Source organism: Cheilinus undulatus, linkage group 8 (assembly GCF_018320785.1).
Source record: "Cheilinus undulatus linkage group 8, ASM1832078v1, whole genome shotgun sequence".
Lineage (NCBI taxonomy): Eukaryota > Metazoa > Chordata > Actinopteri > Labriformes > Labridae > Cheilinus > Cheilinus undulatus.
Window position 1 is genome coordinate 33555150 of NC_054872.1, and position 72089 is coordinate 33627238.

The window sequence follows — 72089 nt, forward strand, 5'->3', positions numbered from 1 at the left end:
TTATCCCTTCTATCCATCTCAGTAAGATGATGATTTAGATTATTGGAGTCTATATTCTTCTAAGGGAGTGATTTGCTTACTGGCTAAAAAACAAACATTTTCAAGCAATCAAAGATGGTCTCCTTTATCTTCACTAAACTTCGACCATAATTTTAATCTAATTCTTTTTCTACTCTTTTCATCCCTTTCAGAGAAATTCTTATGCAAGAGCAAGAGTGTGGCACGCTGTCAATTTAATCTGGACAGTATGACGTCTGCATGTCTGTCCGAGAGAGAGAGAGAGAGAGGTGGAGTGAGGCAGAACTACACGGCTGAACTTTTAATCCTCTTAGTATACGCAACTATCTCTCATTCATCTGTCTGCTATCTGTCTGCATCTTACTACCTATCCATTAGTTGTGTCCATCTGTCTGTTTCTTGCATTAAATTCACCTTTTCAGTTAAAATAATATTTTTACAACTTTCTTGCTGCAGATTTTCTCCAGTTTTAGTTCAATAACATCAAAGTTTCTCCATCCTCCATGTACTCTCTGTACCAACCCTTCTCCTCCTCTCCTTTATCTGCCCCTTCTGTTTGCTCTTCTCTCTCCATCCCTGGCCCCCCTGCAAGGTCGTTCCCAAGGACGGCCTGCTCCCAGCATCCCCCGCCTGATTGGCTGATAGTTATTAAAGGGCCAGTACCCCTGCTGAGCACATGGCTCCACTCCAGCTCAGCTTCGAACAGTCACCGTTCCCACTGCTCTCGGTGCTGCTTACTGTACCGAATACACACACATCAAACGGCTCACATGTGCGTGCAGCAGTGAATTATAAGACATACTCAGCTAACACAAGATGCTGACATATTATCTGACAAACTTGCATTCACATACAGTGTGCTGTCTCTTAAATCAGGTTGGGGCCTCTTGCTATACTCAACATGACAGGTCACTTATCAGGATGAAAAAGGATGCTTGCCTGCAAATATGCCAACACACAGGCTAGGAAAAAACTCTTGACCCATGATAACAGGCAGCCAACACCATCTGAACCAAGCAAACCTTTTTCGTACAGATAAGTGAGCGTGACACACTACAAGCTCAGCAGACCTGAAAACACACAAAGCAAACAGCTTCAAAGCAGGTTGACAGTCAGCAAAATGGCCTTCAGAGTGGACAAATTTAGCTTAATGTGCTATTTTAAATAGGGCGAAGATTTGAGGATGGTCAGTGAAACCTAACATCAATACAATTCAGCAAACATCCCTTAAAAATGAGTGCACCTCTCATTATGTTTTAAAAATAAAAAAACTCCACTGAAAACCATGTAGAGGGAAATGTGCTGCAAGGTATTTTGTCAGAGTACCCAATTATCTTTCAAAGGCTATAGTACTCAAGTAAAAGTAGTTACCTACTAAGGTTCAAATTTACCTATGAAGAAAAATTACAAGTCCATAAATCTTCTCAAGTAAAGTACAGTTACCTACTTTAATTAAAAAGAAAAAGTACTGAGAAGTTCATTGGAAATGTATTCAAAGTACTTAGTTGCCACTTAGATAACTGAGAGGTTTCAGAGTAAAATATGAATGTTCCTAACTGTGCTAAAACATCAAGAAAATATTTATCAACATACAGTGTGTCTAGGTAGAGGCAAGCAAATAGCTGTTTTTGGACATAATGTGGAATTATTCTCTCACTTTGAGCTACTGCCTGTCATGGATAGTCAAAGCAAAACAATTGACCAGATTGACCAGAAAACCTGGTCCTCCTATTGTGTCTTTTTTTTTTCTACTGAGTAATGCTTTTTAAAATGTAGTGATATGAGTACTTTACTTAAATATGTTTAATTGAACGTTAATTTTCTGGCTATAAAAGAAATAGCAAAAAAGTACAAGAACACAAAAAAGTCACTCAATTGCAGCAATGTGAGTAAATGTAATGAATTCTTTTTAACCCTGATAACATGTTAGTTTTGCATTTCAAGTGAGGTTAAATTACTTTATCCTAAACCATTACTGGAAAAACTGCCATTTTTGCCCCCTTGTCGCCAAAAAAAGAAGAAGAAAAAAACCCAAAACATCTTCAGTCTTTCTGTTTCTATGCTCCCTGTTAGCATAGCCTATAGTTGCGTGTTAGCGGAAGGTAAACACAGCTGTGTTAGCGCGCAAAGCCGAAAGCTAGGGATTAAGCTAGTGAGAAGGCAGAGAGGAGGACACAATGTTGTGGAGTTATATGTTGAACTTTTGGAAGGACGGGATAAGAAAGTCTTAGCGAAAGGTAAATTCACACGCTCATGTTGTATTAGTCTTTTCCTTGAGGCATATGGTCATACATACCGCTTACTTTTACCACTTAATGTGTCAGCTATGTTGCTAGCATGTCAGAGAGCTGTAACCATAGACATAATATACCAGTACACTGCAACCGTTATTTTCTGTTATATCAATGCTGAGACGGTAGAATGATGGCAAGGTCCACACAAAGGCAGACCCGTTTTGACAACTGACGAGTGGACTAAAAGTTAAGTAAATTTAATTTTGGGAAAAAGGCAGATTTGTTTTGTTTTCTTAGTATGTAAGGTAGTGCTGTAGGCTAATGACTACTAGTGCAGAAGCCCAACCAGGGCAACCAACACTCTCTGCTTACCTGCTGAACAATCACACCCTAAAACCATTTCCTTTATCTAATTCACAAACAGATTTGACATTTGGACATTCTGTATTTGTTAAGCCCCTCAAAAAGTATTATTTAAGTGAAGACACAATTTCATAGTGGGATACCGACTACAAAAAGATTAACCTTCAAAGACCCTGCATGTGCAAATGATGACAACATTTTGGCTTTCCTACAACTTTGTAATAATTTCTGCTACTAGAATCTTTTTAGAGAATTGTACCGTATGTCCACTGACATTTGAAATGGGGGATATTGATATGAAATTTGCAGTAATTTCCATGGAATTTTTAGGGAGTTTGTGTGGACATTATGGAGAAATTTATATGAAATTTTTTGGAAATTTTGGGGATATTTTCAAGAGTGTCATTAGAAGTTTTGGGGGGAAATTTGCTGTACTTTTATGGCATTTTCATGGGATTTTGGAACATTTGTTTGGATGTTTTAGGGAATTTGTTTCAATTTTTTTATGCAACGTCATGGACATTTTGGAAATGTTTTTGTAATTTTTCGGGAATTTGATCTGAGTTTTGGGGTGGTTGCTCTGACATTTTTGGTATTTCATACAAATTTGGGGAGATAATTTCCAAACCTTTGGGAATTTGGAAGGGGACCTTTAAAATAGTTGAGATTTTTAATGGAAATGTCAAGGAATCGATAAAGAAATTTTGAGTTTTCCATCATTTTCATGGAATTTGGGGGAATGTATTTGCAAATTATTGGGAATTTAATAAGAAATTATCTGGAATTTGCCTGACATTTTGCAGGAATAAACATGGATATGGTGGTAATTTTCATCTGGATGTTTAGGCTTTATGATAAAGTTTTACTGAAACATTTTGGGGAAGTTTGAAGAATTTTGGGGGTATGGTTTTGAAATACCTAAAGAAATATTTGAAAAAAAATTCACAGAAATTTTTGGTAATTTCTTTGAATTTTTTAAGGAATTTGTGTAGAATTTTTAAAATATTAAAAAATTCAGACATTAGTGATTTTTTTCCATGCTTTCATACCTTAACAAGTCATTGTGTTTCATATTCAGAAAAAATTACAAGAAAAAATGACTACACCATACCTCTCTCAATGGCTGATACCATTTTTTGCTTTTCTGCAGAAACAGAACCTTCCAGAGATTTGTAGACTTTATGTAGCAAAACTTGATTAAAATCTTCCTCTCTCTGCTGTCAAACATCTGAAGAAAATGCAGTGTTATTTTTTGTGCAGAATAGAGTCTGGTAACAACCTATACTCTGACACTCTACTGACCTTATTTGAATTGAATTAAATTTAATTGAAATTAATTGATTTGCCAAACATGCCAAAAAAACAAACAAAAAAAAAAAAAACAGAAAAAATGCAGACAGGCTTAAAAAGTTTAGCTTTTGCCTCATCAGTTATAGTAGCTCAAATCCGATATATACAGTATATGATGTGAAAGAGTTTGATCATATATTCTAAGTACAGTGACAGAATGCTCAAAAAGCAGTGACTTATCAATTGTTAAAAAATATCACAATAAAAGTAGTTCTACTCAAATTATTAAGTAAGGTATGCACAATATTATTGGGATGATATTGGTATCAGATGTTAGCTTACATTTTTTATGGGTATCAGCTGAGCTAAACGTTTCTTTAAAAATGATTTATGGGCTGTAAATGTCAGCGGTATGTACAAATAAGTTTGTGGACTTTAAAGCAGGGCCAATAAATCTAAATTAAATCAGCTGAAGTCTTTTCTTTGCTCATCCTCCTTCTCTGTACTGAAGTATGCTTATTTGGTTCATCTTCAAACTGTAAGGACTGAAGTTTTAGATCTGAACTACATTTATATATCAGCATCAATATCGGTATTGGCTAGGGGTGTAACGGTTCAGTGCACGTAGTCCCATGACGAATAAATCAACCGTTAAAAAAAATAAAAGTAAGAAAACAAATGTTACTGTATCTGCCAATCTTGGTGGCAGTAATGCTGGTAAGAGTGGTTGCTGTTGCTAACTACTATTAAACCACCAACAAAGAAGAGGAAGTAGACAACATATTGAAACGCACAACGAAGAAAGGGTCACTCTTGGCTTCCTCTGCAAAAGCAGCGAGCATACAGTAGAAGGCAGCTATACCTGTTGCCCTTTTCTGCCTCTCCTCATCTTCACGCTGTTTTTAAAAAGGAACTCCGGATGTGAAAGCAGAGAGAGTCAAAAATATTACCGCTGCTACTACATTTTAAAGACTATGATCAGGCCAGTAGAAGTAGTGAACAGTGACAACAAATGTATCTCTAAGCGCTCTGATCAGATTGACCCATCTTGTGTTTGCATGAGCTAATCTGGGATCCTTCACCAACACACACAAGTTAGGATTTTTTACAAGAAATCCCTGCACCAGCTTGTTTTTTAAGACAAAAGTGTTACAACACTCTTCATAAATCAAAGATAAGATTCATCGTTCTAAAGAGCGCGTTTTAATTTGCAAATGCATTTATTTTACTTTTGTAAACCAGGAGATATTGGGCTGTGTTCTTCTTTGCTTTCTGTTTTGCATATTTTTTTATTTTCCTCTTTTTTATCTCATGTTTAATACTTCACAGGCTGTAGCTCTTAGTAACACTACATGGAACAAATTTTTGATCGATTGATTCATATTTAGCTATATTTAGAAATTCAGAGTGAAATATTAGCTGCACTAATATTAGTAAAAGAAAAATATTAATATAAGTGTGGAAATTCTAGGATCATAAATCTGGGACTTTTTCTTTTTTATCGAAGAACCAAATCCACATCGAACCGTGACCCCAAAACCAAGTAATGAACTGTGACCTCTGTGAACTATTACACCCCTAGTATTGGTTAAAATGAATCTGTAAATATCAGCACATTGGATACTGGCAAATATCTGATATCCTGCGTTCCTACTATGTGTAAATTTTAAAAATCTTGTTTCTTCACCCAGAAGCCTGATTGAAAACAAAATGGAATCAAAGAAAGTATTTGCTGACAGAGTTCAGATATTTTCATGTAAACTTTATTAAAAAAGGCATGCTGAGCATAGAGTCTGTTTTCAAGAGTGACATGGAACAAGGAACATATACATAAATACAGTAAATAAATGAACAGGGTGTAACGGCAAAATCTGACACACATATGGAAAACAATAACATGAGTCATCAAAAACAGCTGGTAAGGCCTCCAAGTCAGATATAACTGTGAGAAGTCTGCTGATCTTAAATAGAGATGTAGATCTTATTAAAGCCCTGTGAAGATCATAGGGTATATATGAAATATGTCTTAAGTTATGTGACTCTTACATCATGTAGTTTGGTTATGGGGTTAACGTATTAGCTAAGGGGTGCTGGTAATGTCTGCACACCCAGTGAACAGAGGCTCCTGTTCTTAAGGAGGGACCTATGTTCAAATCTGTCCTCTGGTTCCTCTCCCACATGTCATTCCCCACTCTCTGTCTCCCCACTCTATCTACTGCTGTGGCCTAAGTAAAAGCATAAAAGCTCCATAAAGAATCTCGGGAAAAGTAGAGGAGATGTGCTGTAGTCTAGCCGCTTTGGCAGCAGCTTTAAGCATCACGGGTTTAAAACTTCTCCTTGTCAGTATGAAGTCCATTCATCTTTGTTATGCAGAGAGCAATGAGTTCAAAATTTGTGATAAATCTCATTTTGATAAACAGGGCTCAGCTGCTGAAGTAATGACAGTTCATGATGAAAATTCAGAATATCCCTGCACAAATCAACTGAACAAAGGCTTTAAAGATTGACAACCTTTAATTCTCTACAGAAAGACCACTTTTAACTCGTGAGTCTGCTGTCAAAACACATTCCTGTTTATTTGCATGACTCAGAAAGAGTGATACAGGAATAATTTGAAGATTTAATGACAGGATATTGCATTATTAGCATATTACAGTAGAAAGTGTAATGAACGTTTGAGTATTCTTCAAGTGAATACAGAGAAGAAAAACCTACTAAAAGGCTATTACATAAAATGGAAAACAAGTAGATGGATGTTTGCCTCTTAATGGCCTTGCCTAGGGAGAGACTTCATTAATTGCTCTTTAGTTTCCCTCATATGTCTTTCAGGCATTATGATGTTTATTGATTTGTGTATGAAGGAAAGATTTTATATTGAATCAGTGAACTGAATTCAAGAAATAAGCATCAGATGATCTTTTGGGGGGAAATTTGACAATAAAACCTCTCGAGAGCAGTTTATATCCGAACAATCAAATCCACTTAAATATTTAGGATAAGCTGCAATTTACCATGAGAAACATGGTGTTCTCAGCTGTCCGCTGTTTGAACAGATTACTCAGACTGTTGTGTGAGAGGTATTATGTAGAGAAGATGTAGGTGGGGTAAAAAAAGAAAACATGCTGTAAAAAGGTGGAGTGGAGCAGGATTTTGCTGCAGTGGCAGTGGTGCTGAAAGGACAGCTACCAGAGGAGGAGGAGGAGGAGGAGGAGGAGGAGGGGTCAGGCAGGACAGAGGGAACACTTCAGAAGCAGCTGTACAGATGAAATGAGAGTGTCTGAAAATGATTTATCATAGGGGGGAGTTTAAGTGACTTGTGCAGCTGGCCTGACCATAAATTGATAAAAACTTTAATATTTTATACGTGGATGTTCATTTTTGTGTGTGAAGTGCAAAAATACAAGAATTCACAGTCAAATGAGCCTCCTCCATCAGATCATATTCGTCTTGCAATTCAAATTTTTACTTCTATTCTCAAGGTCAGACTATGACCATCATTCATTCATGCATTTTGTCCTGTCACAGCAGTAAAAGCACGATAAATAACATAATAAAGGCTACATTAGGCGTTCAAGGTCCAGAGCCCTTGTGTTATGCATGCTGTCTAGCTGGAATGGAATACTGACACACTCTACTAGAACAGGCCTTCTTTTAATGTTATTAGTAACCGATGTGCTTTGACCGCTTTGACATGTTGAAATGTGTGTTTTGAAGAGGTTTATGCAGATTTGAGGCTTGCTGGGCTGTTGTCAGGATTCATATCAAGTTTGTCTGACCCCTAAATAAAGTCTGGCATGATACTAGAATTTAAAAATCAATACAATACCAGTAGAAATTTAACAATATAGATATCATAGCAAAATATAAGAAGGTCATAGACACCAAATGTTGGGTAATATCAGGTTTTAATTACCAACGATTGCAAGTAAACTCCTGCAACCTCTAAATTCCACAAATGCAGGACTTCCAGTTTGACTGGACGGAGTAGGTGCAAACTGTGAGGGGTCTGTTGAAATATTTTCTCAGAATTTTGTCATACTTACTTAACTGTCAACATAGACCCACATGAATTCCACAAACGCATTGTTACAAATGCATTTGTAGAAAATAGACAGTGCTCTCTCTTTCATTAATTGCAGCAATTAGGGCTGCAGTAATGGATTCTTTTTGTAGTCAAGTACTCTATCGATTCTTCTGCTGATTAATTGAGTACTCTAATAAGAAATATTTCATTTTTTTGATAAGTCACTTTTCTTTTTTTCAAGAGAAGTAGTACTAGACAAATGAGAAAAGAAGCTGTGTCCCTTAAATGAGCTACCTCTATATTACAAATTGGTATTAACAGGTTCTCTAAAGAAAATACATTTTACAAAGTGCAATCAAGTTCTGAAGACAATTTACATTTCTTAAAGTTACAAGGAAAGGAAGTTAAATAATGACATTAGATTATGCCATATTTGGGGTTTCAGGGATCCTCTCCCAGGATATTTCTGGTGCCAGCACTTTATTTCTTTCATTGTAGTTTATATTTAATTTCCAATTTGCCATTAAAGTAAAAGGACACTTAATCATTTTGATATCCTCTACTTTATGCATGAATGTAATATTTCACATTCTAGCAAGAATAAAGCTCCATCATTCACACAGTGGTCTGATGATGTCTGAAAGGTGAACCTTTAGATTTCAGGAATACGGTCTATTTTTTCAAAGGGTACACTTTCAATTTTTCCACATTTTTGTCTGTGAGGTCATCCACCATAAAAAAAATGACATTTTAAGACCATCCACATACATGGAGAACACATTTAAGGGATAAAGCTGCTTCTAAGACCTGTTGAATCCTGACTGTATGATGATGAACTTTAACCTATTTAGTCTCAGTCACTGTCTGTGGCAGTAGCGTGTTTATTGGTGTCAATTCATTATCAATATAAGTATTATCAAATCATTCGGCATGCTAAAACATTTTGAAAAATACGCTGGAATCAAGACGTCAGTGTGCTGAATTTTAGATAATTTATGGTTAAATGTATAATGTGTGCATGCAGAAGAGAGAGAGAGAGAAAGCACCAAAACAGGACTTGAATCGTGAAGCCTGACTGTGTTCTGTGAAAATGTCGGGTCAATCAAAGAAGTTAATGAAATTCCCTGAAGTCTGCAAACACAAACTAAGTGCTGTCTCACTCCAGCAAGTCATGCAGGCAGCGCGTAAACTCGGAGATCTGCGTAGGTTCACCGGTGCAGGCATAGTGCCATATTTGCCATGAAGCCATGGCCAGTGGATGTGTAAAAACATCAATGCATCAACTTCTCTTCCCTGTTGATTTTCATGCCTCACATCATGCATGTTACATTATAGTAACAGCGAAGACAAGTGCATTGTGCCACACAAATCCGTGCGAAACACAGCCCGCTGTGCTACACACGGCGGGATGTCCTAGCTTACAGCATGGGCGTATATGACTGATTTAAGCGAAGCCTTGAGGCAGATAATTTGCCTTGAGGAATTTTTTGAATCGAATCACTCGGATAATTCAAGGAATCGTTTCAGCCCTAGCAGCAATAGTTAAAATAGATATAGGTCTAAATATAGATCAGAGTAATGGAGATTTTACCATCATCAGTTATATGGTATTGAAAAGTAGCCATTAAAGTACTCAAATGTGAAATCCTCTAAACTGTGTTGATTTAGATTTCTTTGTTTACACATTTAGCTTTAAATGTTTGTTGTCAAATAAATCCCCAAATGCTTCTGTTTAAGCTAGTCTGTGGAAACTACTGAAAAATTGTTTGACATGAAAACTGTGGTCTGTAGCGAATTGTAGTTGGTATTTGAGCCAGACCGATTTTTCGGCAGGCCGATTAATTGGGCCGATGATAGCGTTTCACAGATTAATTAACATCGGCCAATATGTTGCCCATAAATGAACTTTTTTGCTGCGCAAAATTGTCTCTGCTCCCATCGCTCTGTGTGTGTCTGCTGAACTCAGCTGGAGAGCCTGGCCCCTCCCCCTCGGACGCAGAGTGCAGCAGCAGCTCTCCCTCACTCAGTGTTGCCAACTTAGCAACTTTGTCGCTATATTTAGTGAGTTTTCAGAACCTTCTAGCGAATCTTTTCAAAAAAGCGACTAGCAACAAATCTAGCGACTTTTTCTGGTGTTACTGGAGAGTTTTGGAGACTTTGACGTGAAAGCACGTATCGTTCTTGCTCTTCTCACTGAGCAGTGCTGCTGCTGTGGGCCCCTCCCCATCCCTAAGCACTCACAGACAGCCCCGTTCTCGCGCAGTTTGACTGCAGCAGAGGAGGACTAACGCTCGTTTCAGACTGGGATCGTGTTTTGCTGCTTGTGTGTGCCGTGCGTGTCAGCTTCTGTTCCTGCCAGTGTAGCTTTCACACGGCGCGAGGTTTTGCGTGCCAGCCGCATCTCCCTGCTCTCAAAGCCCTTTCCTCAAAGCAACTCGATTCAGTGTGTAGAGGAAGTGTGTTGGGAGCTATTCAAAATAAAAGCATTCTGTACAAGTGAACAGAGTTTCTCTATAGAAATGCTAAACCGGGCTTTTACTTTGAAAAGCACAAACCAGAAAAGCATTCATACGGTGTTTATCTTTCCTGTGATATATTCTACCAGTGTGGAGACAGAAAGTTTCACTAATAGTAGATCTTTAGACAACAACTTTATAAAACAGGCGCATTTAAGCTTATGGCCTTCCTCAGGGTTATCAAGAAACACATTGTAAACATATTCTATGTGCATATTTGCCACAACGATATAAATATGGCTCTCCATTTATTAATTTACTGTCTAATATGGTGTACAGCCAGGGCTTGACATTTACACCGGCCAACTACACAAATGCGGGTGGATTTCAGCTGGGGCAGGTATCAGATTGACTTCAACTAGCCACTTTGGCCAGTGAAATTTAGCATTCTCTGGTGGATATTTGTCTGAGTGAGAATTTGATGAAATGAGCTGCATTTCTGACCTTTTGAATAGAGTAAATTAAAAGTCACTGTTTTAATATTAGTATAAATTTAGTATCCATTAAAGAAGGCAATCTGGCATGTCACACATAGTTACCATGAACACAACTGTGGCCAGTGGAAATGCTCAGTGGCTAGTAACTTTTCAAAAACAAGCAGCCACAGTGGCCAGTGAGCAAAAATGTACACGTCAAGCCCTATCCACAGCCACAGTATAAGACTATTATACAGTGTTTTAATGTCATCTAAGTTGCATCTTTGTGAAATAAACAAAGATAAATGCAACTGGTTATTCACATGTCCACATTTGTGTTCATGTACAGTAAATGTTCTTATTTCATATATTGGCCAAAATATCGGTTATCGGCCAATATATCGGATATCGGCTTTTATTAGCCCCCAATATTGGTATTGGCACCAAAAATCCCATATCGGTCGGGCTCTAGTTGGTATCATGATTTTCATGCTCAAAGTGAAACCAATAAGTGGAACCAATATGCATTTATTATGATTTTTAAAATGTACTTTATGTGGCAAAAGTTAAGCGTAAGGGGTTCAAAAATTTTGAGGAAAAGAAACAATTTAGCCGTAGCTCTGTCAGCATGAGAAACAGCACAGAGCAAAACAGCAGACGCAGAAAAACAAACGGATTTGGCCAGGGTTACTTTGTGACTGGCAGGTATTCATGTGACATCTAGCCAATCAGACTGTGTTGTATAGAGGACATTTAGGGAAACTTTGGAGAGTAAAAATTAAGCCTCAGGGGGAGCCTTGCAGTGGAGCCAAAGTAGTACACTTCTTGGTTAATTAATTGTATATGATTATCAGTAAAATAATGTACCAATACCAATAATCGGCCAAATATCTGCATCAATAATCGGCCAGGGCAATAAACAGTCCACTCCTAATTAAAACAGTGACAGAATTACACAAGACTGCACAAGATCAGCATCATGTCAGTTATTCACCTTTGCTCTGTAGTGTTAGCTACAGCATTAACTGTTGGCTGTATCAGTACAATGTGTCATTGCATGAGTTAGCTACAGCAGCCTATAATTTGGCAAACTAGCTAACTAGCATATCCACTGACGCTGTCTTTCTCTGTAAGAGTCTGTATCCAACACCGAGCACTTTTTATACTATTTAAAATAGGCAGTTGGTGGCAAGTATGATGTCAGTGGGCAAAGATAGTTTTGTGTATCAAAGAACTCCTTGGATGGATGTTAGATTGGCCTCAATTTTGAGTATTGAGAAAACTTACTAGCCAAACTTAACAATGTGTTACAGCTCCTCAGACTATGGTGGTGAAGCTTACCAGGCAACTAACAGGCAGTAACCTATACAAATAAAAATAACTTCACTGTAGTCTGCTTTTTTATGTCAAGTAATTGGCCTAATACTCTAAGCAGTTGTTTAACTATACAGCCACACAGACCTCCATCACCTTGGTTGCTGCTCTGATTGTCCTCCATCCAGCTGTGCTCCTGTAGCGGTCTGTCTCTGTGCTCAGGTGAGCTAACATCATTGATATGTTTGTAGTTTCTAACACCAAAAATCAGCGGTAGCTTCAGCAGGCGTCTTTCATGTTAGCTGTTAGCCGCTAAGCTATCGCTATGATGTCTAGCGACATCATAGTATTTCACTCTGGCGTGGCATATCTTACAAATGACTTGAAGCCTGTATGTCTGTGCTGTCTTTAATGTTTTGGAAGCCAAAACAAGTCCACATATCTGCTACAAATGCAGCAGAAGCTGCACTGTAGGCCGTGTAGCTACACGGTAGGCATGAGCAACTGGCTTGTCAGACCAAAAGTCTTGCGTGATCTTGTTGTCTAAGCAGAGAGGAGGGAAGAGTCAAACGCCTGCTACCAGCTGGTGGTGCCTGCCGCCAACTAGCGGTCAGGGGGTGAAATACTGCACAAATAAAGTAAATTATTGATTAAAAAAATATCGATACTGCATTTTAAAATATCAACCCAGTATTGCGCCGCGATATATCAGTGTATCAGTATTATCTGACACCCCTATGCATGAAAATAAAATACTGTGGAGATACCACGAACATGAGGGCAAGACTAATGCTAAATTGGCTAAGCAGTTGAAAAATGGTATAGATAGCAGTATATAGCAATATATGGTATCGCAATACTCTGTAATGCAAATGTTTAAAATTGCAATAATATTGAATCGTGACCCAAGTATCATGACAATATCGTATCGTGATTCCCACCCCTAGCAGTAACATTAGCAAGCAAGCAAAGTAGATATCTCTCTGTACCCTATCTAGGCTTGAGAGGTGTAGATTCACTGTGTGATGCTTTTACAAGATAGGTAGCATTTTGCTTATGTTTGCCAGCAAGCCAGCATGAGCTAAAAGCATGATTGTCTTTTTATTGTAAGGTAATATAGAGCAATGTAAGCTATGTTCAGAAATATCACTCACTTTATATATCTATAAAAATTAGGAGCTTTCCTCTGTTTTTTTTTTTTTTTTTTTCTTTCTTGTCAACAACCGGCTGCCATTTTGACGTCTGCAAACATTTTATCAATCAAACCCATTTTCTATGAGCTGCTCTTATTGCATGTTCTGTCTTGACCTCTATCCCTCCTCTCCTTTTTCTGGTCTTTATCAAACATCTGTCATTCCATGATAAAATGATAAATGAAACTTCATTAAGTTCATTCGTTGTGTTTCACGTTTTTCTCAACATATCCCAGAGGAATTTTCCACCCCCACCTGGCTTTTCTCTCTTTTCTCTCTGTCTTTGTTATTGTCTTCTTCATTCCCTTTTACCTCCCTCCCTTCTCACGCCTCAATTCTATCATCCTTTACCCCATCTGCCATCCCCGTCATCTGTCCCATTGGATCTCAGCCCTCTTCTCTTTTTTGTTTCTATCTCTCTTCCCGTCTTCTCTCTGACTCTTTTTCTCCCTTCATTCTGTTCTGGACACTGTGAGTGGAACACAGATTATGTCAGACATTTATTAAACCGGATTAGCCAGGATCACCTTCACACACACACTTAAACATGCATGCGAGCCCACAAATACTAATGACACGCCCACTCTAAGCCTAATTTTGACTGACTGCATAATATGGCCTGTTTACATACTCGTATGTAAACAGATATCCTTAAATGATCCCAGCATTACAAAGCGGCAGTGTGACTAAGCTCATTTCATTTGTGAACAATGAAGTGTTATCACTTACAAGGCAGGGTCCATAAAGCAATGATCTTTGGAATATGAATTGGAAAAAATAGACTTTGCCACACAAAGCCATGTCTTTAACCCCATCTGAAACCTATGGGGTTAACAGGAATGGTGACTAAAGCCAAGCAACATCACTAAACACTGATGCAGAAGCCTTTTGGACTAAATGCTACCAGCTTCCAAAATCTTGTGAAAAGCCTTCTTAGGTGAGAAGAGGCACTTTCAGCATATAAATGCCCCAAATTTTGGAATTTAGTTGTTTAACAGTCAGATATGAATGTATAGTGTGGTTGTTTACATACTTAGGATCATCTAGTTATGTAGACCCATGCAGATGCAATATCACACACTATACACACTCATACTATTTTAGTCTTGCTGACGCATATTTGGCACATTTCTCTTAACTGTATACACATGGCCAGTGACACTAAACCTCATGATGTGCCATATTTGTCTGCAGCTCTGACTCATACACTGCACCTTTAAGTCATACTGTGCAAAATCACTGACTGTGCATGCTATCACACGCACACAGAACCCCTCTGTTTCTCAGCTGGACTCAGTGTGGATGGCTACACTTTGAGACAATCAGCTTCATGTAATTCAGTATGACACAGCACTGTCTATGAGCAACATTTAGAGTGAAAATCAGTCAGAAGAACAATAAGTACCACCTTTCTCTCTATGTCATCCCTCTCTCTTTCTCTCTCCTGTTCTCTCCTCATCACATCCCCCTCACCCATCCCTCCATTTCTGACTCAGCAGAACAAGTCAGAGACAAGGTCATCTGACTGCTGTTGCTGTGGAGACCAGGAATTGGGGGATATTTCTCTTGCCTCCTTTTTGTACTGCAAGGTGTGGGGAGGTGTGTAGTGATGGGGGCAGACAGGAAGGGGTGAAAAATATGAAGGTATGACAGAGGTTAAGAAAGGATTCTACTGGCAGCCATTTTGGCTGAAATGAGATTGAAAATAACTTTATTAGCAGCACCACGTTGACAAAGTCACCCTCATGGGCAGCACTGTGGGCTTCAGGATCAGATTGCATCTATGAATCCTTACTGTACTTCCCTGTGGTGCACATTTCTTTGCATAAGCTAAATCAATTAAATGCATAAGGGAAACCAGTTTATGATTTGAAACAACCATCCATCCAGTAGTCATTATAAGAGGTAAATAAAACAAAATGTGTATCTCCATAAAAAAGAACAAGTTCCCAAGAACATTAACTTGGATTATAATTTATGCAGCCAGACAACAGAAATTGTATTTAATCAAACCTGCTTAGAGACCCAGTAACACTAAAAATACATTTTAAAAATATCCTTTTTATTACTAAGTTTGAATTGATTTTGGAAATATTGTTTCAAAGAATCACTTATGTCAGTTTTTAAAGTTATGCTTTAAAATGTACTCTTTTGAATTGAATGCCACATTTAAAGTAGGGATGCACGATATTTATATTTCTTCTGATATTTTATCTGATATTAACATAGCAGTTTAGTTCAGAGCTTCTTATTCAGATCTTAAAATGCATTTTTGAGTTTAAGGAATGAGGACAAATAAAGAGCTGCCATGAACTGTTAGTCTTACCTTAAACATATTAGTACATGTGGCCAAGACTGACTGCTGAAATAGGTTGATATTTACAGCTGATGTATCAGTTATAAAAATCAGCAGACATTTTTTATATCCACCACTTACTCGCTTTTTTTGTAAATAAATATATATTTTGGGGGTTTTATGCCTTTATTTAGAGAGGACAGTTGATAGAGTCTGTCCAGTGAGGTCAGCGAGGTGACAGTCATAGAGCAGGAGAAAGTTAGTACAACCAATATGGCAGCACCAGGGAAAGGACATTAGGAATGTAAGCAGGGCACAAACAACATGAAGATGACACATGGGGTGTGCAAGGAGGGCTGCTTGAAAATTAAATACTGCAGCAATATGATAAAAATGAAGGCAGAGCTAATGCTAAATCAGCTAAACAGTTGAAAAAATGTTATAGAGAGCAATATATCACAATATATGGTTTCGAAATACTCTGTGTATTGCAAAATGTTTAAAATCGCAATAATATTGAACCATGGCATAAGTATCGTGATAACATCGTATCGTGGGGCCACTAGTGATCGCCACCCCTAATAAGCACTACGATTTTTACCAAAAGTTTTCAGCCTGCATAAACAAGATAGAAATCCAGCCCGTCGGGTTCTTTAGAAAATAGGCCCCGTTAAAATAGTCAAATAGAGATGTCAACATTAGTTTTTATTAAAAAACATAAAAAATAATTAAAAAAAACACCATAAGCATGATAATTCAGTGCTTAATTAAATGCTTTGTTTTGAAGTCATCTGAGGTATTCCACAAAGCTTGAATAATACAGACCAGGCGCACTACCCCTGAATGTTTGAGGAAAGTTGTTTCTGACTGTCTATTAACCTCGAGCTAACCCTGTTCTGTTGCTTAGGGGTCTAGCAGTGGTGCGTGGTCACTGTCTGAGCCCTCAGCAAGGAAGCCAGTCAGGCATGGCAACAATATGCTGCAGGCACACCAGCTTTCCCTTGCAAATAAGGCCTAGCTTTGCATGCATCTGTGTGTGTATGCAACTCAGTGACTCTGCCTGCATGTGTGTGCTCTCCCTGCTGCACCGTCCCTTCAGTGAACAGAAGCATGGAGGGAAAAACGTGACCAAAAGGCCTGCAATAGCAGTTCACTGCTGCATATGGGCCAGAATTCTCTCACTCCAGCATATCCTCTGTCTGTGACTATTTTATCTTTTACAGTTGCTATCTTTGAATGTATTTGAATACATGATCTGTCCATTTAACTATTCACTCTTTATTCATTACCCTTGGTATAACTCTACATCTACTTTTAGCACCATTTCTGTTTGTTTTTCTTACAGTCTAGTGTTAAAAGAATGCAGTCTGATTTCTTTTACTAGTTCATTCCTGTCACAGTGTGTGGATAAAAGCTGCATCAGCCAGTCACATAGCCCTCTTTACATATTTGATGTTTAACAACTGCTCTCATAAATGTCAAGTTGCGATACAGCTACAAAGACCCCAAATTATAGTTCTGAAACAAGCCAGGTTGGATTCTTTACCTCTACTGAGGTACACCCAAGTTTGGGTTTGACTTTTTCTCTTCATAGCAACTCTCCACATCAGCTGACCCTGTATAGTCAGAATAGTTCACCTACTGAAGCACTGGCAGTCAGGGTGCAGGCCTGCAGCTTACCAAAGTGCAGAAATGCATGATATGCACTCTGAAATTTCTGTGCTCACCATATTAATCAGATTGTGTCCCTTTTTGTACACTCAAACACACACACATTCAGTATGGCTGTATGGCTGTCTCCTGTCTGCAGCGCCCAGGCCCACTACTGAAGTGACACAAGGAGGTGCACAACATGCTCATGACAGGACCAACACGACCGATGAGACATCCAATGGTGCTTATTACATGCAATAATGCACACAAATCCACTGTTGTACGTTACATAGATACATTACATGATGAACAAACACAACCACGACAACTAGAGTCTAACCTTGTGCGTCCATTTATATAAAATTTCAGCCTAGAGACTCTCGATGCTCCTGGCTGCAAGCCTCGGAAATCTGCAGTAAAGCAGGAGGGGCAGAATTGGCCTGCTATTGGCCCGCTTGAAGACTGAAATTTATTCAATTGGTTAGCGATCTCATCGCCGATGAGACGCTCCGAAATGTAATTGGCCGGCTGTGCGAGCGGTGGGCGGGTGTAGTTGTCCCATCGGTTCACTCATTTGCTTGAGGCGGCGCTTGTTCAACCGGCGGAGTGGTGCAGCTTCAGGAGCGGAGTACTGCGGCAGCTGGCAGAGCCGCGGAGGGAGATCGAGCGGTGAAGAGGTAGCAGTGCGGCTCGTTAGTATCGCCGGTCTTTCACCGCAAGTATCAGAGAGCAAAGGGAAGAAGCGCACCCCCGCGTGATGCTCCGCTTGAGACCGCAACATTTCATTTGAAACGACGTCTCACGGAGGGGAGATTGTAGCCTAATCTTTTTGAAGGTTTGACAGACAGTTTATTACATTCACAGAAACTCTTCCGTCAGACGAAACGATAACTTCCCAGACGTCTTTCCTTAATTTTTCATGTAAGAAACCTTAAAAACTGAGCCTATTCTCTTTTATTCTTAAAGGCAAGGGCATTTTGATATAAGTCAACGTGAGGGGCTGAAACCTCTCAAGCCGTGCATCACCTGAGAGGAGAAGAGTGACTGCGCCAACATGGGGGTAAGACTGACGATTCCAACTTTTTTAAAACTGCGTTGTAGCCCACCTGAAGTGGCCTGAGAAGTGAAGTGGTAGCCATCAATGCTTCTCTCTCACGAGGAATAGCTTCAGATTGAGCAATGATGTCATTTTTTCCCTCATGGAAATCCCGTTTGTCTGTGTGACATTGACTGTAATGCGGAACTGTGTTTTAGCCTGTTCTCATAGACTGCGACAAATTGATGTAGCCACTAGCTTCTATCTAATGCAGCTATTGAAAAAAGGCGGCATTGAACTAGTCACTTTGATAGGACTTTACCCTCCTTTCGACTTTTAGAGAGCAGCATTCGCTCGTGTCCTTTACTCTGACTCACTCGGTCAATTTAATTAAATGCAGAGTTTAAATATGAATGGAAAGTAATGCAGAAGTGTCTCAACTTGGGGCGTGCTATGTTTATTAGAGGTTGTCAGTTGGCTATTTGTGTTACAGGTCTGTGACAGGCCTTACTTTGACTATAACCTTGCCATCCATGGTAGGCCTAATCGGTTTATTCTTACCGTGAGCTGTGATGAGGGAGAGCGGGGTAGGGCACATGTGTTAGAACCCTATTCATTCACCCTATCATTAACCAGGCGTTTAAAAGCTTTGATAACATTTTAAAGCTCAGAAGAAGTAGATGGTGATGCTCTGTGACTTTACCAGGTGAAGATGAACGCAGTGTGCTGTGACCCCCTCCATGCCCTCCCTGCCCCCTTCTCCTCCTGCTGTCCTCTCATGTTTTAAACCCCACTGACATTGCCCTCTCTGGGGTAAAGCATCTGGCATTAAAACGGAGAGATTCTGTACCCCTGTGCGTCCTTCGGTGGACGCTAGCAGCGGAGGAGCCTCATTCTCAGCACCCTCGATGACCCATGCGTCATAATGCGGTTACCGGGAATAAGCGCCTCACCAGCTTATTTCCCCTTTAATTTGTGACATAACAGGGACTGATAATCGCTAACAGTGAACACATTTACGCTCACCACGGATTAAGAAAGAGATGCGTGCGGTGCATCCAGAGCATGACGGTGTTTAAGTTTGTCAGTATGACTTTACAGAGTTTTCATGTGCTGGCGCAGCGTTTAGAGCATCAGATGTGTTGTTTGTTTTTTTTTTAAATCCGTTAGTCATGTAAATAAATCAGAGCAGGCTTGTGGAAAAACACAGTGCAGATGTCTGAGCTATTGCGCAATTTCTGCCCCATCATCGTCGTCCTGCGGAACAGAGTTGTAATTTTTAATCTCCATCCGCGGACTGTCTGCTGAATGATGCGGTGGCGTGACGCTGCAGACAGGGCAGCATGCGGCAGTGCAAGCCGGTGTCATCGCAGTGACACCAGCTGATGTAGCCCACGCAGCATCTGACATTTCTCTGCCGGCAGAGAGGATGAAGATGAAGGATTCGTAGAGGGGGGGGGAGCTTTAAGGCCGTGTCATGGCAGCTTTAGTGGGCACTGCGTCAAAAGGGATGGGAGTGCAAAAAGTGCTTACGCATGTACTACTGCTGTGAGGAAGTTTGGGAAAGCGGTTTGAGGAAGAGACGCTGAATGGAAGTGTTGTGTCATTTCGGAACATGCCACCGCTCTCAGGGGTTTAGTGTCATAGAGGAGAACATAATCGTCCCTGGCGAGCCGTGAAGGGTGTTTCTTAAAGCGATCCATCCGGTGAGCTCTGAGGTCACCCTGAAAGGGAGAAAGGAGGGATAGATGGAGGAAGGGACGAAGTGATGGATGGATCAGTGTAAAGAATATCCTGTTATCACGCTTCGCCGGGCGATTTCCCTTCTTTCCCTCTTTTTCTGTTTTCTTCTGCGTATTTTCGCACTGGCGCATGGTGCGATGGCACAGCCAGCTGTCCTTTCCCAAGGCCGCAGGGGGCATCGCTAGCGACGTGCTTTCTGCGTCAAACTGGGGGCGGGGCCTGCGAGGTGGAAATTCCCTGTAAAGAGCTGTGATAGGCTGACACTAGGAGCCACGCAGTAAGGACTGAGTTAAGAGACAGCAGTGATGCTATAGAGAAAAGCTTGTGCAAGTGCCAGGAACACTAGAGAGACAACTGGCACATGTAGTCTGGCACAGAGATAGTTACTCTTAATTTGGCAGAGCATCTCTAAGGAGATGTCTGAGATGTCTCACACACAATCATCATGTCCACTGTTCCTCTCTCTGCACTGATGCAGCTGCACATAAGGTCTGGTGCTGATGAGACTGTAGGAGGAATGTAAAGCGAGATGCTGATGAAGGGCTGCACACATGGATCCACTGCTAGTTTTCACCTTCAGACACGTGACACCTATGGGAGGGAGGGTGCCACTGCTGAGAGAGCAAGAGGGACATCGAGAGAGAGAGGAGAAGGGCAGATAAGAAGTAGTGACTGGTCTGCAGGTGAAGAGAGAGAGAGAAAGAGAGAGGGATTTAAAGCAATGGATGAGGCGTACGGAGGGGGAGGGCTGTGTGGTTGTATATCCTGTTACAGGATAATGACCTAAGGCTCACATTACCATGGCTCCTGTTTCCTCTCACAGAGCCTTGTGGGATTGGTTATCAGGGGGAGAGGAGGCAGATGGGATCGGGAGAAGAGAGGTGTGGTTGAATGGGTGATCTATGAAGAATATTGACTGAATGGTGTGATGTAGGGCGAGGTACGGTGTAGGTGGGTGGTTGCCCTGGGGAGATGGGGGATTAAACAGAGAGGAAGGTGTAGCAGTAGCACCCAGGCTTTGTCAGAAGGTCATGCAGGCTGGTGGCAGGGGTGTGGTTGAGCTGCTTTGAATGCAGCATGGCTGAAGAGACCAGACAAGACCCCCTTTGACATGATGGAGTAAAAACAGTCTGTGCTTTTACTTTAGGAACTGTGGGTATATATACAGTGACATAGAGAAAGTTGGAATATGTTTGTGGAAAATATTTCAGAGTTTGGATATTTGTGGGCTCTGCAGAGGCCCAGCCCTCACTTTGGTGCAGAGTGCTGCACATCCCTCCCCACTGCACCTGCTGCCTGATGCTGATAGGCTGCACTGTACCACAACTCATCTGTCCCATGCTCTCCAGGAACCAATAGAAAAGCACGTCCATACAGGAACAGACTGACCATATGATCTCACAGACCGCACAGCCTGCTGGGATCTGTTGGTCCTGTGGTCTTTAGGGGTCGATTAAGGTCAATATGGTGACCCTTTGAAACATTTCTCCATTGTTCCCCTTCAGGCCTCTTAGGGGTCTCTGATCAATAGATATCAACTGTAATGAGGACAATGTCCTTAGTACAAGCATTGATGAAGGACATTGTCCAGATGTAGCATGGAGTTAGCCTCCATGCTAGTGTGAGACTGCAGGAAAAGGCCTGGGCAGTGAGCTCAATAGCAGCTTGTGTAATGCTAATAAAAAGTAAAGGTCAGTGCTGTCTCCTTCATACATTGCTTTAAAACACGATTACAGTCGACATAGTGATGGATTCTGAGCAGTTTTCCAGCATTTACGTGCCGGTCACCCACAATGAGTGCAATTCAGAGGAGTTAGGTTGCCTGACTACAACAACATGACTAATTCAGGGTGTTGTCCTGGAGATGTGTGTATGTTTGTGAAGTGTGCAAGTGAAAATTTGTGTTTGTGTATGCCTTTGTGATACACCAAAGCACAAAATGTAACAATGGACAGACACAGTGGATGAGGGCTAGTTAAACTGAATCATTTGCTTTGTTTGAAGTAGAAGAAGTTAAGAATTTTAAATGATAATCACAATAAAGAAAACCCTATATTTTTCAAAAGATTTACAGTAAATACATTCCTGAAGGAGGTTTTTAACCCATGACAACCAGACATGTAAATGAATACTTGGTTTAGTTGTGTAGTCAGCAGCTGTATGTGTGCACATCTGCACATCTCTGTGTGATCAGCTGCCAGCTGAAAAGTCCTAAGGTGCCCTCTCTCACGCCATGGCAAGAAGCCATGTTGGCTACAAGCACCAAAGGAGTCAAAATTTACAATGCTAATCTAGACCAGGCCATGCTCACGTGGCTACTCATGCATTCATACAGAAAGATAAAAAACCTTAGTGCTAGTAGGGCTCAAAGGAGTGGATATTGTCTTACAAATAACAGAGAATGCATGCACAGTAACACTCTAGACTCTTGAGTAGTGAACAGATGAAGATGATGATGGGATGGACAGATGGACAAAGTAGGGAGGAGTAAGGAGGAGGGGGTTACTATTTAAATTGGGATTTTCAGTTTTGACTGTGTTTCTTCCTTTGATTTATAATTTTTTTTGTTCAGTGAGAGCACAACACAGATTATTTGAGAGCTAAAGAGAGTTAATCTCTTTCTGTCTCTTTGTGTTTGTGTGGTTTAGAGATTAGTGCTCTTAAGCGGACGCAATCTTTTTACAGTACAATGATCTATTTATGCACACACTATTCCAGCAGATCAATCTGTTACATGTGCCTGTATCTGCAGTGTTTAATTTTAGCTGACACAAGATAGTAAGACTATGTCGTAGGTGCTGTCAGCTTCTTCTAAAAACATTTTAGACCATTTTATTTCTTTCCTCATACATTGATATCTGGAGTCAGCATTTTTCATGTCTGTTCACTTTTCTTACCTAGAAAGATAAGAAGCTCTCCTATCACTCTCAACGATTGCTGTAGTTAAGTGAAATAAATAACTTATCTTTACTTCTATGTGGCAGTCAATAATAATCATCTATTAGAAATAACCATCCAACCCATTTATTAACTCAGTACTTCTTGATCGCACCCTCCAAATTATTTCGCACAAGTGAGAAAGACTTAATGATAAATGTTCAGGCTGTATTCCTGTCTCCACAGAGGGAATGCCATTAACAGAAGAGTTTAAAGACAAAGAGTGGAAGAAGCACAGTGGGCTAATCCACTAAAGTAATCAGACTAGCTAATCCCAAGAGCTACATCCCTTGGTCCCCAGCCTGAGCCCCCACCCCCCACCCTACTCCCTATGTGGCCCAGAGGCCTGCCATCCTGCTGCAAGATACAGCAGATGGCCCAATGACCTTGCAAGGTCGCACACAGGCATGCATGCAAGACCTAAATAGACACATCCCATTGCATGGTAGCATATTTAAAAATCATTATGTAATAACAAATAAGAGCATCTTATTATGCAGATCTGTAATATTTTGGTTCAGCTTGTGTTGTTTATAGATTTTCAACTGTTTTAAAATCAAAAAGTCTGTAATGCCATTTGTAATTGGTTATTCTGAATTGATTTCATAAAAAAAAAAAATTGAAAAGGAAGGGGATCAGATGCATTTAAAATCAAATGATCCATATTTAGCAGTAAAGTAAAGCTCTGTAAGACAGAAAACTTGCATTTTCAATATGTCTGTCAGATTCAGTTCTCCATGGTCCGTACTCAGGAGTCAGTATTCCTTTCATACAGCTGCTTTGAAGAAACAGGAAGTGAAGTCTCGTGTTGTCATGACACATACTACGGTGGATTCAGGAAGACAAAATAAGAACTAATGTTTGTGTTCTGTGGTGGCATCTCATCCACCTACAAGCCACTTCCTTCTACAGGTCCTACATAACAGAGCAATAGCATAAGAATTTACTTTTTGTTTCTCTGTTTTTATATGTCAGTTCCTTGTTTATGTTGTAAGTAGAGTAAAGGAATGAATATCTACAATGAGTGGGCATGCCTGGACCCGCGCTCTTTATAAGCTTTTGAAAAGTGCCACTCCTAACATGCCACTTACAGAGTGCATAGATGGCATTCAGATTATTATTTCACTTCAATTTGACTGGATAAAGTTAGAAAGTAGAGCTCTGACTACATCAAAAGAGGTTTTAAAAAGCTCTCTCCTAATAAAACTCTGGCTGTACCTTTTTAGTTTTGTCTCTTCATATTGAATTATTTTAAAATCATATGTCTCTCTCTCTCTCATTCACCGCCTTGCTCTCTCTGCCGCAATGCGTGTAACCATTGCTTATACGGACTGTAGCCAACACAATGACTCACCTCTGCTCACACAGACACAAGGCACTCAAAAACACACTGATTCCTTGAGTCAGTTGCCTGTCTGTGTTATACAGCAGTGAATACGGTGTCCAGTTACAGATGCATCAATTATTGCTTGCACAGATCACATCAGGGGATCCTCAGAGCGGCAGGCCACTGCCGAGCTCCGTCACCATGCCAATGGCTGTTCCGGTCACCATGGTTACTTGCCCTCCAAACACACAGACTCACTCATTAGGAGGACAGGTTCACTTCAGTTAGCCATAGTGGGCCTGCAGAGTAATTAATCAGCAAATCAAACTCACAACTAGACACATGAAGCATTTTTCTCTGAATCATTGATACGTTAATGAGATTTTATTAAGCCGGAGCTGATTGATTGAACTATGTAATCCATAGAGGAGCATCCGATGTTTCCATTTCCTGATGATGTCAGAGGTGTGTCTCTCCATCAGTCTGTCTGTGTGGGTGCTTGTGGGAGAGCAAGCGTCTGTAATTCCAGCCACAAGTCTCTGTTTTCCTTCCTCAGAACAGAGGGGGCTCATTACATTACCCAGAGCTGTGTGAGACAGCTGGACACCCACACAGAGGCACACAGGCAGCCGCTTATTGATGTGTTCTGCAAATGAAAAGGAACTCAGAGAGTACATTTATATAGACTTCATTGGACTCTTGAAATAATCAATCAAAAAAAGAGACAGAAATGGATGACAAATAAATAGAATAGTTGGAGGCTTTAAGGCAGACAGTTGTAAGATTTTACTTTATTATGTTTCTGTTTGTAGGGTGTTACAAAGATAAGTGAGAAGAAGAGAATGAATGATTTATGGGCAAACGTTCTTAGCACCGAAATCCCAGAACAGGAATGGCATTCATCACATTCCAGACACTGTAAACACAAACAAAAGATAAATCATCAACATGTCTGTTTTCCCTTTGAGTCACACTGATAACCACCAAGTCATATCCACAAACCTATGTACACTTGGGGTCACACACTCACAGACAACTCAAAGTGAAAACATAATCTAGTAGCACATGACAACACATACTCAAGGTGACACACAAACTGATGCACACACCATAAGTGTGGTTGTGTAATCTGTTAGAGTGGGGTCACTGTGGGTCAAACACTGACACAGAGCCAGCAGACAAAAACCGCTGGTCAATATCTAATTAGAAGCAGGGGAGAGGGGGTGACAACTGCTCTCTGTCTGTCTCTCTCTCTCTCTCGCTCTCTCTCTTTCTCTTTCTACACCTACCTCTCTCGCTCTTTATCTGTTCCTGCTTCTCACCTCCCACTGCCGTCTCTCTTTCCATGTGCCCAGTCCTGTCATCCACCCCCTTAACGTCCATCTCTGTGTGACTCTACTTTTCACCACATAGCCTATTATCGCTTTGTTTGGCACTCCTCTCCATCTCCCTGCCAACTACTTCTATTGTCTCAGCGTATGTGTGTATTTGTGATGAAAGGAGAATAAGAAAGACCTGCATGTGTCCATATTTTTGTTTTTCAGAGAGCATATGCTTAGAACGACAGCTTTCCTCTTTGTCTGTGAGAGAAACCAGCCATAACAACATTATAACAACAAATGTAGACTTGCACACCTGCCAGTCTGTCATCAGTGTTATTGTGACACCTGATTAGATGCTAAGTTTGTAACTTTCCATCTCAGTCAACACTATGGTCTCTGCAAAAAGATATGAAGTCATCAGTCAAACATTTAATCTGAAGTTAGTAATATATAATAATGCTGCCATTTTCTACGTCACATCCACACACATCCTGGATCAGTCTCAGAGGGGGATAAGCAGTAGTACTTTTCCACTGCATCAGTCTCTGCTTCACAAGGCCTGCCTGGTCTTGCTGTGGCAGGAGATTTGCTCACCTGCTCATTTGTTGCAGATCTGTGTGTTTGTGTAGGTGTGTTTGCATGCATGTGTATTTGTAGACACTCCCTCATACAGACATGCTGCACTCTGTGCCTGACATGCTTGAACAAACGGTTAATTGTTTGCTTTGAATTCAGAAGTGGTCGTTGTGAAGTGCATACTCTACACTTAGTGAGTGAAAGTTGACTTCCACATGTTGTTTCATGAAGCCCTTTTTTTCTACCTTCTGATGATAGCAAACCTGAAACACAGGTCTTACCACATAAAAATTCAGCGGGTTCAGACGGATGTTTTTGCAACGGTTTTACACAAGAGCAGCCCAGGTGGGGAATGCAGTGGCAAATCCATCTTTGGTAGTCACATTTGACGCACTGCTGGTGTGTGTGTGTGTTTGTTTTGGTGTGAATTGACTTCTTCAACTCAGATGCAGGGAGAACTAGAGAGTTCAACTGATACTTCCCAGAGATGGAAACAGTACAAGACTACTGTTCTCAAGTAAAACTACAGTTACTTTGGTTAAAATGAACGTACATAGAAGTTAAAGCACGGTATTATAGATGTAGTCATATGAAAACTTATTCAAGTATAGTTCATCGAAAGTACTGAGTACTGAGTAGCTACTTAATGATGCCAGCGGTGGTTGTATGATGAAATATGATCTTTCCTTATGTGCAATGACAACATAAAAGTATTAATCTTCAGCCAGGCTATTTAGGTAAAGTAACAACTTTATAATAATACAGTGGAATACAAAAGCTGCTTTTGGATGTCATTTTGAAATTTCCTTTCAATTTTGGCTACTGACAGATTGCTTAGACCACCTTGGTTTGACTTTTTGTGTTTTTTTTTACTCAGTAATTGATGCTTTTAAAAGGAACCCTGCATGATCAGACAAGTTCATCTCGTTGGATAGATATTTGCATCTCTAGTATGTATATTGAACTGAAAAACTCACTAGATATCTGCATTTTGAGTATTATGAGTTTATAACCTCTCCAGGAGGCTGCCATGTTTTGGTCTGCGCTGGCGCTGTGACGTCACAGTTAAGCAGTGCTTCTCACTGTTCCTATGCAGTAACCACTGTTTCAGACTGGCAGCCAGTGTTAGGGCTGCATCTCAGAAATGCAGTACATCTCACGCACAGAGAATTTCAAAATTTAAGGTCTCTTCTATGTATTATTTGCACCACCAGCAGTTATCTGTCCATCTAGACAGGATAATGATAAATACAGAGCCATATTTACCTTGTATCAAATATTTAAATCCACATTGGTAGAATATGTTTGAAATCAGTTTCTTGATGAACCAGATGAAGGCCACGAGCTATAACGTGTTAATAACATTGTTCCCTGAACTTCTACTCTTTATGAGGCTTTCTGTTTCCACACGGTTCAGGTAAAGGTAAACAGTACAAAAGCTCTTCTGGTTTGCACTTTTCAAAGTAAAATTCCACTTTAGCATTTCTTTTATTTTGAAAAGCTCACGGCACGCTTCCACTATACACTGAATCCAGTCACTTGTAGGGAGTTTTATTGAGGTAAAACGTAGGAGGAATGACAGAGCTTTGACAGCAGGGAAACAAAACAAACACAGCAAACTCATGTCAGCAACAGCTGCAAGCAGCGAAACTGTCTGAAAAACAGTGAGGAGCTCATAGGGAGCTGCACGGCAGCCTCCCGGTGAGTTTGTGAGCTCAAATTTACTCAAAATGCAGATATGTGGGATATTTAGGGAGATTTTTAGTTCAATATATATTTGAGAGATACAGATATATATCCAACAAGATAAACTTGTCTGATCATGCATGGTTCCTTTTAAAAAGCAGTGAAAACACTACTTCCCTCCAAATTTAGTTAAGTCAAATCACTAACTTTTAAAACTATTCAAAAAAATTTCAAGTAGACAAACATCTACTCAGTTACAGTAATGTGAGTAAATGTAATTAGTAACTTTCTACCCATTATACTGTCTCACCTTCCTGATTCTATAAATGAAATGAAGCTGTGTTTAGAGTATATAATTTGGTGTTAAATGACAGAGAAGTTAGCATCTTAGAACTTCAAATCTGTATTTTAATATCAGATTCCATATAAAAAGTCCAGTTGCTTTTACTTGTGCATTTTTTATTAATTTAAATTGAACTACATAGTTATACCACCAGAGGGTACTGTTTTCCAGTGAATTTCAGCGCCCATTTTTTTTATTTCTTGTGTGCAATAAACAGTTAGTTCATGCTATTTAATTAATCATTAAAATCCAAACCTTTGACTTCATTCTTGTCACTGATTATCAGCTAAAAGGTATTGATATCTCTGTCAGATTCAGGGCAAATTATTGTCCCTCCATATTATCTGGACCCCAGTCCTTTACTTTGAGTGATCATTGTATATCTGACTGTATTGATCTGCCACCATGTGCACTTTCCTTGATGACTGCATTGTGTCAGTGCAGGGTCCGTCCTCTGGGACCCTTCACGCCTCCTGAGAGGGATTCTTGCCTCTGCATGCTACCTCTGACCTTTGATGAGGGACATTTGTATTGATGTGACCCAGCGGTCATGCTGCTCTCCTTCAGGAGAACAAACTAGAGTTATACCTGCATGGTAAGAGGGACTAGAAAGTGCTGCTCTGTGGGATATTCGTGGTCTACCTGTGTTTAGTTTAGCAACTTAAGCCAATTTGTGAGGAGATAATTATAGTAAAGAGGGCAGAAAGGGAGGCAGATGTTTGGTGATCCTGTGTCTTTGCATTTTAGTAGCCTTGTATTAATATGTGGAAGTTACTGCAATTTTATCAGAGAGTCTTTGATGAAGCTAAACTTTTTTGTCTGCTGCTTGTGTCTGTCTTACATCCTTAATGCCGCCTGCTAGATAATTTAAAAAGACCACAGAACCATTAGTGAAAACCTAGGGATTAAAGCTTTTACTCTTGGTAATGTTTGATGTTTCCATCATGCCTGTTTGGACATCAGAGCAGGACTTATTTGATCAAAGAAGATCAGAGCAGGCAGTAGGGCATGCTTTCATGTTGGGCACTCTTAATGTCGATGTTTTTGTTCAGAGAGAACCAGAGCTACTAGAGTAGTGCATTTACCTTTCAAGTCTTTAATAGTTCATATGGCTCTAGGTCTTTAGATTGATGCTTTTCATCTGTTATCTTCCTCGTAAACTGAGAATACTTGATGTTATTACTTTCTGAAAAATACAGGCTACCTCAAAAGGCCACTTCACAAGGTTACAACACCATTTACTGTATAGTGAAAGAGAGAACCCTCAAGAATAATTCAATAAAGCCCACTGGCTTTATTTCTGTCAGTTGCTGACTGGAATACTTGACAACGCAGTTAATGAGTATATGAATGATTTTATTCTTAGAGATGACTTTTTGGTAATCAATTAATATATGTAAAGGCAAAGAACAGTAAGGATAATATGCATGGGCCCTCAGGCCACTATTACTTTAAACTAGTCAGAAGGCATGTATAAAACATGTGTGTGTGTCTATAGTATGGGCGGTCAGACAGTTACCGCGTTGCCACCACACAGGACAAAGATGACCGATCCCCCAAGAAGAAGAAGGGGGGGGCAACCAAGGACATGGATGACCTGAAAAAGGAAGTGCCCATTGTAAGTAAATGTCTTCTTTAATATTTAAAAAACTGAATTTGGAATAAAATACGTTGGGGGCCAATTCACTTTTAATGCTGTCAAAACAATTTGGCACATTCAACTCTAAAATCATTTAAAAGCTTTTTTTATACCATCCATGCATTGAAGGATGAAAATAATTAATTTTTAACTTTTAAAAAAAACCGGCCACTTGGGGCTATTTGGAAATAAAGTGAATTGACACAAACCCTGTTGGAGAGTAGGAAAGTCTTTCTCATACAGGCCACAAAATTGTATATTTGCTGGCATGAGTGGTGACATGCTGTCAAAGGACGTCACCTTGATCGCACATCCCAGCCCGAGAAACAGACACCTGGGTCGCCAAATCTGGCTGGCCTGATACTCGTATCTCTCAGGTGAACTGCATGCATGGACTAAAACTCTGATTACTTTCTGAGATTCTTCACAAATTCTCAAAACTATTTTCATCATTTATAAGCTTTATTACACCTTATTTTTAGACTACTCTTCATAACTTTTTCATTTGATTTGAATAAAAAAAAATTTGACTATGCAGAGCTTTGATTTTTTTATTCTATTTTCTTTTTCAGACGGAACATAAAATGTCCGTAGAGGAAGTATGCAGGAAATACCAGACTGACATTGTCCAGGTGAGTAAACGATTCCATCTATTTGTTCAGGTGCAGTCAGAGGCTGTTCAGCCAGTTGGCCACTAGATGGCATAAGAGTCCCTTTTTTAATTATGGTTTTTGACTTTTCAAGCCAATGCAGACTTCAAATTGATACAAAAGACAAATTAGGATGTCAACTAGTTTAAAAACACGTGCTTTTGTAGGTTTTCACATGGTCAAACTCACCTTTGTCAACCAACTCCACATCCCTTCACATTTGCCTTTCTCCCAGGGACTCTCAAATGCGAAGGCTGCAGAGTTTCTGATCAGGGACGGTCCCAATGCTCTCACCCCTCCTCCCACCACCCCCGAGTGGGTCAAGTTCTGTCGCCAGCTGTTTGGTGGATTCTCCATCCTGCTGTGGATAGGCGCCATCCTCTGCTTCCTGGCTTATGCCATCCAGGCAGCCACTGAGGACGACCCTGCAGGAGACAATGTAAGCATCAGTGCACACATATACATCATCACACTTTTTGCACATATACACCTTGTTAGCCCTTCTGCTCTAAATTATAGACATAATAACAACTTGGTAAAACAGTTTGACATGACAGATGCTGTACCCAGCACCTTCTGAAAGCACATGTAGATTTTAATAAATATACTCTCTTTCCCTCTCTAGTTGTATCTAGGTATTGTGCTCACAGCTGTCGTCATCATTACCGGTTGCTTCTCATACTTCCAAGAGGCCAAGAGCTCCAAAATCATGGAGTCTTTCAAGAACATGGTGCCTCAGGTAAATACGTGGAAGAAACCTTCTGGAAAACTTATTTTTATACCTATTTAAAAATTGATCCGTTAATTATTTTGCCAACTGCTGACTAACTTTTAAAGTTATAGAAAGTAAATATCCAGTTTTTGTTGACTTCATGCAGACCCCATGGTAAATATCTGTATTCTGTGAAACACAGATAAAATTTCTTAACCATGTCTAATATTTCCTTGCAGCAAGCTTTAGTGATCCGTGAGGGTGAAAAGGTACAAATCAATGCTGAAGAAGTTGTAGCTGGCGATCTAATTGAAGTGAAGGGAGGAGACAGGATTCCTGCTGACATTAGGGTGGTTTCTGCTCATGGCTGCAAGGTACACCCATGCATTCTGTACATGCATACATTTAAAGCCTGGCCTCTTTGTTTTACCCACTTACATGCAAATTTTTTGTTCCCCTTTAGGTTGATAACTCCTCCTTAACAGGCGAGTCAGAACCTCAAAACAGGTCACCCGACTGTACCCATGACAACCCCTTAGAGACCCGAAACATTGCTTTCTTCTCTACAAACTGTGTGGAAGGTACGCCCCCATAGAAATAGTATGACATTTCTGTTCATGGGTTTAAAGGCAATGATCTGAGACAAACTTTGCTCTTTGAATTTAATGTAACTAAAGATTTTTCAACATTTTTTCTGGACTTCTTTTTCTAAACAGGCACAGCTCGTGGTATCGTTATCTGCACCGGAGACCGCACAGTCATGGGTCGCATTGCTACTCTTACCTCTGGTTTGGAAACCGGCAAAACCCCCATTGCCAAAGAGATTGAGCACTTCATTCATATCATCACTGGTGTAGCCGTCTTCCTGGGTGTCACCTTCTTCATCTTGGCCATCATCCTGGGTTACACCTGGCTGGAGGCTGTCATCTTCCTCATTGGTATCATTGTGGCTAATGTGCCTGAGGGGCTGCTGGCCACTGTCACTGTAAGTGCACGTAATTAGACACTTCATTTGCTCCTGAATTTGCATATTTGGTGTGTTTTCTTTACAGTATTATTTCAGGGCTATTTTACTGGATTCCCCTTTACATCTAATTTATGAGTATTTACTCTGTTACTTCTAATTCTAGTACAATTAATTTAATTAAGCCTGTAGAAACAGAGAATCTGTTCTGGAGCTTTATTGCTGCATCCAAACGTGATGATATTAACCCACTGCCATTGTTAATGTGTTGTTGTGCAGGTATGTCTGACCCTGACTGCCAAACGTATGGCTAAGAAGAACTGCCTGGTGAAGAACTTGGAAGCTGTGGAAACCCTTGGCTCCACCTCTACCATCTGCTCTGACAAGACAGGAACCCTGACCCAGAACAGGATGACCGTGGCCCACATGTGGTTTGACAACCAGATCCACGAGGCCGACACCACAGAAGACCAGTCTGGTGAGTGAGCAGAGGGTATGCAGGTGCTGCAGAGAAAATATATCTACCATGAGAATGATAAAGGATAACATAATATGCACTTTTCTGTTTCTCTTGAAGGTGCCTCTTTTGACAAGAGCTCAGTGACCTGGCTGTCTCTGGCTCGTATCGCTGGTCTGTGCAACCGCGCCCAGTTCAAAGCAGGACAAGACTCACTGCCTATCCTGAAGAGAGACGTGGCTGGAGATGCCTCAGAGTCAGCCCTGCTGAAGTGTATCGAGCTTTCCTGTGGCTCAGTCAGAGTGATGAGGGATAAGAACAAGAAGGTGGCTGAGATTCCCTTTAACTCTACAAACAAATATCAGGTAAGAAACAGGTCCAGTCACACTGTGCGCACAAGATTACACCCATAAATCCACTTACACACAATTCATGATATCTAAATTTTCATCCGTGCTTTTCTCCTTTAGCTCTCAGTACATGAAACAGAGGATCCTAACGACAACCGCTACCTGTTGGTGATGAAGGGAGCACCTGAAAGGATCCTGGACCGCTGCTCCACCATCCTGCTACAGGGCAAAGAGCAGCCTATGGATGAGGAGATGAAGGAAGCTTTCCAGAATGCATACATGGAGCTGGGAGGCCTGGGAGAGCGAGTGCTGGGTAAGGATGAAAAGATAGCAAATGATAAAAAGAGGGGTTTCTATACTGTGAGAAAACACCAATCTTTTTTTCAGTTATCTAATTCTACAAATCCAACAATCCAATCAAATCTTAATGTATTTTTAAAGCACGTGTAAAAACATCAGAAAGGTGAAGTGCTTTACAAGGAAAAATTAAAAGAACAGAATAAAGCACAGGGCCAATAGAAGTACAACAGGGTATGAAAATGTCAAACATTAGGGCCAATCGTAAAGGAAGCGGTAAAGCCATCTCACAGACAGAGCCAAAAAGCAGGTATCAAAAGTGCATTTCAAGGTGGGATTTACAAAAGGAACTTTGGAGAACAGCCAAACATATGGAGGCAGAGTGTTCCACAGCTTCAGCACTGCAACAGAAAAGGCTCAGTCTACCCTGGGCTTCAACTTTGCCTTCGGAAAATCAGAAGCAAATTATCGTAGATCTGAGTGTCCTTGATAAAATATGAGGATCTAAAAGTTCAATTAGAAAGGAGCAAGCGCGTTTAAAGATTTGTATGTGTTTAACAAAAACCTTTTAATTTTACTTTCTGAAAGCATCTTTATTTTTAGGGATAAACTCATTTTACTCATATCCTTCTAAGGATGCTACTGTTAGAAACATTTAAAAATAAGCCTTATTTTAACCGTTGCGTGCTTTTTTGTATTGTCTAATGCGTTTTTTTTATCTGACATAAGTCACAGTAGAATTTTCTGATCTGAAAGAGAAACATGTTTGTTGTTGAAAAAATTGAACATTGCTATTTGCATTGAAAATATAAGAGAAACTTTCTAAATTGATACAAGTTAAAGATACAAAAATACTTTTTTCCTCACTTTGAGATCTGTTGGATTTAATTAAGCCACTTTACATTTTTATAATCTGAAGTTACATCAGAGGTGAAGAAGAGGCTTGGTGAGAAATAGTGCATTATTTCTCACACAGTTCCTTTCAACACTATAACACTTCTTTCCCCTCCAGGTTTCTGCCACTTGCTGCTGCCAGAGGATCAGTACCCCAAGGGCTTTGCATTTGACACAGATGATGTCAACTTCCAGACCGACAACCTTTGCTTTGTTGGCCTCATGTCCATGATTGACCCTCCCCGTGCCGCTGTGCCTGATGCTGTGGGCAAATGCCGATCTGCTGGTATCAAGGTGTGATTTTTACTGACAGACAGAATTTATGTCCTCTATATTTTTTTGGATGATGCCTTGTTTTCTTTCAGATAACTTGATGAAATGTGATGTTTGTTTCTAGGTCATCATGGTCACAGGTGATCACCCAATCACAGCCAAGGCCATTGCCAAGGGAGTGGGCATCATCTCCGAGGGCAACGAGACCGTGGAGGACATTGCAGCTCGTCTCAACATTCCTGTCAGTCAAGTCAACCCCAGGTAAAGACAGTTCACTTTAAAGCACATAAAAAAGTAGGACAGAATCACACACACGATGGTAACAAATGATTCATGCTTCACTGTCAATGTGCTCAGGGATGCAAAGGCCTGTGTAATCCATGGAACAGATCTGAAAGACCTGAGTCAGGATCAAATGGACGACATCCTGAGGAACCACACAGAGATTGTGTTTGCCAGGACCTCCCCACAACAGAAGCTCATTATTGTGGAGGGCTGCCAACGATTGGTGAGAACATGAGCACATTAGTAGAATGAATCCCTTGTAAACTAAATATTCAAGCTGTGTTGTCCTTTACTTTAATTAACCAGGTGAGCTTGTTGAATTGAATAAACATCTCCTATTAAAACTTTGCTGGCCAAGAAGGGACATGACTGTAATGTTACAAAACAAAATGCAAATAGCAAATAGTTATCAAAATAGACCTCAGTCATAAATGTATTAGTCAGAGCATACACAGCAAGGTTATAATAGTTAGATAAAACTAACTAACTTAATAAAACTGAAATGTAAAAATCATTCCAGGTAACTGAAATTAAACTAAGCTGTACAAAACAAGAAAACTAACTTTTACTTAATTCTTTATTTGCTGAGCTAACTAAAAGAAAATAATATCTGAGAAAAAATCTCCTCAGTTTTAGTCTTTGACGTTTAGTCTTTGACAGCAGCTTACTTACTGACGTGTACACCATATGCCTTGATTTGATTGAAGAATACTTCATATAATGGTAATTTAATGTTTTGAATTATATACAAACATCAAAACTGAATAAATGAAATGAAAGATGAAGAGCCCTTTTGGGTCTTGCCCATGACAGGTGTTCTATATTGCCAAAAAATGCAAAAAATAAATAAATAAATAAATAAATATTTTTAAAAATGCAAAAAAAAAAAAAAAAAAAATAAAGCTTTTTTGCAAAAATAAAAACTAAACCAACAAACCTAGCAGTAAAAACTATTTAAAATCAAACTGAAATTTAAAACAAAAATAAAAACTAGATAGAAATAAAAATTAATGAAAAATCAAAAAATATAACCTTGATCCATAGCCAGATGTTACCACCTCTAAGTCATTTCAAATTCCCCTTGAAAACATATGTGAGACCAGCTCTTCAAGTTTTATGTCATTTGTTTTTTTTTTCAGTAAACAAAGCAGCAGCTTTTCCACCTGGTTCAGTCCTTTTGAATTCACTGACGTAGAATATGGTTGTTCTTCTGCTGTCAGATACATGCTTGACTCTGAAGTGTTATTTCACTTGTACATCAACAGATGGCACTAGTTGTCTGTCAGTGGTAGATTCCCTGGCTCAGGGAAAACATCTTCCCTGTAGGAGCTGGTTAGAAACACTAAATTGCCTCAGTATCATTTTGTTACATTTAGTTTTAATTACTTTTAATTTTGGTATTTTTTTAACATCATGTAAATGTATCAAGCCCAATAAATTTAACTGTAAACAAAAACTTGTTTAACCTTCATATCTTTAGGCAGGACAAGGCAAGATTATTCGTATAGTACATTTCAGCAACAAGGCAAATCAAAGTGCTTCACACAAGACAGCAAAACACCACGATAAATGGAAAACCCCAGAAAAGATAAAACCAAGAAATCACAAGAGAGAAAGGGTGAAAAATGTCTAGCTAAAACAGGACTGAAACTGCCTCTCTCTGGAAGTTTTTTTTTCACTGTATCACAACGTGATGTCCTGGGTGCATCTCTTTTCTCCTTACTGCTGTCTGACCCCATCTCAATTCAATGGTTTGAGATTTAATTATTCTCTTGATACATCTTTCCCAGAGATTCGTTTGTCTTCCCAGGCAACAAAAGCCTAATCGTGCATTAACATTAACACCCGGCTCCACTAATGACAACCGATAACTTTCCTTTATTTAAGCAGTTCAAGCCTTTTATATCTGTTACCCCTATTTTACTGTAGGTCATAAATATTTGGTGTATAATTATAATGGTTGTTCTGAAATGGCATTAATACAACTCATTAAAAAATTCCTTAACTCATTTGAAAATCTTAATGTCATAAGACTAAAGAATTTTATATTTATAAAAAAATATGAAATATGAAATAAATGAAATATCTTTTTAAAATCATGATAAGTGATTATGTCAAGAATAAAAATCTAATGGTATAAATTATCTTCTCTGTGTTTATGCCATTTAACCTCTTCCTGCTCTCTTCTGTCACAGGGTGCCATTGTAGCTGTGACAGGTGATGGTGTGAATGACTCACCTGCACTGAAAAAGGCCGACATTGGTGTTGCCATGGGTATCTCAGGCTCCGATGTGTCCAAACAGGCTGCAGACATGATCTTGTTGGATGACAACTTCGCCTCTATTGTCACAGGAGTGGAAGAAGGTGAGAATACCCAGGGGACAAGGGTGGAAGACAGAGAACATCAACACAAAAGAGGAGTTCATTGTGAGAGAGAAGCAAGTAGAAAGGCATATTGACTGAGATAGTAAGACACAAAACTACAGTTAAAAGTTAAGGTTGTAGAAAATGTCCATTTTAAACAGCAGTGATTCAGTTATAACCTGTCTGTTTTTCTTCCATCAGGCCGTTTGATCTTTGACAACCTGAAGAAGTCAATCGCCTACACCCTGACCAGCAACATCCCAGAGATCACCCCCTTCCTGTTGTTCATCATCGTCAACATCCCCCTGCCCCTGGGAACTATCACCATCCTCTGCATTGACTTGGGAACTGACATGGTGAGAGACGGTCAAACACTTGCTGTCTTTTTACGTCCAACACCGACTGAATAGAGCTCCTGTCTATACAACACATTACATTTCCTCCTCTCCCTTCAGGTACCGGCTATCTCCCTGGCCTATGAAGCAGCTGAGAGCGACATCATGAAGCGTCAGCCCAGAAACCCATTCAGGGACAAGCTGGTGAATGAGAGGCTTATCAGCATTGCCTATGGACAAATTGGTAGGTGAAATGAAGATTTCTCCCCCTAATCCTTACTGTGAATTGTTTTTCCTCTGGATCCAAGTTTGATCTTTGTTGCCTTAATGTAGTTTTGTTTTAAAATCATTTTATCCCCCTCCTTATGTTCACAAAAGTAAAGCCTAATTCTATTTTAGTCTGAATCACATTAAATATGTGCCTGATGTTTTATTTTCTTCAGGTATGATCCAGGCTCTGGGGGGCTTTTTCTCCTACTTTGTCATCCTGGCTGAAAATGGTTTCCTTCCCAGTCTACTTGTTGGCATCAGGCTTGACTGGGACGACCGCTCAGTCAACGACCTAGAAGACAGCTATGGCCAGCAGTGGGTGAGTGCGAAGTATTCTTTGAGTGTATGAGCATGTTTCAGGTTTTGTTTCTCTATCTAACCTCTTGTCCGTCATCTCCTGACTCAGACATACGAGCAAAGGAAAATAGTGGAGTTCACATGCCACACAGCCTTCTTTGTCAGTATTGTGGTTGTGCAGTGGGCTGATGTCATCATCTGCAAGACTCGACGTAACTCTGTGTTCCAGCAGGGCATGAGGTGAATCCTACATCTCTAATTAGAAACAAAATACTAGCACACAGCCAGCTTATTTCTCATTTTGGCAGTAATCACTGATAGGTACGATTTAGAGTGTCATAAATGTATTTAAATGTCTTTCTTAAATTTTCTCTGTTTCTCAAACCTAGGAACAAGATCTTGATCTTCGGCCTGTTTGAAGAGACAGCCCTGGCTGCCTTCCTGTCCTACTGCCCAGGCATGGACGTGGCACTCAGGATGTATCCTCTAAAGTGAGTTCTCTTATCACATGAAGTCCCCATGATGTTGTATGTGTACTTGATTATGTTTAACCCTTACCTTTGTCTTGTTCTTCCCCACAGGCCTACCTGGTGGTTCTGTGCGTTCCCGTACAGTTTCCTCATCTTTGTTTATGATGAAGTCCGAAAACTTCTCCTTCGTCGGAACCCTGGAGGTTTGTATTTCCTCCCTATAAGCAATTTAATGCATATATCTATGTAGCCAACCTAAAATAATATATGACGATCAGCCATTGTTATTTTTCCATGGTGTTTGTGCTGTGTCATTCATGGCTTGGTGCAGTAACATGACTTTCTGCACTCGCCAACTGCCTGTTGTTGATTTTTAATAGGCCCATGGCAAATAAAAATAAAAAAACAAAATTAAATCCAGCATGCATTAGAACATGAAGCTTGTTTTAACACATGGTGGTGCTTCTATAAACAAACATTTTGACAAGAAGAGTTTCCTTACCTGCTTTTTCTTACCATAATTGAGTCAACAACATGAATGGAAATCATATTGACAACCAAAGTCATAACAATATCTCTGTTCAAAAAACCCTGACGAATAAAGACAAATGGGTTATAAAGCCACAAGCAGCATGAATCATGCTTATTTGCTCTGCTATCTGCTCTGGCTCAAGGTCTGTTTTACAAGCATACGAGTTTCATCTTAAAGTACAAACACTCCTATGAAATTTGGCAGCTTCTTATGTGTGTCTGAATATGGCGATGATCTGTCAGTGTCTCTCCTCTCTGTTAAATGGAGTGCCATTCATATCCTGACAGGAACAGATCCAGAGGTTTTGGTCGAAAAAATACAATATGATATGACTTTTGAAAATATAATAAATAGTGCTATATAAGTGCAATATAAGTAAAAAGAAAGCTAGATAATCTGGTATCATATAATGCATAACAGTGCAGCAGTGCAGTACTGCAGTGATATTACAAAGTATTTGTTATTTCTTTGAAACATTTGTCAAATATGACTTGTAAATTAACCGTGAGCTTCTCTGTTTTTTCTTTCTCTTATTGCACTCCAGGTTGGGTGGAGAAAGAGACATACTATTGATCGATGGAACATCTTTGCTCAGTCCCCCTCCATCTTCCACTTATTTCTTCCCTCTGTCACTCCATCCCTGGCAAGACACACCTCCAGATGCCCCGCTCCCTTAAAGACAGAAACCGCTTTAAAGCAATTTTCATCACAACTGCCCCAAAGATTAAAAACAGCAAAAGCACCTTTACAACTTTCTACATTGACCTGCCCCCCTTTTCCCCCATCTCCTATGATACTCTTTGCATGTGTTCTCTCACTGCTGTGTACATAAACCAATATATCTACCAAACGGCAGCTGCATATTGTGTATGTAGATTTGAATGAGCTAAGGATACAAAGGGAGTGTCTATGCTCTGCAAAAAAGGGCCATCCAGCTCCTTTCCCCTCCCTGGTACTCTCCTGCTCTCTCCCCCTTGTCTTTCTCTCTGTCCCTTCGTTCCTCTTTCTTCCTCTCCTTCTCTTCGCCAACCCTTTGCTTGTCCTCCAGTCACACACAGATATAAAGATCACACAGTGAGATCCCACCGCCGACACCACTTCGACTGCCACCTCTCACCTCCGTCTCCTGTCTGTGGAGGATCAGCGGGGTGGTCATTTCCCCGTCGTTCTCGCTGCGTTCATTTTCCTTCTATTATGTTCTCGACGGCCACAGTGTTGTTGTTTTTTAATATGTGGGGTACGGGGGGGTTTCGATGATTTTACCTGTCTTTTTTATTTCTGATATGAGAGGGGGGGAATGTGAGAGCTGCTTTTCCCTCATTTAGGCCTGACAAAGCACACCCCATGGCGTCCTGTTCCCCTCTCTTTCCCCCTGTCCGTCTGTCTCTCACACACCTCCTCTCCCCGTCCTCCTGCCCCGTTTGTCTCTGTTTGTGTGCACTGTGTGAACCATTGTCCTTGTTAATAACTATTACAGTACACCCCCCCAAAACCCCCTCCTCCAAGTTGGTAAATACAACTCAATCTTTCTGTGTGCTCTAGGAAATCTATATAATTCTATACTGAATTTAAATGAAACAATAAAACACATGTTGGAAAAACAGCTCGAGAGAGACATTCATGATCAACAATGTTTGTGAGAGAAGAAAAAAGCAAGGAAAATGTGTCTCTCTTCTTTCTTTGTTTGGTTTCAGTTGTTTTTGCTGGTTTTTTAGGAGGCTTCTCTGAAACTGTAACAGCAGAGCAGGGTTTTTCGCTTGTGTTTTCACCTAAAGACACAAGAAACCAACCAAGGCTTTCAGGTTCCTGTCACTGCAGGTGTGCCGGTATGATGTGGTGCAGTGTGCTGTGATGTGGTGAGTGGTGATAATGAGTCCACGTGCCTGGGGGGTCTATAACTGGATCAGGGTTCGGTCCTGATCCGGCCCGGGCCTGTGTGCGTGTATGTGTTGGAGACCAGTGAAGGGCCAGCGGTCTCAGGCTGGGTCTGTCTCAGATGGCTGCAAGAGTCAAAATTCAAGAGAAAAAATTACAAGACTAGTAGAACATGTGTGTCAAATAAATGAAACCAACACCAATAAAACATCTAGAACATTTAATACAACCTAGACCTGTCTGTGTGTCTTTCTATCTCTGCCTTTCTCTTTTTAAACTTCAGTTCACTCTTTGTTTTTAGTCAACAGGTAATAAACAGTTCTTTATTCAGTTCTTTGCATGCCTTAGACTCTTTTTTTTTTCTTAGTGGTTTTTGTTGGGTATGGTTGTTAATATGCCCCACCCACACTGATTCAAGGATGAATCCAAGGAATCAATGTCGTCTTTAAATTAAACTGCAACACTTGCTGCTTTTGCTAGGCCTGTTAAATTGAATTACTGAGCTAAATCAGGGATTTGTTCCTAATGTTAAATGTAAATGTTTTTGGGCTGCATTATTGTCAAATATTTAACCTTGTGTTATATGTGTAGCATGGCTGTCTGTGTGCATTGATACCTTAAACATACCTCTGTTAAGTGCAGTGTCCTGAAACAGGCTTTAATTTTAACACATTGCAAAAACTCCAAACTTACCATGTGTATTTTTCCAATTGCTATCCAAAATGTATATATCATTATCAGCTCTTAAGTTAAGATAAAAATCCTATTTTAGGATTTTTTCCATGGTTAGGCTCATGGAAAAATCTTCAATCTACCTATAAAAGGGTTAGTTGGGTTAGGGTCTGTATCCAGACAGGAAGCCAGTTACCCCTAAAGAAAAATCCAAAATAAAGTAACAACTCTGAATGCAAAACAGTGGAATCTTAAATGTGGAAAAAAAATGGTACGATCAATTGTAATTAACTACAGAAATTCTAAGATTATTCACGATTGAAAATATGTAATCTTTTAACAGCCCTACTTTTTTATATTTTGATTTAAGATTTTTTTTATTTATCAGAATGCATTCCTGAGCTTTTCAATAGGATAGTTGATATATTCAAAAACTTTGGGAAAAGAATCACAAGCTGGATCTGATCCCAAAGAGCCTGCTTGAGGGACTGAGTCAACATGGGATGCACAGACATAACCACAAGGCTACCAGCATCTTGTAATTACTCATTTTAACTGGAAGATAGACAAATGCACCTAAGATTTGAGTCTTCTTCAAATATAACTTCCTACACAAGTCCATCAAGCTTTTAACTTAACGCACATTTACATGTCTGTAAATAGTTTAGTCTTTGAGGCATCTAGATGTGGTCCAGTTGCCTTTTTGACTGAGCCCTTGAAAACACTCTTTCTTATCAATAATAGTGTGCAAACAGCTGAAATTAAACCAGAACTGTGAGGATGTGATGCCACCTAGTGTTGAATTTATTTGCGCTTCAACCTGCAAACTGCATAATGTTAAACTGCTTTAGTGGGAAGAGTTGGCAGCAGCCCAGGGTGATGCACCAAACTACTCTGCCCCATTTGACAACAGTGTGAAAAGAGGGGGGTTCAACAAAGAGAACACATTTTCTCTAACATATCTTAAAGACATGCTAAATGACATGGGAATAATGTGTGCAGGAAGTAGGGGCACATATTTGATTAATAAAGTGATTTAAAAGCAAATATTCCTTGAAATAAAGCAAGGCAGTGTATTTCTTAATCCAAAGGGACCCAACTGTAATAATGCTTGTCTGTGCCACAGGGGTCATCTATTTTAAATGAGCCTCTTATTGCCAACCCCATACACAAATCAAGCATATATTAAATAAACAAAGCTCTAAGATGTGAGAGATAAGGACTGTGGGGTCTTAAAGATAACCTTTCCCTCTCCTTTGAAAATTTAGGACACGTCTCTTTGAGTTAGGAAAACTTTCAGGCACTGCTCAACCATCGTACAATGACAAATGCAGCGTCTCCGACTCATACATACACACAGACGCACACCCACTTTCTGTCACTCTCACACTGACAAACACACACACAGTCTCACCCTCTCTCTAATTTCCCCTGTGTCTCTGCAGTGAGCTCACTGCAGTGCGACTCCCCCCCCACCCACACCCACACCTCCCCCTTGCCACCCTCCGTATAATAGAATATCGATCGCTCGCCTTTGCCGCAGTGTGTCTGTGGACGAGTTTGTGTCTGACTGGGGGCCCTCCAAGGTCATCTCCATGGCAACATGAGCATGGGGTCCTCTCGCTGTGCTGTCACAGAGCAAGAGGTCACGGGGGTCACAAGAAAAGGGGGACCACGGGGGGGACAAGAGGGGGCTGGCGAGTGCTGCAGTGTTTGGTGTGTTGTAGATAGAGAAGAGGAGCCACGAGGGCTGCTACTGTCCTCCCCCACTGTGTATTCACTCTGGGGCAAAATAACGAATGCAAAAGTTTAACACAACTCCTGCCATGAATACACACATTTTAAAAAACTTCAGTTTTACCTAAAAAAGAACCAACTCTTTGAATTAACTGGAGTCAAAATTAAAAAAGACTTAAAACAACAAGTTCACTTTACATCTGTGGTTTTATTGCACCACCAAAATAAAATTTAAATATAAAAACACCATGAAAACAAATGATAATGAATTCAGAACTTTCTGACAGCAGAGCTGATAAATATGCACACAGTCAGCAAAGTACTGCACAATCCCCAATACAAAACCCCATTACAATATACTGACCTTTTAAGTCACCCTCTCATCAAGCCAACTATGTTAATAACCTGATCAGAAATACCAAATTGTTTTGGATTCCTGGGAATAAAACATTTTGTTGGAGCATGATTATTGTAAGAAACAAAAACTTTTAAAGCTTCAAATGGCACTTTTCCTTTGGAAAATATATTTTTTAGGAGTAAAGAAAAGCAAACATTGCATTTACCTAAATTATTGTTGCAGAAGCAATTTGTGATTGACGAATGCTGAAGAAATTTACAGCAGATAGTACAGCACAAATATTCCAAAGTCATGAATAAGCTGAAAGATGTGTCACAGTTTAAGATAATGAGAGGCTGACACAAACCAGAGGCATCAAAGTTACAAAAAAAAGTAAAGAAAGGCATATGGTCTGCATGAAAATGTGTTTAAATACCCATCAATTATTTATTTCTGTATATTAGAAAGGAAGTGGGTTTAAAAAGGTTGTAACAGCAACTACTTTTGGGGCAAGATGAGGTGCACACTTGATTAACAGGTATATCAAGAAGATTACAGGATGCACAGGTAGATAAAGAACAGAATCTAGAAGCAGTTTTTCCTCAACCCCTCCGGGCTTACATTATTACAGGGTCAAAGTGATGACTGATCACTGAGCAGCGCCTGCTGAGGGTTCAGCCTGTTCTTCACACAGGCTCCATGAGGAGCTCTTCCATGTCAGATGGCTCCAGCTCACGGAACGCAGCGTGCGTGCCAATCACAAACAGCGTTGCTCCTGAGAGGAGACGTGACAAGTGAAAAGACGGGATGTGAGGGGAAAATCAATAAGGAAAAGGTGCTTTTGAAAACAGCAAGTGTCTGTCTAAAGCAAGTTTAAAGTGATTTCTTCTACTCTCATCAAATATGACACCAAGATGTGGTTTTAACCTAAATGACAGTGCAATGCCCTGATGAGCATTTAAAGAAAATTCTACTATGTGCTCTGAATATGAATGAGTAAGAAGAACTAATGCCCAGTTTGACTTACCCAGGACCCAAAAGACTGCAGCTCCAGCTCCGGCCAACCAGAACACAGGTAGAGAAACGGCTCCAGCAAGACTCATCTGGTGGGGGACAGTCAGCTCCTTTCCTGGTTTGTGCAGAAATAAAAACTTAATTTACACAAACACGATGAAACCGACTGTCTATATTTGTATTTTGCCTTTTGCAGGTCTGATTAGCTTGACTGCTGATAAATTTGAAAAGATGGATAGGACTGTTAAAAACCTTTGATACTTCTCTATTAACCATGAGGTTTTTTCTCATGTCATAATGCACCAGTCTTGCTTCTGTTTCAGACTGGGTGCACGTCTACTGCATGCAGCTGTGGCATGTGTCTGCTCCAGCTCGCACTGTCATGGCTTTCATGCCAGTGTGTGTGCTGCTTGCTGCATGTCTCTCCGCTGCCCCAGCCCTGCATTTCTTTATTTGTTTTACCTCAATAAATATCTCTGCAAGTAGCTGGGTTCCTCATATATCCAGGAAAAAAAGCATTTTTGTAGTTCTACACAGAAATGACAAACCAGGTTTTGACTTTAAAAAGCACAAACCGGAAGTGTAACTGCACTATTTATCTTGCTTGTGACATTTTACCCATGTAGGTATAAAATCTGCTAAAACAAGGTAAATATAACTATCATTTTCTGTCTTTTTTTTACCAAGAGGTGAAGTTTTTGCTGTATTTAGCAGGTTCACGACTGAACAGCTTTACTTACCAAAAACGACTAGTTTAGACTCTTGGGACTTGAGGTGAATTATGTAAAAGGCACCGGCAAACACAGCCAAGGCAATCAGTAACATGGGAGAGCTGATACTGTGGAGAAAAAACATCAATAGTTAAATCAATTTGGTGTTATTCACAGGAGGATTTTATATTTTAACACATGTATGTTTCATGTTCAATCAAATGTCAGAATTTGCTGTTCTCCTTTTCCTGTAAGGGAAAAGACGCCACTGTCCCTGCATGAGTAAGACACAAACTATACAAGTCACATTAAGCTGCTTGACAAGTTCTGATAATCCAGCATTAAATAAGCACTCTGCACTTTATTCAATGAACTTGATGCTTGATATTCCTCACATGTAATCATGTAGTGCTTTAATGATGTACTAGTGCAACTCAAAAAATTAGAATATGAAAAAGTTCAATATTTTTTGTCTCTATGGAGATGCTGATTTCATTTTCCAGCAAGACTTGGCACCTGCCCACACTGCCAAAGGTACCAAAAGCTGGTTCAATGACCATGGTGTTACTCTGCTTGATTGGCCAGCAAACTGGCCTGACCTGAACCCCACAGAAAATCTGTTGGGTATTGTCAAGATGAGAGACACCAGACCCAACAATGCAGATGACCTGAAGGCCGCTATCAAAGCAACCTGGGCTTCCATTACACCTGAGCAGTGCCACAGGATGATTGCCTCCATGCCACGCCACATTGATGCAGTAATTCATGCAAAAGGAGGCCCAACCAAGTATTGAGTGCATAAAAATCAACATACTTTTCAGAAGCCAGACATTTTTGTTTAAAATATCCTTTTTTATTGATTTTATGTAATATTCTAATTTTTGAGACACTGAATTTTGGGTTTTCTTATCTGTAAGTCAAAATCATCAACATTTCAAGAAATAAAGGCTAGAAATATTTCACTCTAGGTGTAATGAGTCTATATAATACATGGGTTTCACTTTCAGAAATGAGTGACAAAAAAATTGAACTTTTTCACGATATTCTAATTGTTTGAGATGCACTAGTATGTGAATTTTGATCCATGTCATTAAGTACTGTCCTGTATGAATGTTGTCGTAAGTCGTTTATGATTTTTATGCTTCTAGTGTGAGACAAAGTCCCCAGGGGATAATAAAGGTTTCATTCATCCATTCATTCTATAAATTCCTGTCTGTTGGCCTTACATGCAGTAGAGGATGAGGCCCATGAAGATGAAAGTATAGTTGCTGTTGTAAGTTTCCACATTTTTCACTACCCTCTGACACAACTCTCCAAAGTTGCGGGGTTTTGAAAACTTGCGTTGGTCCACGAAGCTGGCCCAAGGTCGAATGGATACTCGGCGCTTGTCGATCCATTCTTTTGCCATACCGGCTGAGAAGCCTTTGGGAAGTCCAAGTCTGGGAAAAAGAGAGCGATTAAAAAAAATCACAAACTAACATGGACTAGATCAGATGTTTCCAACATGGGGTCCAGGCACCCATGGAGGGTGTGCCAAAGATCTCAGGGGATTGCAGGGCTCTGATAACCCTAAAAAAAACAACAAAAAGAGGATCCTGTGGATTTTGAGAAAAAAAAAAAGATTTTATGTGAGAAAAAGTGAAACGTTTGAAATTATAAGTCCTATATTAACAAGACACCAAACTCATAATTTATAGGTTTTAAAAAATTGTCAATTTATGAGAGTATAATTTCTGAGTTTAAAAAGTCATTGATTTTAATATCTTTAAACTCAAAATTTCAGATTTTTAGTCATAAATGTACAATTTTTAAAGTCAAAAATTTCAGTTAACATAAATGTATCTTCTAATTCCATATGATAATGATAAAGTGATGATTCTGGGCTTAAATCACAAGCCCTTCCGTAATGCTCAGTCCCGCAAGAAGTATCAATTGATTAGGCTCTTTGCTGCAGGACTTGTACAGGGAAACAGCTTCACCTGGTGTAATTTTCTTCCAAGCAACTGGCTATTTCTAACCTTATAATTCATGTCAAGGTTCATGTAAATTTGTAACTTTTAAAGTTAAAAACTGTGTTTTTTTCTTGTAAATGTACAACTTTTTAAACTTGAGAATTTTGAGTTTTTTTTACTCTTCCCACTTTTTAGAGCAGCTTTTATATGTTGTTGTAATAATTAATAATTTCTGCATACATCTTTTGCAATAAAAAGTATACATATGCCTATTATGTTGGAATTTTGTTAATGTAAACAGTAAAAATCACTGTTTATTTTTTCCCAGTGGATAATTTTTAGATACGAAGAAGGTTGGAAACCACTGGACTAGATCATCTGTTAAGACATTAGCATTACAATGCAAGATACATTATGCCCTTACAGTGTATATGAAGTAATGGATAATATCATTTGTACTTAGTGTAGACGAATATTGACAACAGCAGAAGATACTTGAAGAAAGGGCATGAGAGTAACATAGAGTCGCAAACCCTTCTGTAGACAGCATTATAATTACTATTGTTCTATTCATTTGCTGCTTTATTACTCTAAAATTACATATGTATAGACTCTTACTTGGCCAAGATTCCAGCTCCACCTGTTCCGGTTGGATGGGCATCCTCAGCACTGAACAGATCTCCAGCCTTGCTGTCCATGTCTACAACACAGTTCTCCCCCTTTGGAGCCCCAGATGGCATCTACAGACTGTCTGCTGCAGGGCAATAGGGCAACAGTTTAAACATAAAAAAAAAATACCATTCTAACAGCATGTATAATTTTGGGAGTAGCTATTTCTAATCTACAGAGTTGTCTAAGATCAATCAGACACCAACAAAGTTATCAGATAATTTTATGTAGATTAGAGCTGAGCATTAAGTTGTTAAAAAAAGAAAAAAAGAAAAAAAAAACTCCTGCTCAACAAAAGTCATATAGAAAAATCTGAGGGTTCGATTCCTTATTCAAAGGTACCTTGAAAGTGCTCCAAAAGAACTAAACACAGAGTTCCCCAGGTTTTGGAAAATAGAGCCCAATTTCATTTGGAGTCTGTTAGGTATGATTTGATGTGAACAGACCTGCTCACTAGCAGGTTCTCTTCCGCATACCCTGAATTGTTCAGTCTCCTCAGTCAAAGCTGAACAAGTGATGTACCAAACTAATTCATTCTTCCGTCAGTACATGTCAAAGTTTATTCTGAAGGGAGTTGATTTGCAACAAATGCAAGAAATAGTGAATATCCTTATACTATATTTTATCTTCCACAGACTGCTTCTATGGTGGTTTCATCAGTTAACAACATGAGAATAGACAAAGGACTAAACGTCCATATTCAGATAAGACATAGAGTACAGTTAACCACAGCTCCAAATAAAATCTGTTGGTTACACCATTCTTTTACATAACATTGTGCCTCTACTGACAACAGAGTGGCTTCAACAAACATGACAAAATGTGACTGTTACGTATTGTATGACCTGAATGAAGCCTTACATTTACACCAATGACTGAATAACACTTTTAAATGGTGTGACTGGCACTGATGGACACTACTATCACAGTGATCATCACATGTCCTGAGTATTGAAATATTGGCTCTGCTGTAGACTTTACTCATAACCATGGTAAACCAGATTTTTTTTAAACTTTTTTTTTAAACTTATATTACATAACATTTCTTCTTACATTTTTGTCGTTAATATAATAGATAATTCTTTTTTAACAAGTACAAGATGTACTTCGGTTTAACTAGTTACCTTATTTCAAGTTATACATATTCATAAATTAAAAACTAATCTAAACTAAACTAATCTCTGGAAAGCGTGTAAACTAAACAGGCTGGTGACTAGTTTGTTTTAACCATCATGCCATTTATTAACTGCCAAGAGTCGTACAATTCTTATCAATACAGGCTGAGAATGCTGCAATTACATAACACTGTTACAAAGGAGTATTAAAGTAATGGAAAATTTGAGTCTACGACAGGGTTGGTCACTGCCACCTCACCGGACAAACAAGAATTCCAAGAAATTGCTTCCGCAAACAAATATTGCTATAGAATTCATTTATCAAATACATAATCAGCGTCAATAATGCTCAGTTATATTTCAATTGCTCTGTTAAAATAACTTGTTTGTTGTTGAAAAGACTGTCAGAGCTAGCCTTTTTGCTAACGTTCATATCAACTAACAGACTTAGACATATCATTTATAAATTCCCACACTATATACGCCTACAAGAGTATGTTAAATATTGGATTATGTCACTAACATGATCAAATATGTATGTAAAATAAACTTACAGTTTAACTTCGATGGGGCAGCTCCAAATCTTTTGTTGCTGTTGTGGTTCACGGATGTGATGTGGATTTCTTTCTTTACTTCCTGTCTGGGTAGAAAATATTGCCACCCACCGACCGCACAAGAGAATGCCCATCAAGTCAATGTTTATGTTTAACGTTTTTTATTAAAGGTTTGCATACTTCAAAAATGTTTTAAAATCTACAATCTTCATTATTCACACAGTTTATATATACATACGTGCACTTTTGTGTCACCCTATCCTTATGCACATGTTTTGTATAGCAATTCTTCCAAAATTATACAGCGGAAAGAAAATGTTTGAGTCTTATAATAGAGTCTTTGTCGGCTTTTTGGCATCCTCGAAAAAAATAGCATATATAGCTGAAGGCGACTGCTGTTTTCAGCGAAAAACAGCTGGGACAGATCCGATTATAAAGTCAGACTTGGGATCAGCTCTCTGCTTTCAAGGTACCACTTCATGAGTTGTAGCTTCTTGTGTAAATCTGACTCAGGATCAGTGAAAGTAAAACGTGACCTGACGTCATCAGGCAGACAGGGGAATGTGATTGGTCAGTTTCTCCTTATTATTGTGCTTCTGAAAGCACAGCTTGGTGGGAGTGATACCAAATCACCCTTCAAGGAACGTGACCTATGAGGTATGTGAAATTTGCAGTTATTTCTCGTAATATGCAATGTAAACTTTAAAATCCCATTTTACGTTGTCAGTAAAATGATAGAGGGCCCGTCTGTATGGCAGGAAATGTAAAGATAGCCAGTGTCAGCTAACGACAGTCCAAACAAGCAATATCCGTTAGTATATTTTGACCAAAATGCACGAGACTTTTCAGAATCGTTAACATACATGCGTGCATTTTGTGAAAACGAATAAATATAACGTACACAACACTGAAGTGTTTCGACGCTGGTTTAAAATGTGAGTAAAACGTTTAGCTGAACAGGCGTTTGAAATGCAAACGTATAATGCGTGTATTTTTTTCCACAGAGAAACGTCGTTACGTAATACTGAGGTGTTTATTTGCTCGACGGGAGGAACGCCTTGTCTGTGGCTTTTAAACAACGACAGCACTGGCACTGCTGATAACTTCTGCTCATATTTTATAAAACAACGTCGAACTGACACCGACAAGGTAAGGCTGCTTACTTTGGCTCACTTTCAGGCCCTTAAATAATGGTGGAGCAAGTCAACGGACATGCTAAACGTTGAAATGACAAAATAATGTTAGCCAATGCAAACACGGGCTGTTGTCGGTTTATGCTAGCTGCTAGCTTGCAAAGAATGAAGCACACCTTTTTTCCAGCTTAAAATGTATTTATAACCCTTTTGTATAAGCTCTTTAACAATTTAATTATGCAGAACTGAATTACAGTAACCATAGCGGTTTAAAAGCAACGCCACATTTGTGTTAAATAGTAGGCAACAGTTAAATGCACATACATTACATTAGGGTTAGAGGATGCTCTAATTTCAATGGTTTACCTTTCCCTAACCAAACTTTACTCACTAAAAATAACTGGAACAATACAATATGCTGATGTTTCTTAACATTGTCACTATACAGTTTGAATTTTACACTTCTGCTGAGTGTGTTGGTGTTTATGCCTTCATTTGTATCTTCATCATGAAACAGGTGGTGAGGTGGAGAGAGGCTATAGGCAGACCAATGGCCGCAATGCATCAATCAGGTTACCCTCTCAGGCACTCACTGTACTGGGATGAAGCGGAATGCCTCAACTACTATGGGATGCTGTCTCTTCATGAGGTCTTTGATATAGTTGGTTCTCAGTTGACGGAGACTGACATTGAAGTCTTGTCATTTCTTCTGAATGAAACCTGGCATGCCTCACACCCACTTGACCCTGCAGGCTGGACAGTAGAACCCTGTCAGAGCAACCCAGATGATGTGGGCTTAGCCCCAAGCCAAGAATTGCTTAAGGCCTGGAGAAGGTTAAGGCCTGAGAACTCCAAGAGTCCCATACAGGCTTCTTTTAAGCCTAAGAGTGGCATTGAGCTTTTGTTAGAACTGGAGAGGCATGGATACCTCAGTGATGGCAACCTGGAGCCACTACTGCAGCTACTGAGAGTCCTTACTCGTCATGATCTGCTGCCATTTGTTTCCAACAAGAAAAGAAGGACAGGTAAGGATGAACCATGACATGCATATTTTGAGATTTTGGGTTTATGTTTCGTGCTTTGGAAGAATTTTTCAACTACTACCGCACCCACCTCCTAAATTTCCAGTTTATGATAAATAATCTTGGTTTAATGCTTTTCAGTATCTCCAGAAAGAAGTGGTCAGAGGTATGGAATACAGAACAGAGACATGATGTGCATCTCTGGAATAGAACACACTTGCAGCCCGACGGATATACCTCTTCCATCTTTCACACAACAATTAAGAACAGGTATGTGTCAAATGAGAATATGAGTGTAGTACTTTTTTAATGTCTGTAACAGATTTTCTGGGTCAGAAGTATAAAACATAGAGCCACTAATGTATTTTGCAGCTGGTTACATGCAGTAAACCTGTGACGAATCTTTTGTGGAGAACAGAACAAAGACATTTTGATCATCGGATTTCACATCGAGCAATTAACAGACGTACAAAAGACAGTAATATAAACATATTTAATTCTTTTAAAGAAGCTTAATCCCTGGTCATGTTGTAGTCTCTTAATGGCATATTATTGTTGGGCAGTAATATTGTATCCCAGGGTTTTTGAAAATGGCCACAGTATTGTGTTAAATACCATTGTATTAAAGGTGCTGTGTAATGAGCAGCAGCATCACTACCTGTGGGTTAAGATACCATGAAAGTGATGACAGAGCTCCTTTACATGACACAGGCCTAATTTTTCAAACGGTGAACCTGTCAGAAAAAGGGCTCTATTTATATACGCTCATACTCGGATGACACAGCATAGCACTGTGCTATAGGTAATTTGTATAAACCCCTTTTAAGGGATAGTTAGATGAGGTGAACCAGCACTTGTTGGTTATCTTGGGTGGTAAAGTCATCTGTAACTTTTGATAAGATTTCTGCAGAGCTGGACAGAACTCACCATTATTCCACAATGCAAAAATAGATGATATTTGTAGCCAGTCTTTATCTACGTAAAATTACTTCACATTTCGAGATCCTGTCTGGTAATGGTTGTTGCCTTTTATTTCTTAAATAACCTGAGTAAGGGAGGAAAAGAGAGCACACATGCCCCATTGTGCATAGAGAAAGAGGGAAAAAAATTAGACAAAACTTCATCTGAATATCAGTCCTAATGTAACTGTTTACCAGTGACGTGTGAAAACAGCAATGCTGCAGCTGCAAACCACTGTAAGGCCTTGTTTACACGACAGCGTTCTGCTTCATTTTCTGTTTTCATTTTCAAAGAGTTACACATTTAGACTTCAACGTTTTGAAAACAATCTCCATCTACATGAGACTGCAGGAAACAGAAAAACACTGTAGTGATTTAGTGCTCAATAAATCTGTCTCTGCAACATGGACAGTACTGCACATTCCCTGACTTTCATGTGTTTTTGATAATGTGTAACATTTTTATTATTCACAGGTGCATGAACATAATTCATCACTAAATCCTTCTCATCACCAAGGTAGCGCAGCAGCGAGATTTCTCGGCACATAAAAAAAAAACAAAAATGCTTTGCTAGACCATTCTTGCTATAATGAAGATATCTGCTACTACTGTTTCATTTTCCATGGAAAAATTTTTCTCCTACAAGCTTTAATTTCTTGTGGGTTTTCTCAGAAAGTGTAGCACTTTCTGCTCAAATTACAGCAGGAAAAAGAGAGCTTTTTCAGAATGGTATTTTTCTTTCTCTTTTTCAATTTTATCTGCTTCTTGGAATAGATTACAACTACTTTTTTCCCTCTTAACACGGAAGCTTAAAACCTGTCTCCTCCATCAGCTGCGCACTGATGTGCAGCCGATGGAGGAGGAGACAGGTGAGTCTCTGTGTTAGAACTTTAAGAAAAAAGATAAAGGCTAAATCATTTCTGATAAGTAGATACATTTGAAATAAGGGGGAAATAGAAGTACCATTCTGAAAAAGGCTCTTTTCTTTCTCTTTTTTCTTTTTTTTTTTTTTTTCCAGCTGCACTCATGAGCAGGAAGCGCTGTACTTTATAGGAAAATTCATGATAAATTAAAGGCTGTAGAAGCTGAATTCGTCTGTGGAAAATTAATCATTCTCAGTGATTATCTACATTAAAACATGACTGATCTAGCAAAGCTTTTTTTGTGTGTGTGTTTATATGTGCCGTGAATCTTCTCTGCCAGGCTACGATGGTGATGACAGTGATGAACACGATGATCGATAAAACAAGTAGATATAATCATCTCCAAAATTTATAGCATGACTTTATCTAACGAAACTCCAGACAAGAATAATGTTTCCCCTTTTCACATTTATCTGTTTGCACCATTCTAAATCCAGCTGTCTGTGACCTGTCAAGCTGAGTCAGAGGTAACTACACCAGACTGCTCAGGTGGAGTTACCACAGCTCGGTTCAGACTACTGCGACACTCGTGCTTGACAACCGACTACAGCCGTAGTTTTCGTGTGGGTTTTCAGAAAGTGTCGTTTTCCCTGTTTATAGGGAGACTGGGACAGGGGCGTTTTGAAAACTTTTCACTCTGGAGCCCGTTTCTAAATTGTTACATTTTCAGGCACCTGTAATGCTGTTCTTGTGTAAACAGATAGCCAAAACGCTACAAAAATATTGTTTTTTCACCTGAAAATGTTTTGTATAAACAGGCCTTAAATAACCTATAACAATTATCCTACTGTCCAATCCAATCCTAAATCAACTAAGTGCATGTTCTGTCAGGTACCTATCCTCCTATGCCTGGAGCACCTGCTAGGAGGAGAAGGAAAAAGGGAAATGGCTGGAGCCGCAGGCCCAGGAAAGCTCCCAGACAGAGCCAATCTGTCCCTCCACCACCACCACCACCACCACCACCACCACCACCACAACATAAAGTGTCTTGTGGTAAGTGAATTCCTTGCATTTTATGCTTTTCTCCCCTTCTAGCTTTTCATCTCATGTCCCTCTCTCTACATTCAGCCATTTTCTTGTACAGAACATTCTCACATCCTTTTATTAACTGTGTTCCAGCACTTCAATGTTACCATAGTCATGTCTTGTCCACTGTTACATCAGATACTGTTTGCTTTCCCAATTCTGGTTTTCCCAGAGGTTGAACTTCAACTTGAGTTATGAAGTTTGCTCATCAGATCAGAATAATCTTTGATTTCTCTTTTCAAGCCATCAACCCCAAAATTATACACTGTAAGTTAAGGGACCAAAATCGCTTTTTAAATCAAGACTGAACTGTTTTAGCTCTCCTATGGAGAAAGAGTTATAGAACATTTCTGATGCATTAGTACCAACAAATGAGCAAGTGGATGACTAGGGAAACACTTTGTAATCATTCTGATTTCAAATCCTAAACATTTATCTTGTTTGAGATTACTTAAATGCCTAAGGTCAGCAAGCAAATGGGCCTTTTACACTATGACTTTCTGCTGCGCCGATCCATCCAAGCTGATTTAGTTTTCCATTACCAGTTTGGCCCTGCTGGGCCATGCCGAGCCACACCGAGAATGGTCCTGCTCTGGAGCAGGGCTCAAATGCCAGTCCCACCTCAGAATGCGCTATGGTGACATCAAATTGGTTCACAGGGTGCAATCTCAGCATTCATTGTGCGACTGAAATGTGAAACATTTATGACACACAACCAAAAACTTAAGATACATGTGCTCATACTACTGTCCGATAGTGATGCATGGCCTAAGTTCTCACATTCACAAGTGAAATCAGTGAGGACCAGGTGCAGTGGCAGGATTAACTTTGTCTGGGCCTACGAATATCGAAAGTTTTCCCCGTTTTTTTTATAGACAAAGATTTTCTGGACTTTCTTTGTTTTAAAATAAAATGCTCTAATTATTAAAAACATTAAACCCATGATAGAGACAGTCTTTATTGTGTAACAACTAACAAGTGTTAATTTATTCATTGGCACTAGTAAAGTATACAGTTCTCATTGCACAATCAAAAAATATGATTGTATATTTTCTGCTATCCTAAAGACCCATAAATCAATCATCAGAAGATTGTTCTTTAACTTCTATGTAGTAAAATTGTTTTGTTTATTGATCGCAGAAAAAGAGAGCGTTGATGGGTAAAGAGCAGGGTGCGATTCTGACAGTCTGAGCATAGAAACTGTTTGATTTTTGCTTTGAGATGATGTAAAGAGAAGCTCAGACAGAGTCATTCAGCTATAACTCCTGTCTTTCCTTCTGTTTTTTGCCAGTTTTTGTCATGTGATAAAGAAACATTAATCCGGTAGTGAAGTTGCACATGGCTCTCAGCAGGTTCAGTATTGGTGACTGTAGATGAGATCGATGAGGGCTCAAAATGCTGCGTCATCAGTTCTAGATGCACCCTCAAATGGGTAGCTTGGTTGTGGTGGAAAAGCAGATTCCATGCCGCCTTGGGCTGCCATACCAAGTCAAACCAAGTAGAGCAAAGCTGCTCAATGCAATGGAAAGGCCTCAGAATTGAGGGATGAAATACTCAAACTATACATCCTTCATCTTAACAGATAATGTCGGCCAAACAACAGAATCCACCTAGGTCCTAGACTATAAATCAGCCCAAAACTTTAGTTGTAACTTTCATAGCATGACCCACTATTTGGAACACTGTAACCCATTTTGCCCCATTATTGAATATTAGCTGGCATTTCAACAGCCACGGCAACACAGTTGAAGAATTTTTGACAAATTGTCTATATGTGTACTGTAAAATCATTAATCTGAACAGAGGAAAGACCTCTTCACCAGCATTTGTCACAAAGTGAATTGTAGAAACAATGCCTAAGCCCATCATATCCACTGAAATCAAACCCTAACTTCAATGAAAGTATGTCAGATTTGGAATTAATTTGTCTTATTTGATTTGATGATGATAGACGCTTACTGCTATGTTCACAAGACCCAAAATTATATAATACAATCGTAATTGTGGTTTTGAATTTCCAGTGGCTTAAAATATTGATTTTTTTGTTTTTAATATAGGATAACTGAACCGTACTTGGAGATATTGCCTCAGTAAGGTACCTGCATTTGCTAGAGATAGTAGAACTAAGGAGTAACTGATACATGTGTTTGACATCAGTATAGGCTGATATCCTGTCCTGTTCAGAAACATCAGTCATCTGCCAAATATTGTCACATGAACAGATCAGTTACCAGTGATTACCTGTTGTGTCCAATCAGTTTCTTGCTCTCATCAGGTATATCAAATAAGAGATTTTTAACAGGGCAGAAAAAGTAACCCTTTGGACAAAGGGATCAGTTCTGAAGGCCAATTATAAGGGGAAAAAGCGGCATATGCGGAGTCTTATACCATAAAAAGTAATGAAATCAAACATCAGCATCTGCCCTTATTCTCACAATTATTGTGTCTCTTAATAGAACTACATTTTGTCTTCTGGCAGCGACATCGAGATCTTTTCACTGTGTGTGCATTTGTTCTGGTTTTCCATCTATGTCCTTTTAACAAGTTAAGCAAAAATTTTTTTGCTGAAATTATTTCAACATGTGGGACAAAAAATGCTATCCAAAATGCCTTGACCTTCCCTTTCAGACATTTCTTGCATCTTCCTATTACCCATCGTGTCTTTACTGTCATGCTCTTGCTATATCTCCTCAACAGTCTTTCTTTTATGTGCTACATGAGGGAGTTTTACTTCCCTTTCCATTTGTCTATGTTGCTTTGTTTTCATTCTTTCCCACCCATTTTACCTCCATCTAACCCACTGAACTATGTTCAGCTGCTGCTTTTTGTAAGAATCCAGCCTGGTAGGTTTTCACCTGTACTTTTTAACTCTGTACTGAAAGATGCTGTTCAGCCAACACTAGATGCAGCCCATCTTCTGCTTAATTGTCAGTCTTGATACAGAGCTGTCAAATACAGTCAACTGTCAAACCTCACAAACATTTTTGAACAAACATTTAAAATATCTAACACTACTAAAAGCTGCATAATAAAATCAGTGTTCTGTTCAATGATTCAAATTGTGCCTGCCTTCGAATCAATCAAAGCTGGTTTCTTTCTGCAAAACAAGATTGAGATGGATCTAACATCTGTTGGCTTTTGCGTGACGTTTGCTTATTCATTCATGCAGACCTCAAAGTTTCCTTTTGAATGTCCATAATTGCCTTTTGCTCAGAAATATATACTTCAACTAAGGACTATTAATTGTGACTCTACAAATAATACCAATAATATCTCTAATAATGAAGACAGCCCTTCTAGCTATTCAGGTTGAGTGATGTGCCTGTTATTGTAAACTTGTTGCTGTCTTGACTCCACATTTGATTCCACCAGGTTGACTCAGGATTGTGACTCAGATCGAGTAACCTGAGACACAAAGGATCGTGGAGACACAGGGGGAGTCTGAGGAACAAAACAAATAAGTGTGTCACCCCGCTCTGTCCATACATACTGCTGTGTGCGATCAACTCAGGCATGCGTTCTCTCACAAGTCTGGGCCGATGCCTAAGGTAAAAGAGGCTCTCCCCTCCTGTTACAACAGGGGTCGTTGCAGCCACTTTGCTCTGTATTCGATGCTTGTGTATCAAAATGTAGCTGCCCCCTACCCTACTCCCTAATTTGCTCTTGAAATTCATTCCTGTTATGTTCTTAAATGTTGTGTAGTGTGGATGAGAAATATTCTGTTTTGAGAGTCCTTTCTCTAGTCTTACATGAGTTGTTGGTGTGGGTATTTCACAGAACTGATGCCTCAAGCTTCAAAAATTTACAATAAGTTTATAGCAGATATTAAGAGCAAATATGTCAGAACAAAAATCTCAGTTGAGTTCACTGCAAAAACGTAATGGAGACAAATATTTAGAAAGTCATTTTTCAACTCCCTGGTAATTTCTGGGATATTTAAACTGTATTATAATTTCATAAACTTTGTGAGCCAGCTCTGATGTTTCAAGTTTTAAAAATGCTAATTTGGATACAAAACCGATTCTGATATATGAACTGGCCATGTGTTCAATTTCTGAGAATCTAAAATGGCTGCCAGCAGATGCTGTTAAAAAGAGCCAGTGTAACCTTTACTTGAACAGTTCTGAGGAAGATAACCCAACAGTGCTCTGCTAAAGGAAACTCCTGCTGTATCTTATCTCTGTGCCCCGTGTGAAACCTAGCTGTGTATTTTTCGAGAGAGGGGGCAGAGATAGATAGGGCAGTTCAGCCCAGTGCTGGCCCCCAGCATTTAAACACACCTCAAATACTCTTTCTGTCATAATTCTTCTCTCAGATCATTTTTAGTGAAGTGTCACAATTGCATTCAGACAATGACAACTGCTGTTACAAATGCCCATAAGGTATCTGTATCTTCAGACCAGCAGTGTCATTTTGTTATCTAAATGGGGTGCTTGAGAAGGCCCTTACTTGTTTAAATGGGCATACCAGACTAATGTTAGGGTTGGAGCTTGAATAATGGGTTGGTGAAGGTGAGGGTAAAGGGATTGTTCAAGGTAAGAGAAGTCTCAAGCATCCCACTTAGGCACTTTATTATGGTATGGTAAAACTGAAGGCATATCAGAACTGATGACCTTGTCAGTGAAAAAACATATCCCCCAGTCAAAACTCATTACAACTAAGAGAAGTGAGTGCTTTGCCATGCCTGCTTGATGTTGAAAAACCGACCAAGTCGACAGATATCCAACCCACTTGTGCTTGTCTCTTTCTCTCTTTCTCTCCTTTCTCTATGTTCGCAGTTCTAAACAGACCAGCCTGTGTGTCAGGAAAACAGTATCCTTACACACAATGAGAGGGAAAGAACGAACTCTAAATGATCAAACTACGCAAAATGGTAGAGTGATTTTTGTCTATGGGGAGGAAGGAGAGAGTTCTATCTGCCTGACTCTCGATACTCTCCTAACTCTCCACTCTCTTGGTCAGTCATTCAGCAGAAAAACGGATCGATAAGAGTTGAAGCTCTCCGTGCCAAGTGACTCCTCGTAAATGGGTACTTAAACTTTTTTTTGGGGGGGGGGGGGTGAGATGGAGGAAGCCGAACGGGCTTTTTTTAAAGTGAGAAAATGAAAGCTGTGCTTCCTAATGTCCTGTCTAAGTGGATGTCTCTGTGTCTGATGAAGCGTGAAGTGCTCTGTAACCCTAACAAAATGACTATCATTGTGTTCCTCTGGTTTTAAATGGCCTCCTCCTCAGTGGCCCTATCTCTACCTCCATCCCTCTCAGTATGAAATGGGGAGGCAGAAATGGAGGCCATCCATAAATACAGTAATTGCATGAAGGGCAGGTGTTTATCATAGCCCCAGCCATCATACAGTGTAATGATCCAAAAGGTCGACTTTTAATGGTGCTTTCACTTACATTTCATAAAATATTTCACCAAGTCCACTCTGAACATTGTATAAGAGAGCGAAGTGTTAGCTGATATGCAGCGTTCTGTTTCCTAAATACTCATTATGACATGGTCTAAGTATTTCATTATTGTAATTCTCACAACATGTCATAATGAGTGTTTCCTAAATACTCATTATGACATGTTGTGAGAATTACAATAATGAAATACTTAGACCCACGCTGCCACTGCAGATATGTCGAAATTCTTCCAATAATGTTATTCAAAAAATGTTTAACCACACACCTTTCAGTTTTTTAAGTTTATTGTTTTGCAACATTGAATCACAGTGGTTGCGTTTTGACACTGATCACAGAAAGACTTTGTCTACTCTCCTCAGTGAGTGATTGTGCCGAAAAATAAATCTGTCAGATTTCTGGAAACTGCAGCAGGTTTCCCCCTTAAGGGTTCCTCTGTATTTTGCTACATTCAGTTTACTCCCTACCTTTTCAACTAATACAGGGCCTGCTGCAAAGAAAAACACACTAGAAAGGTGCTGCCAACCACAGTTTCTTATTGGGAATAGCATATAGCTGTGGTGTTTCCTTTAAAGCCAAATTTAAAGAACACCTTAAAAAGTTCCCTCTTTGTCAGCCAAGCAAACCTGACTCTTGTTGCACCTGCAAAACAGTTGTTGCAGACTTTACTTATGTTTTTGACCTTGTTGTTGCCTTCTTTACTAGTTGTTACTCCAACACTGAAACTTGCTGAGCTCAGGAATGTTATTTCCTTTTTTTTTTTTTACCAGGCAGATGATCATCAATTACCATTCACAAACCATTATTTTTGAATTACAAAGGAGATAAATAATCTGTTGGGCACTGGAAATGACTTTACAGTGACTTTATTATTAGCAAAGAACGTGCATTCCCTGTAGCTTCCTCAGGTTCACTCAGCATTATCAAACAGGAATACACAGGTGTGTTTAATACATAAGGTCACATGACCAGTCATCAGCATCTATATCTGTCAGCATAATACAAACGCAACATAAATGAGAGTTAAAAGACCAAGAAAACAAGAAATTAAGCAAGGAAAGTGCATGCATTTAAAAAAAGAAAATACATAATTGGAAATGCAAGAAACTATATAAGCTACAAAAACAAGAAAACATTCTATCAGTTTATGTAATTAATACTCGAGATCAATGTCCTCCTCAACCTAGCTTGCCGAATGAAGTGTACTAATAATCAGTTAAAGTCTTGGTGGAGCAGCTGTCTCTCTGACTGTAACAAGACCCATCTCATCTCTTTCTATGGGTCTGTATTAATTGTACAAACCAAGATGCTGTTGTTCTCTTGTTCTTGTATCTCTGTTATATCATTTATGTTGTGTTTGTGTTATGATAAATGATACAAATTCTGATGACTGGTCATGTGACTATGTATTAAGCAATCCTGTGTATGCCTGTTTGATTGTGCTGGACAGGCCTGAGGAAGCTAAATAAAGACAAAGTAAAGTCATTCTCACTGTGCAGCAGATTATTTCTTTCCTCCAGGAACTTTGCTTCCACAACCAGCCAGCACCAGAGAACCTGGGTTGTGCTCGGGGATCTCTGTTTAACAGTCATTTTTGAATGTTTGTCCACTGCTAATCATTGTTACAAAACAAAACAATGAATCATGGCGATAAATACTTGTTATTGACACTCGATTTCCTCTGTGGACAGTCATGTTCTGTAGTTTTACAAGGTTTTCTTGACCACTACATAATGTACAGTATTCTTGTACCTGTTTGTAACGTCAATGGATTGACTTGAAAAACGTAAATTGTCTATTTATAAAGCTTGTTTTAAAACAGTGATTAATTATTTGTCATGTAAAATGTGTATATTTGTCGTTTGATACCCTCTATAAAGAAAATGGTTATTATTCTTTGTGTTGACAAAATTAAAAGGTCTCTGGTTTGATTGGATCTCATAATCCCAACATAACACACCTCTCTCAAACCTCATTGATTAATTGTCCCCTTGATTCAGTCCAGTGTTTCAATGGCAATCTAATTGCAGCCTGATGAAGCTTGAATGCAAAAACACTGTTTGGTGACTGCTCTTCTACAAATGTTAAAGACATGCAAAATCAATGTCCTAATTCAACATTTGCATTTCTAATGTTGGCATTTTCCGAACTTTATCCCCCTGAGTCCAGCACCACTCCCTGTAGCCCCAAACAAAATATGAATACAAGGAGGGTAAACATAACCCTTGAGTTGGAACAATTATTTGTGGGGTAAAAGCTCTTGTAAAGTATTTAAACCTAGTCTGTGATGTTTTCTTGTAACTGTTATGCACCTTATTCCCCCTGAAGTTGGTTTTAAATCTTTGTCTTCAAATGTGATTTAGCTTTTATGGGCAAGCTTTAACTAAATAATTCCAACTCACAGTGACAATCAGAACATGTGTTTTTATGTCCCAGTGCCTATCCTCCTTCATAAATACAAAGTAGTTTATCATTTTACTTAATTATTGATAAATTGTGTAATAGAGTTTTCAGTTTATATTTTTTGTTAAGATTTCACCTTTAAAGTCCCCTTATAGATATTGGAGAGCAAAAACGGTTTCTTGGAATTGGAAGCATGATTTCAAAGGATTTCCACACACATTTGCAATAAGGAGCTAAGTAGAATGTTCTAGTTATTAGTTTGGATGTTATTCATAGTAATCACTGTTAACCTCTAATAAAAGGAGTCTGAGTGGGGGAGATGGATTTTTGTTGCAGCAAAAGTCGCCAGCAGCCCGTTTCCACTCGAAGCTCTGGGATAATGACATGGGGGACGATCTCAGCAGTGCTTTTGCTCAGTACAGTATGTATCCTCTGATCTTTCTCGCTGTGCTGTTGCATGACCGCCAATCCTGTTACTGTGGAAATCCGGCAGCTATCTGTTCTCACCACAGACATGTTGATCAGAAATAATGTGGCGTTTTTAAACACCTGGCTGGAAAAAGAAGCATCCATGGTTGAACACTACTATGTTGCTATTACTATTGCCATTGCCATCAAAATATCTGCTTGAGTTTGTGCACTAAATTAACTATGCCAGTAAATTATAAAGATCATGTGAGGTGTCCTATGTAAAATCCTCATGCATCACTTTCTTCAATTGAAAACATAACCGTAAAACTTAATTATCAAAAGCCTTGGAAGAAAAGGAACTTCACTACTTGATCACTTGGTATTTTTCTCGAATGTGCCAAAAATGGCCATCTTGTTTGACCTTAACTGAAGGGGCTGCAGCAGGTTTTTGCACAGAAAATGCAAAAGCCCCTTTTGTCTGTTGTCAGTGCACCCTTAACTGTCTGCTTGTCCAGCTGCACCTCTGTATTTGCTCCTTTAAAAAAGAGAAAGTTCCTGAAGTATTTCAGTGTCCAGTAATTACATTTTCCTTTTGGAACTGTTTGCCTACAAACCCTTTAAAAAAAATTCCGGCTTAATTAAATGTGCTTAAGTAGACTAGATAAATAAGCTGTGTTTTAATGATTTTGTCTCCATTTCTTTTCTCTTTCTTTTGACCTCATGACCCCTCCCTTCTGTCTGTGGCCCCTTTCACTTCCTTTCAACTTCTTTTAAATCTCGTTTTCCCTTACCCTTCACTTCTATCTTTTCTTGTCTTTCTCTTTCCTTTCTTTATCTTTCCCTCATGTCTTGCTCTCTACCCTATACTTTCCCTTGTGTTATGAACGCCCTCACCCCCCCACCATTGCTTCCTCCTCCCCCTTCTATTATCAGATGTCCGCCTTCGTGTCCGTACCGAGTACCTGGAGAATGAGTCGGCCCTCCGTGAAGGCGTCTCCTCGGACAAACAGCAGCCCCTGGAGCGGCAGTTTGAGTTGTTCAGTCAAGCCAATCAGTTGCTTCGTGCCAGAGACCTGGGCTCTATCGTCTGTGACATCAGGTTCACAGAGCTGGACAACCTGGAGGCTTTCTGGGGTGACTACTTGAGCGGGAATCTGCTGGAGGCCTTAAAGGGAGTCTTCATCACTGACTCCCTCAGGATGGCAGCAGGCATGGAGGGCGTCCGCCTGCTGATCAGTGTGGACCAAGATGACTACGAGGAGGGCCGCAGGCTGCTGAGAGCCAGGAGAACGATGTCACCCATAAATGGTGGGCGCTCACAAACTCAATGGGCCTTTTAAGCTGATAACACTGAGGATTTTGTGTTGACCTTGAAGAATGCATTAGTAGTCAGTGCTATAGAAAGTCATGGTTGCATGCAAATTTGGGAGCTTTTTCAGGCCTCTGCTTATAGTTGCAATCCATATAATAACCACTAGGTGGCAGCACGTACCATCTGTTCTTTGTTTTTATTTCAGGCCTTACATTTTGAAAACTCTCATTCTTTTGTTTAAAAAAAACTTTGTTATTTAAAAGAAGTGATGGATAAGTGTGCTTTCCTTTTGGATTCAGGCACAGGTGCTACTTTCTAGGAGACCAGGATGTAGCAAGGCTTTCCTTTTAAGTCTCACTGAGAACAAGCACAGGCAAGCCTGTAACAACATCAAGTGGAAAGCCTCTCATAACACTGATAATGTTAAATGAAAAAGGTTAAGAATGTTGGGCTTCCACAAATTATTGAAACACATCAGAAAAAAGGATGTTTACAAACATGCATGCTTATACAAACTCAACCACAACAAAACCAGACACCTAGTCAACAATTAGGAGAAAATTTTGCCTAAACTCATGCTTGCATTGTGGGCATCCTTCCAACATTGAATTCTTAAATAAAAACAATGGATTACTGCTGAAAGTTAATATCTCGTAGTTGTACTAATTCTTTTTTTGTCATGAGGAATAATACTAACTTGTCCTGACTTTACTTTAACACATTTAACTGAGAAAATAATGTGCCAAAAAAAGTTTCTGTTCTTTAAAAATGTTTGCGAGAATTGAGCACAGATGGAAAAGTGGCCTACTCTCAGAACAGATTGACCTTTGTGTCTAACTTTTGAGAGCACAGTCCACACATCTACACCTAGATAACAAACACTGGGATTCTCAGACCTGTGTACCACGATAACCAGACTTGTGATTGCCGTGGTCAGTGGATACGAGAGTTGCCAGTAGATGACAGCAGTGATTAGGGCCAGGCCTCAGCAGACCATGGAAGATTCATCATCCAAAGCTTGTCAACAGCAACCAGGATAATGCAATGGTGGCTTGTGCCCCGGCTTCCAGCTAGTCCTCAGCAAGTGCTTCTCTCAGCAAGTAAAGCACAGGACAGTGCGTCGGTCAATAGAAGTGATGTTGGAGAGATCAAAATCAAAAGTGCACATCCCCGCTCCACTCAGCCCTGCTATGTAGGCCCAGTAGAGTGGCTCACAGACAGCTGTCTACTCACCCTGCTGGAACTAATGCCTGGACTTCACTCATAGAAGAAGATCAATAAGGCCCCTCCTCTAAGTCCCCTCATACAGGCACGACTTAAGCAGGCAGACTTGCTACTACTGTCTGAAGTGCAGAGCTCTGCAGGGCTGGACAAAGGGAGGGACAATGGACACATTTTCATGTTTGTTTTTTGTGTTTTTGGTAAATTGTGTTGTTAATGTATACATTGAATAGAATTGTTTATAAAAGATAAAAATCTCATTTGGGGAACACTTTTGTTAATGTATAATTTGCTTATCGTATGGCAACTTTTTTTGCGGAAATCTTTGTATATTGGACATTTCTGGTGAGTAATAAACATTAAATATCCTTAAATTCTTTCAAAAATTGTGTTTTTAATCTACAAAAACTTTTACTGAATCTTTGTCTAAATACCTAAAAATTTCCAGCCAAGGCCATGAGAAAAAACAAAGCCATTCAAAAAAAGCTCTACTTGAGCACGAACTGTATACATCAAAGTCCTATTAATGTGGCGACTGTGGATCAGTAGGTAGAGTTGGTCATGACCAAATCAGAAGATTGTTTGATCCCAGCTCCTGCAGTCACAACTCAATGTGTCCTCTGGCAAGACGGCTAACTCAGTTTGCTCCCACTGCTTCATTGGTGGCATGTAAATGAGTGTGCATTTGTTTGAATGGGATTATCTAATACTGATTGCCAATTCTCTGTAGCAAACTGCCATCAGTGTGATTGTAGAGCGAGTGGCATAAAATGGTGTAAATGGGTAGGTGTGACCTGTGGTGTAAACGCACTTTGAGTAGTCAAATGACACTATACAAGCTTGAGTCCATGTATGTTATTTGTTATACACTTCAGGTGCCTGTTATCACACTCATAAGTGAAAAGACATGTTGTGGTAACTCAGGTACATGCTGACGATATCTGTTGCTGAATAAAGAAAGTAACACACTAAAAACTAATATACAAAAGTTTTATTCCAGTATATTTCTGAGTTTGTAAGCATTTCTGACAGCTATGTCAGTAGGACGTTTTGAAAATCAGACCTGCACAAATCCTTCTTACTCAAACCTTGCATCACTTGACATCTTCTGAAATCTAAACTTCGTGTCTTGAATCTCTTTGTGTCGCATCCTGTTAAAGCGCCTTTTTATGTTTCTCCATTTTGGAAGTAGTCATTTTTCCTAGTTCTCCACCCTCTGTTACCTGTATTAGTGGAAGTGTGCCCTCTCCCTGCCCCCAAACGGACAGAAGAAGACCATCGAATGCAGGTCACCGTGGATCAGATCCTTAATTATTTCTCCTTGCTCTAAGCTGTCCATCTGATGAAACCAAAGAATGGTGTGTGTGCTTCCAATATTTTTTTCAGACAATCCATCCTTGTACAACACTTTTTTCCTTGACAATAATCTTCCTTTCAGCAGCTGAAGTAATCACATGGCATGCTGTTTTGCTTTTTGAAAGAAAAACTCTCTACTAGAAAATGAAGTTTATTTTAGATTACTAGCTGGCATTCTTATTTAAAAATAACAGCTCTAACACCACCAAGATCTGGTTCTGAGGGGGACGTTGATCGGTACTACACAGCCTTTTATTGCTGTCAGAATCTTTTATAAGGTTATGTCAAAGGTTTTGATTACATTTCAAGTGTTTCTCATTTTACTTCATATACCCTCATGCTTACCATGCTTAAGGTTACAATGCTTACATCCTTGCAGCTCCAGTCCAGTTTCTCTTGTGTTTATCCATTTGACTTTGAAACTCCTATTCATGTAGCTCTGGTGTACAAACACTGAATCAACATTTAGATTAATAAGAAATGTAGGAGATCAGGCTTTGAGCCTAAAGCTTTTAAATTATTGTACAAAAGTTGTTTTCAATACAAAACTATCCTTAATCTAAGTGTGTGGGTTGTTGACTTTATAACAGGGCCTTTGCAGACATAATCAACTTCTTTGATGTAGCCTTACAAAGCCCTCAAGCACATGAATAAATAAAGTAAATGTCGGCTAAAGGCCACTTTGAAGAGTCTCCTCATTTCACTTTGAAACATAAATGAGAACTCTGCACTTGTGCTGTATTCTGCATGGATATTTAATATAGTATGGTGCTTTGCTGTCCAGACATTTTGATTTAACATTTTACAGTTAAATCCAAATGCCTTGTAGAAATTAATAAAAGATCTGCTGTAAAATCATACTTTAACCTTCTATGGCAATGCCTGTCAAACAGGCTTTTTCTATTGAGTCCAAAGTACCATCTAAGACCAGCAGAGGATACTAACAAATAGATGTATTTATAACAACAGACATAAAATGAACATAAATTGTTTATTTTTTCTTACTTTTTTATAGCCAGACTTTGAATGTATAATTTACAGGGTGTCCACATGGTCTTAAAATGTATTAAAAGTTGATAAATCAGTTGAACAAATTTTAAGGCTTTAAAAAAGTATTAAGCATAAAATCCAAGACTGAGATTTTTTACATTTTAGTGTTTCATATTTGCCAAACAAGGTTGTAATTTTTTGTCATTTAGTTTTAATCCCACATGGATGCTCCTCTGGAACTCTGCATCAAAATTTAATGTAACTCAAGTACAGTGAGCTATATATTATCAGCTTTAACAGTCAGCTACTTTATTGTATCAAATCAAGCTGTTTTTCCTCATATTCAATGCTAAAATGCTTCAAGGAAGCTTAATTTGCTTACTACAATAGCAATACTACAGGCATTTTCTTCTCTATGTTGTCACATTTCTGTCCTAAAATCAGCAAAACAGGTGTTGCTTATGTAACAGGTTAGAGGTGGTGAACATGATAGGCTCTTAAAATGTATGGAGAGTGTCTTAAAAAAGGTATTAAAGTCACTCAGGTTTTCTGTGTATACCCTGACTATCACAAGATTATTTTACATACAACTATTGTCAAATATAGCTTTGTAACAAAAGTATATTACTACTTTGTACTGACAATTATATTATTGATCTTTCTCGCTTGTCTTTGGCTATTCAGGGTTCTGTTACCCCCTTTTCACTTAAAAACATCTCCATTTTTAGGTCAGTTATCAGTACTCTGACCACAGCCCATTTTTAAAAACACTTGCGGAGTGTACAAATGAGGTTCCATTATTGACTCGGCCATCATGAAGAACAGTAAGCAGGACCAACCCTCAGGGGAAAACCTGATAGGCCCGTTTCTACCCTGTTCAGTGTATGCCGTGTTTGATGGTCAGCTAAACTGCCGAAGGCCTGCCTTGGGGAAGAGTGAGATTTCTGAAAGCCCAGTTCTCACCACACCCAGCCTTAAAGCCCGACCAGCGATGTGATGCCCACAGGGAGACCCAGGCACTCTGTCTGAGAAGTCTGCAAAACTATAGAGATCCAACTCAAAGGATTCTGCAATGTTCCTCCGCTGAACAGTGACTCCTCCTTGGATGACCCCGCCACTTTGAGGGATTTGTTTGTCGAAGAAATTGGGACGCATATCTGGAGCACTAAAGAACATTATGCTCCCATAATATTCAAGGGTGAGACAGACACAAGCAAAGAAACTTCAACCCACTTTTCTTTACATTAGGCTTCACTCTTCAAGATGAATCACACTGTCCTCTCTGAGGTGACACCAAAAGGCAAAAAATGGGCTGTGCAACTGGACTGCCATAAGATGAACCCAGCTTTTCGACTTTTTGACATTTTCTCTAAGCATCTTAATACATTTTGGCTTTCACTGAGCATCCTCCCTCAAGACATGTCTCAGACAATACACTGGTATGGGGAGCTTTCCATAATCATCCAATTCATTTGGTTTCTTTCAGGCATGGTTTGACTTTTTGGTGAGTATACTCATTTACTTTTCTGCCAGGACTTGAGAGGAAAGCCTGGTGAGGTTAACATGTACAAGCATGTCAGAGGCAACAATCACACCATTTTATTTGATCCATGCTATGTTTCAATTTAAAACATGTTTTGTACCAGCTATGCATGGAGCTATTTCTAAAAGAAGTGGAATTTATTATCTTGAGACAGCAGTCAGCTTTTACCCCTTTTATTGATTTTCATGCTAAGCTAGCTAACTGGCTGCTAGCTTTGTTTTAACAGAAGCACAGCGCCCTACAAAAAGACATGAGTTTGATAGTCATTCTCCTAGCTGGTTTGTGGCAAGAAAGCACACTTTCTTAGTCTTGCTTTGAGAAAACCATCTTTTCCTAGTTCTAAAAGGGTCAAGGTAGAACCAAACATATGTTAAGGTTCGTTTTAAGTCTTAAAATATGGAGGGTTTAGGCCTTTCAGCTGTAGCACGCATTTAGACCCTGCCGTACCCTCACCCATCACTGCCTCTACAGCTTCAGTACAGCAGCAGCTTTTAGCCAATAGGCTCTCTTGATTCCTCACTGATCAACATCCAGGTCAAGGATTCCATGGACTGGGGTCAGAGATCCCGTTGCTATGGAGATGGAGCTGAAGGAGGATGGTGGCGGTCTTGTGATGCAGTTGGCTGGGAACCGGACAACCAGGGAAAGCTGTGGTAAGAGAGACCCAATGATAGAGCCACAATTGCAAATAATAAAACCATATTGTGTTTTTAATGAATCGATCAGTTTCAACATGTGTCTTCACTTTCTATTACCTACAGGAGGGAATAACTTGGAGTCAAATATATAAAGCGGCCCTTTTTTTTCCTTTTTTTTTTTTGACTGCAGCCCACTGAATGTACTACTGCTCGGTTTATTGCTTAAAACACTTCATAGAGACATCAGGCGTGGGTTTGTGTTCCACGGTGCAAATTGTCTTGGTTTGCAGGAGCTAATGTAATGCTGTGCTGTGTGCCTGGACACTGGTCATCATCCTCCTTCAGACTTTATTCCACTGTCCGCAGGTGTTCCCCGCACCTTCTTGATTGGATGGAGACTCAAGTCATCTCGTGGTAGCCCAGGCCTAAATCAGTCTCCTATCGAAACGTGTCATCTAAAGCTGATAGACACTACAGCCTTCTGCCAGCCCACTGGGGCTGCCGTTATTATATGTATACCCTGCAGCATATGGTACATCTCTCTGATGGGGAAATTCTACAGCTTTTATTGAGGAGAGAAAATTAGATTAGGTGATCTTCTCAAAGGCCCTCTTCCTTGGTTTACCTCTACACTGTACGTGGGTGTATAGCTAGTGGTCAGATGAATCATGCTGTATATCAAAGAAAATGTTAAAATGGCTCTTTATGAGCAAAGTTTTCTAAATTGTAATATAAAATTGGGATAGCTTTTATAAGCCTAGAAAACTGATTTCTTAAATTATTTGTTAAACCCACATTAGGAGATCTTACCATGTAATGATGAAGTTTTTATTGATGCATCTATATGAGCTACAGAAGTAAATGGAACCATCAGAGGAAAGACTGATTATGATATATTTAAGCCTGCCACCCCTAATGCCTGTTAGGTGTCAAACAAGGCAAAACATCAGCAAGCTGTCAAAAGGAAAGGCCTTTTACAAGGCAGAGATTTGATTTTTTGGGGAAGGGCCTTTTTAATTGTCTATTTTCTCAGAAAACAAGATCAGCAAAGCGATTACTTGTCATTTGTCGATAGTGGTGTGCCAAAATAGACACAAACCAAAAACTAAACTACAAACCTCAGTTCCAAACGAAGCAGGGTGTTTTGTACAATGTGGATAAAACCCTTGATTAGATCAAGTACATCAGAAAAACAACATATTTAATGTTCAAACTGAGACTTTTTTTTTTTCAAAACATACACACACATTCCAAATATGATACCTCTTACACAATCCCAAAAATTTGGGACAGGAGCATGTTTTACCCGTTCACATCACCTTTATTCTAAAACGCTGTAAGAAAGCGCTAAATGTCGAAGAACTTAAGGTGGAACATCTTTCATTTTTTGCGCAGGCACTCCTTTATTGTGAAGCCATGCTGTTGTAACCTGTAAGATTGTGGCTTGGCAGTGTCTTCCTTGAATTAGTAGGGTTGTCCCTAAAAAAGATGTCCTCTAGATGGAAGCAAATGTTGCTTGAAAACCTATATGTGCTGCTAAGTATTATGCCTTCACGGATATGCAAGTTACCTTTGTAGCTGGCACTGGTACAGCCCATCACTATTACAGCTTTGAACTTTGCATTGATGACAATCTAGATGGTCCTTTTCCTCTTTAGAGGACACAACAGCCATTATTCATAAAAAATAGTTTGAATTATGGACTCAACAGACCACAGCACACTGTTCCACTTCAGGTCAGTCCATCTAAGATGAGCTTGGGCTCAGAGAAATCAGTAGATGCAGCGATGTACTGTGTCAACTGTCAGTTATGTTCCATTTTTTCCAGAGCCCACATTGTTATATCCATCACAGAATGACAATAGTTTTTAAAGATGCCCTGCGTAAAACTGGAAATATCAGCAACATCTAACAGTCCATTCTATATTGTGATGTTCTTTCATCTGGTGGAAACTGTGGCAACAAATGTAGATAAAAAAAAAAAAAGGTGCGTCCGTTATTTGGCTCCTTCCACAGAAACTTGCAAAATGCAAA

General features: G+C 39.5%; 3 protein-coding genes across 3 annotated transcripts; 2 read left to right on the forward strand and 1 right to left on the reverse strand.

The window, feature by feature from the left end:
* Nucleotides 1-17939: 17939 nt before the first annotated feature.
* atp1a3b (ATPase Na+/K+ transporting subunit alpha 3b) lies at nucleotides 17940-39793 on the forward strand. Its single transcript, XM_041793269.1, has 23 exons — nucleotides 17940-18152; nucleotides 18284-18377; nucleotides 29786-29905; nucleotides 30499-30558; nucleotides 30812-31015; nucleotides 31202-31315; nucleotides 31528-31662; nucleotides 31752-31869; nucleotides 32005-32273; nucleotides 32532-32730; nucleotides 32830-33074; nucleotides 33180-33372; nucleotides 34369-34544; nucleotides 34648-34784; nucleotides 34881-35031; nucleotides 37004-37172; nucleotides 37374-37528; nucleotides 37628-37751; nucleotides 37951-38096; nucleotides 38184-38314; nucleotides 38464-38565; nucleotides 38656-38747; nucleotides 39621-39793. The coding sequence occupies exons 2-23, from the start codon at nucleotides 18372-18374 to the stop codon at nucleotides 39647-39649; spliced, it is 3075 nt and encodes a 1024-aa protein (XP_041649203.1). The 5' UTR covers nucleotides 17940-18152; nucleotides 18284-18371; the 3' UTR covers nucleotides 39650-39793.
* Nucleotides 39794-43558: 3765 nt separating this feature from the next.
* rabac1 (Rab acceptor 1 (prenylated)) lies at nucleotides 43559-49790 on the reverse strand. Its single transcript, XM_041792772.1, has 6 exons — nucleotides 49712-49790; nucleotides 47992-48127; nucleotides 46648-46860; nucleotides 45452-45549; nucleotides 44725-44826; nucleotides 43559-44472 (listed from the first exon to the last, which is right to left on the reverse strand). The coding sequence occupies exons 2-6, from the start codon at nucleotides 48111-48113 to the stop codon at nucleotides 44384-44386; spliced, it is 624 nt and encodes a 207-aa protein (XP_041648706.1). The 5' UTR covers nucleotides 48114-48127; nucleotides 49712-49790; the 3' UTR covers nucleotides 43559-44383.
* Nucleotides 49791-50281: 491 nt separating this feature from the next.
* On the forward strand, nucleotides 50282-66446 carry dedd1 (death effector domain-containing 1). The gene is made up of 6 exons (XM_041794371.1): nucleotides 50282-50368; nucleotides 50716-50860; nucleotides 51362-51869; nucleotides 52008-52136; nucleotides 54581-54742; nucleotides 63929-66446. Exons 1-6 carry the CDS (start codon nucleotides 50364-50366, stop codon nucleotides 64333-64335), a joined length of 1356 nt encoding a protein of 451 aa, XP_041650305.1. The 5' UTR covers nucleotides 50282-50363; the 3' UTR covers nucleotides 64336-66446.
* The last annotated feature ends 5643 nt before the right edge of the window (nucleotides 66447-72089 follow it).

Bases quoted from the DNA above. Each gene is read 5' to 3' on its own strand.
- atp1a3b (XM_041793269.1), top strand. The intron at 31,016-31,201 runs GTAAGCATCAGT...TTCCCTCTCTAG, and splicing joins ACGACCCTGCAGGAGACAAT to TTGTATCTAGGTATTGTGCT. The intron at 38,748-39,620 runs GTTTGTATTTCC...ATTGCACTCCAG, and splicing joins CCTTCGTCGGAACCCTGGAG to GTTGGGTGGAGAAAGAGACA.
- rabac1 (XM_041792772.1), bottom strand. From the start codon at position 48,113: ATGCCATCTGGGGCTCCAAAGGGGGAGAACTGTGTTGTAGACATGGAC. The intron at 46,861-47,991 runs GTAAGAGTCTAT...TCTTTTTCCCAG, and splicing joins GGAGCTGGAATCTTGGCCAA to ACTTGGACTTCCCAAAGGCT. The intron at 44,473-44,724 runs GTAAGTCAAACT...GTCTCCTCTCAG, and splicing joins TGCAGTCTTTTGGGTCCTGG to GAGCAACGCTGTTTGTGATT.
- dedd1 (XM_041794371.1), top strand. The intron at 50,861-51,361 runs GTAAGGCTGCTT...ATCATGAAACAG, and splicing joins GTCGAACTGACACCGACAAG to GTGGTGAGGTGGAGAGAGGC. The intron at 52,137-54,580 runs GTATGTGTCAAA...ATGTTCTGTCAG, and splicing joins CACACAACAATTAAGAACAG to GTACCTATCCTCCTATGCCT.